Here is a 60,948-nt window from a genome sequence, read left to right on the forward strand (position 1 = left end):
CACAAACCCACACACACTGAACTCAATATCCCACACACACTGAACTCACTAACCCACACACACTGAACTCAATATCCCACACTCACTGAACTCAGTAACTTGCACACAAACTGAACTCAGTAATCCACACACACTGAACTCAATATTCCACACACACTGATCTCAATATCCCACACACACTGAACACTCAGTAAGCCACACACACTGAACTCCCTAACCCACACACACTGAACTCAGTAACCCACACACACTGAACTCCCTAACCCACACACACTGAACTCAGTAACCCACACACACTGAAATGAGTAACCCACACACACTGAACTCAGTAACTCACAGACACTGAACGCAGTAACCCACACACACTGAACTCAGTAATCCACACACACTGAACTCAGTAAGCCACACACACTGAACTGAGTAACCCACGCACACTGAACTCACTAACATACACACACTGAACTCAATAACCCACACACACTGTGTGGTGAACCATAGATGGTTACCACTATGGGTACTGAACCATAGATGGTTAGCACGATGGGTACTTGTACATATGTTACTGTTGTTAATGTTGGGGTTAGGGTTGGGGTGTTCTACATGTTGGTATTGTTCTGTGGTACATTCCGGTTGGCTCCGCCTACCTGTAGGAGTATAAAGGTTACTGCACTGCCTAGTGACCCTTTAGTCGGGGATTGTATTGTTAAGCAGTATACTCCATTCTTGTTACTAATAAAAGCCTTTATTTCCCGGGTACGATCCAGCCTCCCAAGTGAATTAATCGCGCATCACACTGAACTCACTAACCCACACACACTGAACTCACTAACCCACACACACTGAGCACTCAGTAATCCACACACATTGAACTCAATATCCCACACACATTGAACTCAGTAACCCACACACACTGAACTCAGTGACCCACACACACTGAACTCAATATCCCACACACACTGAACTCACTAACCCACACACACTGAACTCAATATCCCACACTCACTGAACTCAGTAACTTGCACACAAACTGAACTCAGTAATCCACACACACTGATCTCAATATCCCACACACACTGAACTCAGTATCCCACACACATTGAACACAGTAACCCACACACACTGAACTCAGTGACCCACACACACTGAACTCAATATCCCACACTCACTGAACTCAGTAACTTGCACACAAACTGAACTCAGTAATCCACACACACTGATCTCAATATCCCACACACACTGAACTCAGTATCCCACACACATTGAACATAGTAACCCACACACACTGAACTCATTAATCCACACACACTGAACCCTCAGGAACCACAGTGAAGAAGTTTATCTTGGATTGCAATGGGATCTTGAAGAAATGGAACAGTGGGCTGACGAATGGCAGATGGAGTTTATTTTAGATAAATGCAAGGTGATGCATTTAGATAGATTGTATCAGGGCAGGACTTACTCAGTTAATGGTGGGGCATTGGGGAGAGTTGCAAAACAAAGAGATCTAGGGGTACATGTTCATAGCTCCTTGAAAGTGGAGTCACAGGTGGACAGAGTGGTGAAGAAGACATTCAGCATGCTTGTGTTTAAGGTGAGAAGGGGGAGAAAGAAAAGGGTCCAGAGGTGCAATTTTTTCACACAGAGGGTGGTGCGTATCTGGAACAAACTGCCAGAGGTATTAGTAGCGGGCGTACAATTTTGTCTTTTTAAAAGCGTATAGACAGTTACATGAGTACGATGGATATAGTGGGATATGGGCCAAATGCTGGGAATTGAGACGAGCTGAAGGGTTTAAAAAAAAAGGGTGGCATGGACAAGTTGGGCCGAAGGGCCTGTTTCCATGCTGTAAACCTCTATGACTCTAAATCAAACACACTGAACTCAGTGACACACACACACACAGAACTCAGTAACCCACACACACTGAACTCACTATCCCACACACACTGAACTCACTAACCCACACACACTGAACTCACTATCCCACACACTGCACCCTCACTGACCACACACACTGAATCCACTGACCCACACACACTGAATACTCAGTAATCCACACACTCTGAACACTCAGTAAGCCACACACACTGAACTCAGTATCCCACACAAACTGAACTCAGTAACCCACACACACTGGATACTCTAACCCACACACACTGAACTCAGTAAGCCAAACACACTGAACTGAGTAACCCACACACACTGAACTCAGTAACCCACACACACTGAACTCAGTAACCCACACACACTGAATATTCTAACCCACACTCACTGAACTCAGTAACCCACACAAACTGAACTCAGTAACCCACACACACTGAACACAGTAACATACACACACTGAACTCAGTAACCCACACACACTGAACTCAGTAACCCACACACACTGAACGCAGTAACCCACACACACTGAACACAGTAACATACACACACTGAACTCAGTAACCCACACACACTGAACTCAGTAACATACACACACTGAACTCAGTAACCCACACACACTGAACACAGTAACATACACACACTGAACTCAGTAACCCACACACTGAACTCAGTAACCCACACACACTGAACGCAGTAACCCACACACACTGAACACAGTAACATACACACACTGAACTCAGTAACATACACACACTGAACTCAGTAACCCACACACACTGAACTCAGTAACCTACACACACTGAACACAGTAACCCACACACACTGAACTCAGTAACATACACACACTGAACTCAGTAACCCACACACACTGAACACTCTAACCCACACACACTGAACACTCTAACCCACACACACTGAACACTCTAACCCACACACACTGAACTCTGTAACCCACACACACTAAACTCACTAACCCACACACACTGAACACAGTAACCCACACACACTGAACTCAGTAACATACACACGCTGAACTCAGTAACCCAGACACACTTGAAGTGGGAAAAACATAAAGATGGGTACATAACACATAAAATGGCTGCCTGGCACATAAACAGTCACCTGGGAAAGAGACATTAAACAGGCACTAACGATTAGTACAGACAGCTATTTGAAATTGAAACATACAGGACAGACTGTTATTTAAAGTTAAACATGCAGGAGTCAGATCTTGCAGGAAGCCAGCCAGGGCTTGAGGCACTTTTAAGATAAGGACAGATTTAGGAATATAAGGACTGATAAAGAGGTTAGCCACAAACGGGAACGGGAATACATAAATGCAGGAAAACCAATTACTGTATGTATAGACCGAAACTAAGTCATTGATAGGGAAAATGTACCCATTCTATGAAACAATGCAATGTTAAAAGCCAATGTCTGTATATGTCTGGCTGTAACAATGTGTTAAACTATCAATCCTACTCAGCTATAACGATGTGTTAAATGGCTAATGTCCGGACTATCCAGTGTCTGAAAAGTATAAAAATGAACCACTCCTATTGTATCATTGAGGGAAGGTATCTGCCTAAAGTACTGCGGAGTGCCAGTGCCTTTTGTCCATGAAGCTTCGTTAAATAAAACTGTATTGTTGAAACCTCCAAGTCTGACTCTGAAGTGGCGATTTTCCCACAACAATTAGCATAGTCAGCTAGGATCCTATTACTGGTAAGCTGGTAAGCTCCGATCGATTGGCCACGATCGGAAAGCCGGGGTAGAGATTACTGAATCTGTGGGAGTCAGACAACGTCAAGAATACAGTTTGAAAGGGGCTAAACGTAAGGGGTATTTGTAGTAATAAGTATTGTTGTATATGATATAGTGACAAGTACTAACTGCTGATAGTGATAAGTAACTGTTGCTTGTGCTGACCGACAAGAGGACAAGGTAGTGCCTGTCTCAAAAACCCAGCCTTAGACCAGTTGTTAAGAGGGGAAATCCCCCACGCGATGGTCAGGAATTGAAGTGGGCAAAGAGACACCAAGGGCACTTAGGATTGTGAAGCACAAGTGGCAGAGGTCGGTTTACATCAAACTCTGTAGTGGCGAACAAACGCAGAGTTGCCATCTGATTGCATGAAAGTTTGTAAAGTTGGGTACTGGACTGTCAATGTTGTAAAAGCGGTGCGGAAAAGGAGCTGATCAACTCTGACCTAAACCGGACACCGGTGGAGAAGCACATTGCCGAGGTGGTAATAGTGGAAGCCGTGAGTATAAATTGAAACCCTGTGACGGTAGTGAAACACGGTGCCAGAATAGTAATAGTGGCCGGGGGTAGTGAAGTCCCTACGGTAGAGAGCACACTTTACTAGGGAGTAATCGTGGCTGTATGGCGCCTAAAACACGTTGCCAAGGTGGCAATAGTGACTGGGGATAGTGAAGTCTGCGAAATGGCAGATAATGAAGTAAAGAGGGGATCTACAGGTTCTCTCATTGAAGTGCACATGACAGACAGGACAGCGTTAATAAAGAGAATGCAAAAGGATGGCTGGGATACTTCTCAGACCTTAGAGCAGCAGAGAAAGTGGATAGATGGAGAAAAGAGAAACAAGACAAAGAAGATAGGGGTATTGTTAGTACATCAGTTAGCTGGTCTAATTGAGCAAGTAGTCGCCTCTACTAAAAAGTGGAGTGAAGATAAAGAAAAGATTAGAGAATTAGAATCCCGAGTGAGGGAACTGGAGAAACAAAACCAGGTATTAGAAGAAAAGCAATGGAGAGGCGAAACTGTTCCTCTACCTCCTTATGAGTCCACACAACAGGGACCAACCGCTACTCCAGAGGAGTGGGAAGCGCTAGAACACAACTTAGCACCAGTAACCCGAGGGGGAACAGAGGCGCAGCCAAGGGCAAATTATAAACCCTCCACCCCAGGGGAGAGACAACAGATAATGGCTTCCCTGGGTAAATTACAACCTAGAAGCGCAAACACTAAATTCTGGGAAGAATTAGACACAATCTGGGGAGGACACCAATTACACCTGAGAGACATACACCAGCTGGTCAGGGCAGCCTGTCCAGCAGATAAGTGGAGGCAGATAGCAGGTGGACCCGCCGCTCTTCTAGCACAGGATTATAGTGGGGGACGGTGGACACATGCAGTCTCCCTAACATCAGAGATAGATGCCCAACAGGCACCCTTCACCCAGTTTAAAGCAGAGATTCAGAGGGTATTAAGGAATGCTCCCACTAACTGGAGCAGAATTACCACAACAAAATAGTTAAAAGGGGAAGGAGAATACGGGGAATGGTTGTTCCAGGTATATCAAGAGTACTCAGGACAAGGGAACCCAGGTCGAGGGGATCGAACGTTCATCCAGGCTTTTAAGGATGGACTCTCTAGCGCTCACCAGGTCATCCTAAAAATGGGAGTGATTATGTCCCAAGATTCCGATGAGTTGGCAGAGTGGGCTAGCGGCGTACCGGGGGAAGAGAAATCCCAGGCAAGAACAAGGCTAGAAAGAGTAGCAGCCTACAGTAACGAGAATGGAACAAAGTCTAAACTGACTTGCCACAATTGTGGCTGGCAAGGACACTTTGCGAGGGATTGCGGGACTCCACGGAAAGGGAACAGATTTGGGAACAGTGGGAAACATTGCAGCCACTGTAATAAATACGGACACACAGAAGCAGTGTGTTGGAATAAGCATGGGAGACCCCCGACCTGATCCATGACCACAGCAGAACCGGAGGAACCACAGGACCTCCGGGGTCAGAAAGATTGATGGTCTGCAGACCCATTCACAAGGGTAAGAAGGAGGGAAGGATTTACATGTCAGCACTGGTAGGGGGCAGGCAATGTGAGATGCTAGTGGACACAGGAGCATCCATATCTGTCACCGACCTACCCTTACCCACTACAAATAAAATGATTTATCTGACCGGGATAGGAGGGAACAAAACACCCACCTACCTGCGCGAGACCACATTAGTAGAGATAAATAATCTGTATATACCAATGAGGTTTTATGTGTGCAAAAATAACAAGGGTACAATAATGGGAAATGATCTGATGAAAGAATATGAGATTCTGATAGACTGTGGAAAGGGAGAATTAATCTGACCAAGACCGGACAGTCGGAAAACTAGAATAAGGAAAATTACAAGTCACCTCAAAACCATTAAGGTGGCCACTGTCACCACCAGAAATTGGGAATTAGAGACAGGGGGGTTCGGAGCCATCTGTGCTTCCGTCCCCGGAGTATGGGCTAAAACAAAGTTAGATACCAGTTTGATTAAAATGGACCCAATAAAGGTACCTGGACTGGAGCATAAGCCACACCGACAATACCCAATAAAACTAGAAGCAGAGAAAGCTGTCGTAGAGATAGTTAAAGGGTTAGTGGAAAGGGGGATTCTGAGAGAAACCACAAGCACCACTAACTCCCCAACATGGCCAGTGAGCAAGCCTGACGGAAGCTATAGGCTCACGATAGATTACACTGGACTCAATAAAGTCACGTCCAAGTTGCACCCCATTGTAGCAAGCCCTTCGACAATCCTGAATGGACTGTCACAGGAGCACAAAATATTCACAGTATTGGACATAGCCAACGGATTCTGGTCCTTACCATTGGATCCCGAATCCCAAGACAAATCCGCCTTTACAGTGGGAGACAAGCAGTACACTTGGACTCGTTTACCACAGGGATTCCACAACAGCCCCGCTATATTCCATCGCGCAATGAGTGACATCCTGAAACAGGGTAGAACTGCCAGAGGGTAGTACGGTTGAAGAAGGGAAAGGGTTAATGTTTTTTGTACTCAATGTATTTTGTACCTAAAGGGTTAATGGATTTTGTACCTAGAATGTATCACAAACATAACCCTTCATTGTGGCTAATCTCCCCAGGTTTATACTGCTTCTGACATCAATACAAGTTATTTATTCTTTAACTTTATTCTTATAATGATAGACAGTCAAATGTAAAATGTTGTTTGTAGACATTGCCAGTCTTGCCTTTTCTACAGGCTTGTGTGGGATTTAACAGAGTTAAACAGCTACAAGATGTGGACTGCGATACGGCCTTTTGACAGGAAGACTGCCCGCTGGGACTGCTGACCGCGCACAGTCACTTCAAAGGAAAAGCCGCGGGAAGAACAGGAAACACAAGACTTGCGCTTCGTGACCTGAAAATGCCAGATACACTCTGGTTTATGGTCAGAAGCTGCCAGATGCACCATGCTTCGTGATCAAAAGCTGTTAAATGTATTCTGACTCGTGACTGATCTGGTGTTTGAGTCGTGACTGGTATTAGAAACCATGATGTATAAATGTCGACACTTTATTGTGTTCAGGGAGAACTTTGGCTTTCCGTTTTCAGGGGTCCGGTTCTCCCACAAGCTTGTGAGAATAAAGCCTTACTGTGTTTTGACTCAGACTAGTCTCAGAGGTATTTTTTACCTACAACAATTGGTGCCGAAACCCGGGAATCTGTTTGCGGGCTCAGGTTGAATGGTCACAACCGGGGCACTGGAATAGAATTCTGAACTTAATCGGGTGAGTCAAACTACAGAGGGACAGATTCATATGTGATGAGAGAGTGTGAGAGTGAAAGATGTCTGAACTGAACATATACGGACAAGGAGGCATTTGACTTTTATACTCAGCCTTAGACCGAATGTTAAGGGGGGAAATCCCCCATGCTGAGGCCAGGATTTTGAAGTGAGTATAAAGACTGGAGAAAAGTTGCCTGAGGTGTGATGTTCAGACGTGAGTGAGAGAGACTGTCTGAGTGGTCACCGGAGTTGAAGCCGGCTTAATGGTGTAAGTTTAATAGTGTAAGCTTAATAGTGTAAGCGGTGGTACGGAGGGATTTGATCACCCCTGACAGGTAACACCGGGCTCTGATAAGAGCAGCCTAGGAGTGGGAGAGTGAGAAGGGAGAATAGAAGACTCCAGGTGGTGAGTGTAAAACTTATCTGTATTATGGCGGGATCACAAAGACAGTGGGGACCCCTGGAATCCCTGATAGATGAATATATGACTAAGAAGGACAGGCTCATTAAACAGATGATAAAAGGGGGGAGGAATTCATCCCACCTACTAGACCAACAACGAAAATGGTTGGAAAAAGAAAAGAAAGACAGAACTAAGAAAATTGGAGTTCTCTTAGTTCACCAATTGGCCAGATTAATTGAACAAGTCTCAGGGCCTGATTTTACCAAAACTTTGTGCCCGTTTTCAGGCGTGAAATCGCGGTAAAGTTGGGCGTCGGGCCTATGCCGCGATCTGCACCCGAATCCGAGCAGATCATGGCTTAACCGACACCCGATTCAGGCACAGCTCCGGCCCACACCCGAATCGGGCGGTCCGACGATTTAAATGCATTTGCATGCATTTAAATCGACTTAATGAACCGCGCGCCCAACTCTACCGCCAAATCCCACTTTACCGTCTTCTGGTCCGATCCACGTCCGCGCTGTAACCGACCTGCAAAACAAAAGTCTAAAGTCGCTGCTGCAGCCTCCGAAGAGCGGGTTCAGAGACTGCAACGGCTCTCTGACCCAGGTCATCCTCCAGTCAGGGCAGGAGGGGGGTGGGAGGAGGGAAGGGGGTGAGACGCCTCATCCCCTTGGGGGGGGGGGCGGGGTGGGAGGAGGGGGGTGTGACCGATCATCCCCTGGGAGGGGGGGGAGGAGAGGGGGTGTGATGTCTCATCCTCTGGTCGGGGGGGCGGTTCCGCTGCCTGTCTGCGGCCGATCCCTCTTGGCACCATAACTGGTACACTACCAGCCACAGATTACTCTTCCCTGCAGGTGAGAGAGAGCGGGAGAGATGGCTGTGGCTGGTAGTGTACACAATCTGGGTAGGACACCTATTACACCTGAGAGACGTACACCAGCTGGTAAGGGCAGCCTGTCCAGCGGGTAAGTGGAGGCAGATAGCAGGTGGACCCGCTGCTCCTCCAGCACAGGATTATAGTGGGGGACGGTGGACACATGTAGTCGGCCTAACATCAAAAATAGATGCCCAACAGACACCCTTTGCCCAATTTAAGGTAGAAATTCAGAGAGTGGCAGGGAATGCTCCTACTAACTGGAGCAGAATAACCACAACGAAACAGTTAAAAGGGGAAGGAGCTTCTGAATATGGGGAACGGTTGTCCCAGGTATATCAGGAGTGCTCAGGACAAGGAAACCCAGGTCGCGGAGATCGAGCATTCATCCAGGCTTTTAAGGATGAACTCTCTAGTGTTCACCAAAACATCCTAAAAATGGGAGTGATTATGTCCCATGATTATGATGAGTTGGTAGAGTGGGCTAGTGGGGTACCTGGAGGTGGATAGGAGAAATCTTAGTTATTGTATTTCACTGCGTTTGTGTGATCTGGTTGCTAGTCGAATGTAGGTTGAGAGCAGGAGTTGTTGTAGCCTGTTTGTTCTGTGGAGTGTTTATTGCGGGTAATAAATGCAATGCTTTGTACCTTGGTTTAGCCTCAGGGGAGCTGGGGAAGTGTTAAAACTGTTAAAGAATAAAGTGATAAGATTTCTTGAATTTACTTCTGTTTTGAGTTTAATTTCAGTTTGGAAGAAAGAAGAATAAAAGCGACTGTCTTAATCAACTTTCTGTATTCTTTTGAATGTTTTACTTTCATCCCAGTTTAAGATCTTAAGTTTGAATGAAAGAGGAAATGCTGTGAAATGAATGTTGGAAGCTTCCATGTGTGTCTATGTGTGTGTTTAACAAAATTGTTTGCTTTGATGTTTTGATGTTCTTCCCCGAGTTGTGATTTTGCAATAGTGGGTTTGATACAGAGTTTAAATAAAAATTGGAAAGTAAATTGAAATTTCAAAATCAAAGTACATAAATTGAAGTTTGAAATAGCCAATTTGAATTTTGAATAAACCTGTGTTTGAATTTTGTTAAGAAAGGATTTAAACCTTGGAGGGAACCATGTGCTCTCTCCTTTGTCTCAAAGTGAAGATTATGAGAGAGTTAGTTGAGAATTGGGAGAAGAAATTAAGTAATTTTATGGAAAAGTAGATAAGCAAGAACAAAAGAATGAGGTAAATTTACTGTCTATAAGTCAGTTTAAAGTATATTAAGTTAGTGAAAAGATTCAAAGTTTTGATTACCCCAAGTTCCAGTAGGAGATTAATCAATTAAAATCTCAGTTGCCAATGCAAGTTGCCCTTACAAACATCTGATAATTTAGTATTCTGTAAACTGGTTAAAATTATGTACTGCCGTTGGAATTTTATGTGCTATCTATTGTTCAAAGTTTGCCAAATATAGAGCACTGCCAAGCTTAAAATCTAGCCAGTTAAAATCAAACCAAAACGTTTCTGATTAATTAACTAGTATATATTGTACCTACTTTGGTTTTGGTGTGGCACCTGTTGTTTTCCTTGAGAGCGGGGGTTTTGATCTGGAGCTCAGTTTACAGAACCAATTGACACTTGATTATGTGTTGGCTTTCCAGGGAGGAACGTGCGCTATAATTGAATTCGAATGCTGCACGTATGTCCCAGATGATTCGGAAAATATAACTCGTTTGGCAGATCATATCAAAACGAGTAGCGAAGACAATACGGGATGAAGGGAGCCAATATCATAATTATAGCCCTCCGGGATGGCTGGAGCAATAGTTCGGGTTGTGGGGATCATACCTGATGCATGAGTTGATTGTACTAATTGTCATTGTTATTGCTTGTTGCATTTGTATGGCATTATTGAACACTTGTTGTAATACGGTAACAGCCCGAATTATGCTGAGTGCAAGTGTACAGGCAGAAGGGGCAGACTTCCTGACGAAGGAGGTAGGCCCATATATACTGGTAACATTTGGCTCTGAATTGGTCATGGGGCCATGCTTGGACCTGGCCCCGACCAAAAGGGGGGATTGAAGAAGGGAAAGGGTTAATGTTTTTTGTACTCAATGTATTTTGTACCTAAAGGGTTAATGGATTTTGTACCTAGAATGTATCACAAACATAACCCTTCATTGTGGCTAATCTCCCCAGGTTTATACTGCTTCTGACATCAATACAAGTTATTTATTATTTAACTTTATTCTTATAATGATAGACAGTCAAATGTAAAATTTTGTTTGTAGACATTGCCAGTCTTGCCTTTTCTACAGGCTTGTGTGGGATTTAACATAGTTAAACAGCTACAAGATGTGGACTGCGATACGGCCGTTTGACAGGAAGACTCCCCGCTGGGGCCACTGACCGCACACAGTCACTTCAAAGGAAAAGCTGCGGGAAGAACAGGAAACACAAGACTTGCGCTTCGTGACCTGAAAATGCCAGATACACTCTGGTTTATGGTCAGAAGCTGATAGATGCACCATGCTTCGTGATCAAAAGCTGTTAAATGTATTCTGACTCGTGACTGATCTGGTGTTTGAGTCGTGACTGGTATTAGAAACCATGATGTATAAATGTCGACACTTTATTGTGTTCAGGGAGAACTTTGGCTTTCCGTTTTCAGGGGTCCGGTTCTCCCACAAGCTTGTGAGAATAAAGCCTTACTGTGTTTTGACTCAGACTAGTCTCAGAGGTATTTTTTACCTACAACAATTGGTGCCGAAACCCGGGAATCTGTTTGCGGGCTCAGGTTGAATGGTCACAACCGGGGCACTGGAATAGAATTCTGAACTTAATCGGGTGAGTCAAACTACAGAGGGACAGATTCATATGTGATGAGAGAGTGTGAGAGTGAAAGATGTCTGAACTGAACATATACGGACAAGGAGGCATTTGACTTTTATACTCAGCCTTAGACCGAATGTTAAGGGGGGAAATCCCCCATGCTGAGGCCAGGATTTTGAAGTGAGTATAAAGACTGGAGAAAAGTTGCCTGAGGTGTGATGTTCAGACGTGAGTGAGAGAGACTGTCTGAGTGGTCACCGGAGTTGAAGCCGGCTTAATGGTGTAAGTTTAATAGTGTAAGCTTAATAGTGTAAGCGGTGGTACGGAGGGATTTGATCACCCCTGACAGGTAACACCGGGCTCTGATAAGAGCAGCCTAGGAGTGGGAGAGTGAGAAGGGAGAATAGAAGACTCCAGGTGGTGAGTGTAAAACTTATCTGTATTATGGCGGGATCACAAAGACAGTGGGGACCCCTGGAATCCCTGATAGATGAATATATGACTAAGAAGGACAGGCTCATTAAACAGATGATAAAAGGGGGGAGGAATTCATCCCACCTACTAGACCAACAACGAAAATGGTTGGAAAAAGAAAAGAAAGACAGAACTAAGAAAATTGGAGTTCTCTTAGTTCACCAATTGGCCAGATTAATTGAACAAGTCTCAGGGCCTGATTTTACCAAAACTTTGTGCCCGTTTTCAGGCGTGAAATCGCGGTAAAGTTGGGCGTCGGGCCTATGCCGCGATCTGCACCCGAATCCGAGCAGATCATGGCTTAACCGACACCCGATTCAGGCACAGCTCCGGCCCACACCCGAATCGGGCGGTCCGACGATTTAAATGCATTTGCATGCATTTAAATCGACTTAATGAACCGCGCGCCCAACTCTACCGCCAAATCCCACTTTACCGTCTTCTGGTCCGATCCACGTCCGCGCTGTAACCGACCTGCAAAACAAAAGTCTAAAGTCGCTGCTGCAGCCTCCGAAGAGCGGGTTCAGAGACTGCAACGGCTCTCTGACCCAGGTCATCCTCCAGTCAGGGCAGGAGGGGGGTGGGAGGAGGGAAGGGGGTGAGACGCCTCATCCCCTTGGGGGGGGGGGCGGGGTGGGAGGAGGGGGGTGTGACCGATCATCCCCTGGGAGGGGGGGGAGGAGAGGGGGTGTGATGTCTCATCCTCTGGTCGGGGGGGCGGTTCCGCTGCCTGTCTGCGGCCGATCCCTCTTGGCACCATAACTGGTACACTACCAGCCACAGATTACTCTTCCCTGCAGGTGAGAGAGAGCGGGAGAGATGGCTGTGGCTGGTAGTGTACACAATCTGGGTAGGACACCTATTACACCTGAGAGACGTACACCAGCTGGTAAGGGCAGCCTGTCCAGCGGGTAAGTGGAGGCAGATAGCAGGTGGACCCGCTGCTCCTCCAGCACAGGATTATAGTGGGGGACGGTGGACACATGTAGTCGGCCTAACATCAAAAATAGATGCCCAACAGACACCCTTTGCCCAATTTAAGGTAGAAATTCAGAGAGTGGCAGGGAATGCTCCTACTAACTGGAGCAGAATAACCACAACGAAACAGTTAAAAGGGGAAGGAGCTTCTGAATATGGGGAACGGTTGTCCCAGGTATATCAGGAGTGCTCAGGACAAGGAAACCCAGGTCGCGGAGATCGAGCATTCATCCAGGCTTTTAAGGATGAACTCTCTAGTGTTCACCAAAACATCCTAAAAATGGGAGTGATTATGTCCCATGATTATGATGAGTTGGTAGAGTGGGCTAGTGGGGTACCTGGAGGTGGATAGGAGAAATCTTAGTTATTGTATTTCACTGCGTTTGTGTGATCTGGTTGCTAGTCGAATGTAGGTTGAGAGCAGGAGTTGTTGTAGCCTGTTTGTTCTGTGGAGTGTTTATTGCGGGTAATAAATGCAATGCTTTGTACCTTGGTTTAGCCTCAGGGGAGCTGGGGAAGTGTTAAAACTGTTAAAGAATAAAGTGATAAGATTTCTTGAATTTACTTCTGTTTTGAGTTTAATTTCAGTTTGGAAGAAAGAAGAATAAAAGCGACTGTCTTAATCAACTTTCTGTATTCTTTTGAATGTTTTACTTTCATCCCAGTTTAAGATCTTAAGTTTGAATGAAAGAGGAAATGCTGTGAAATGAATGTTGGAAGCTTCCATGTGTGTCTATGTGTGTGTTTAACAAAATTGTTTGCTTTGATGTTTTGATGTTCTTCCCCGAGTTGTGATTTTGCAATAGTGGGTTTGATACAGAGTTTAAATAAAAATTGGAAAGTAAATTGAAATTTCAAAATCAAAGTACATAAATTGAAGTTTGAAATAGCCAATTTGAATTTTGAATAAACCTGTGTTTGAATTTTGTTAAGAAAGGATTTAAACCTTGGAGGGAACCATGTGCTCTCTCCTTTGTCTCAAAGTGAAGATTATGAGAGAGTTAGTTGAGAATTGGGAGAAGAAATTAAGTAATTTTATGGAAAAGTAGATAAGCAAGAACAAAAGAATGAGGTAAATTTACTGTCTATAAGTCAGTTTAAAGTATATTAAGTTAGTGAAAAGATTCAAAGTTTTGATTACCCCAAGTTCCAGTAGGAGATTAATCAATTAAAATCTCAGTTGCCAATGCAAGTTGCCCTTACAAACATCTGATAATTTAGTATTCTGTAAACTGGTTAAAATTATGTACTGCCGTTGGAATTTTATGTGCTATCTATTGTTCAAAGTTTGCCAAATATAGAGCACTGCCAAGCTTAAAATCTAGCCAGTTAAAATCAAACCAAAACGTTTCTGATTAATTAACTAGTATATATTGTACCTACTTTGGTTTTGGTGTGGCACCTGTTGTTTTCCTTGAGAGCGGGGGTTTTGATCTGGAGCTCAGTTTACAGAACCAATTGACACTTGATTATGTGTTGGCTTTCCAGGGAGGAACGTGCGCTATAATTGAATTCGAATGCTGCACGTATGTCCCAGATGATTCGGAAAATATAACTCGTTTGGCAGATCATATCAAAACGAGTAGCGAAGACAATACGGGATGAAGGGAGCCAATATCATAATTATAGCCCTCCGGGATGGCTGGAGCAATAGTTCGGGTCGTGGGGATCATACCTGATGCATGAGTTGATTGTACTAATTGTCATTGTTATTGCTTGTTGCATTTGTATGGCATTATTGAACACTTGTTGTAATACGGTAACAGCCCGAATTATGCTGAGTGCAAGTGTACAGGCAGAAGGGGCAGACTTCCTGACGAAGGAGGTAGGCCCATATATACTGGTAACATTTGGCTCTGAATTGGTCATGGGGCCATGCTTGGACCTGGCCCCGACCAAAAGGGGGGATTGAAGAAGGGAAAGGGTTAATGTTTTTTGTACTCAATGTATTTTGTACCTAAAGGGTTAATGGATTTTGTACCTAGAATGTATCACAAACATAACCCTTCATTGTGGCTAATCTCCCCAGGTTTATACTGCTTCTGACATCAATACAAGTTATTTATTATTTAACTTTATTCTTATAATGATAGACAGTCAAATGTAAAATTTTGTTTGTAGACATTGCCAGTCTTGCCTTTTCTACAGGCTTGTGTGGGATTTAACATAGTTAAACAGCTACAAGATGTGGACTGCGATACGGCCGTTTGACAGGAAGACTCCCCGCTGGGGCCACTGACCGCACACAGTCACTTCAAAGGAAAAGCTGCGGGAAGAACAGGAAACACAAGACTTGCGCTTCGTGACCTGAAAATGCCAGATACACTCTGGTTTATGGTCAGAAGCTGATAGATGCACCATGCTTCGTGATCAAAAGCTGTTAAATGTATTCTGACTCGTGACTGATCTGGTGTTTGAGTCGTGACTGGTATTAGAAACCATGATGTATAAATGTCGACACTTTATTGTGTTCAGGGAGAACTTTGGCTTTCCGTTTTCAGGGGTCCGGTTCTCCCACAAGCTTGTGAGAATAAAGCCTTACTGTGTTTTGACTCAGACTAGTCTCAGAGGTATTTTTTACCTACAACAATTGGTGCCGAAACCCGGGAATCTGTTTGCGGGCTCAGGTTGAATGGTCACAACCGGGGCACTGGAATAGAATTCTGAACTTAATCGGGTGAGTCAAACTACAGAGGGACAGATTCATATGTGATGAGAGAGTGTGAGAGTGAAAGATGTCTGAACTGAACATATACGGACAAGGAGGCATTTGACTTTTATACTCAGCCTTAGACCGAATGTTAAGGGGGGAAATCCCCCATGCTGAGGCCAGGATTTTGAAGTGAGTATAAAGACTGGAGAAAAGTTGCCTGAGGTGTGATGTTCAGACGTGAGTGAGAGAGACTGTCTGAGTGGTCACCGGAGTTGAAGCCGGCTTAATGGTGTAAGTTTAATAGTGTAAGCTTAATAGTGTAAGCGGTGGTACGGAGGGATTTGATCACCCCTGACAGGTAACACCGGGCTCTGATAAGAGCAGCCTAGGAGTGGGAGAGTGAGAAGGGAGAATAGAAGACTCCAGGTGGTGAGTGTAAAACTTATCTGTATTATGGCGGGATCACAAAGACAGTGGGGACCCCTGGAATCCCTGATAGATGAATATATGACTAAGAAGGACAGGCTCATTAAACAGATGATAAAAGGGGGGAGGAATTCATCCCACCTACTAGACCAACAACGAAAATGGTTGGAAAAAGAAAAGAAAGACAGAACTAAGAAAATTGGAGTTCTCTTAGTTCACCAATTGGCCAGATTAATTGAACAAGTCTCAGGGCCTGATTTTACCAAAACTTTGTGCCCGTTTTCAGGCGTGAAATCGCGGTAAAGTTGGGCGTCGGGCCTATGCCGCGATCTGCACCCGAATCCGAGCAGATCATGGCTTAACCGACACCCGATTCAGGCACAGCTCCGGCCCACACCCGAATCGGGCGGTCCGACGATTTAAATGCATTTGCATGCATTTAAATCGACTTAATGAACCGCGCGCCCAACTCTACCGCCAAATCCCACTTTACCGTCTTCTGGTCCGATCCACGTCCGCGCTGTAACCGACCTGCAAAACAAAAGTCTAAAGTCGCTGCTGCAGCCTCCGAAGAGCGGGTTCAGAGACTGCAACGGCTCTCTGACCCAGGTCATCCTCCAGTCAGGGCAGGAGGGGGGTGGGAGGAGGGAAGGGGGTGAGACGCCTCATCCCCTTGGGGGGGGGGGCGGGGTGGGAGGAGGGGGGTGTGACCGATCATCCCCTGGGAGGGGGGGGAGGAGAGGGGGTGTGATGTCTCATCCTCTGGTCGGGGGGGCGGTTCCGCTGCCTGTCTGCGGCCGATCCCTCTTGGCACCATAACTGGTACACTACCAGCCACAGATTACTCTTCCCTGCAGGTGAGAGAGAGCGGGAGAGATGGCTGTGGCTGGTAGTGTACACAATCTGGGTAGGACACCTATTACACCTGAGAGACGTACACCAGCTGGTAAGGGCAGCCTGTCCAGCGGGTAAGTGGAGGCAGATAGCAGGTGGACCCGCTGCTCCTCCAGCACAGGATTATAGTGGGGGACGGTGGACACATGTAGTCGGCCTAACATCAAAAATAGATGCCCAACAGACACCCTTTGCCCAATTTAAGGTAGAAATTCAGAGAGTGGCAGGGAATGCTCCTACTAACTGGAGCAGAATAACCACAACGAAACAGTTAAAAGGGGAAGGAGCTTCTGAATATGGGGAACGGTTGTCCCAGGTATATCAGGAGTGCTCAGGACAAGGAAACCCAAGTCGCGGAGATCGAGCATTCATCCAGGCTTTTAAGGATGAACTCTCTAGTGTTCACCAAAACATCCTAAAAATGGGAGTGATTATGTCCCATGATTATGATGAGTTGGTAGAGTGGGCTAGTGGGGTACCTGGAGGTGGATAGGAGAAATCTTAGTTATTGTATTTCACTGCGTTTGTGTGATCTGGTTGCTAGTCGAATGTAGGTTGAGAGCAGGAGTTGTTGTAGCCTGTTTGTTCTGTGGAGTGTTTATTGCGGGTAATAAATGCAATGCTTTGTACCTTGGTTTAGCCTCAGGGGAGCTGGGGAAGTGTTAAAACTGTTAAAGAATAAAGTGATAAGATTTCTTGAATTTACTTCTGTTTTGAGTTTAATTTCAGTTTGGAAGAAAGAAGAATAAAAGCGACTGTCTTAATCAACTTTCTGTATTCTTTTGAATGTTTTACTTTCATCCCAGTTTAAGATCTTAAGTTTGAATGAAAGAGGAAATGCTGTGAAATGAATGTTGGAAGCTTCCATGTGTGTCTATGTGTGTGTTTAACAAAATTGTTTGCTTTGATGTTTTGATGTTCTTCCCCGAGTTGTGATTTTGCAATAGTGGGTTTGATACAGAGTTTAAATAAAAATTGGAAAGTAAATTGAAATTTCAAAATCAAAGTACATAAATTGAAGTTTGAAATAGCCAATTTGAATTTTGAATAAACCTGTGTTTGAATTTTGTTAAGAAAGGATTTAAACCTTGGAGGGAACCATGTGCTCTCTCCTTTGTCTCAAAGTGAAGATTATGAGAGAGTTAGTTGAGAATTGGGAGAAGAAATTAAGTAATTTTATGGAAAAGTAGATAAGCAAGAACAAAAGAATGAGGTAAATTTACTGTCTATAAGTCAGTTTAAAGTATATTAAGTTAGTGAAAAGATTCAAAGTTTTGATTACCCCAAGTTCCAGTAGGAGATTAATCAATTAAAATCTCAGTTGCCAATGCAAGTTGCCCTTACAAACATCTGATAATTTAGTATTCTGTAAACTGGTTAAAATTATGTACTGCCGTTGGAATTTTATGTGCTATCTATTGTTCAAAGTTTGCCAAATATAGAGCACTGCCAAGCTTAAAATCTAGCCAGTTAAAATCAAACCAAAACGTTTCTGATTAATTAACTAGTATATATTGTACCTACTTTGGTTTTGGTGTGGCACCTGTTGTTTTCCTTGAGAGCGGGGGTTTTGATCTGGAGCTCAGTTTACAGAACCAATTGACACTTGATTATGTGTTGGCTTTCCAGGGAGGAACGTGCGCTATAATTGAATTCGAATGCTGCACGTATGTCCCAGATGATTCGGAAAATATAACTCGTTTGGCAGATCATATCAAAACGAGTAGCGAAGACAATACGGGATGAAGGGAGCCAATATCATAATTATAGCCCTCCGGGATGGCTGGAGCAATAGTTCGGGTCGTGGGGATCATACCTGATGCATGAGTTGATTGTACTAATTGTCATTGTTATTGCTTGTTGCATTTGTATGGCATTATTGAACACTTGTTGTAATACGGTAACAGCCCGAATTATGCTGAGTGCAAGTGTACAGGCAGAAGGGGCAGACTTCCTGACGAAGGAGGTAGGCCCATATATACTGGTAACATTTGGCTCTGAATTGGTCATGGGGCCATGCTTGGACCTGGCCCCGACCAAAAGGGGGGATTGAAGAAGGGAAAGGGTTAATGTTTTTTGTACTCAATGTATTTTGTACCTAAAGGGTTAATGGATTTTGTACCTAGAATGTATCACAAACATAACCCTTCATTGTGACTAATCTCCCCAGGTTTATACTGCTTCTGACATCAATACAAGTTATTTATTATTTAACTTTATTCTTATAATGATAGACAGTCAAATGTAAAATTTTGTTTGTAGACATTGCCAGTCTTACCTTTTCTACAGGCTTGTGTGGGATTTAACATAGTTAAACAGCTACAAGATGTGGACTGCGATACGGCCGTTTGACAGGAAGACTCCCCGCTGGGGCCCCTGACCGCACACAGTCACTTCAAAGGAAAAGCCGCGGGAAGAACAGGAAACACAAGACTTGCGCTTCGTGACCTGAAAATGCCAGATACACTCTGGTTTATGGTCAGAAGCTGATAGATGCACCATGCTTCGTGATCAAAAGCTGTTAAATGTATTCTGACTCGTGACTGATCTGGTGTTTGAGTCGTGACTGGTATTAGAAACCATGATGTATAAATTTCGACACTTTATTGTGTTCAGGGAGAACTTTGGCTTTCTGTTTTCAGGGGTCAGGTTCTCCCACAAGCTTGTGAGAATAAAGCCTTACTGTGTTTTGACTCAGACTAGTCTCAGAGGTATTTTTTACCTACAACAACGGTCCTAAAATATGTAGACGATATCCTGATAGCTTCGGAGTCCAAGTCAGGACATCATTAAGCCTTATATTTAGTACTGATGAATTAAAAAGTGCAGGGTTAAAGGTGAGCCCCAAAAAGACACAAATCGGGAAAATACAGGTCCTATATCTAGGACACCTTATATCCCAAGGACTTAAAGAAATGCCAACGGACCGAAAGAAGGCAATACAACAAATGCCGCAACCCGTCACCGTAAGAGGGGTCAGAAAGGTGCTTGGACTATTCAACTATAGCCAGAGTTTCATCCCAGGGTTGGCAAAATTAGCAGAACCCATACAAAGACTAGTCAAAGGGGAAAACCAGCTTTAGATCCCGTAGAATGGGGACCCAAGCAGGAAGAGGCTTACAATAAACTAAAAACAGAACTGATATCAGCCCCCAGACTAGGATTACCCGATTCTAATAAGGACTTCCATATCCATTGTGGCAATGAGGGAGGGTTCTATTCCGCAGTGGTAACACAAGACCATGGCGACAGAAAGAGACCCATAGGGTATTATTCCACTGCAGAAGGGCCGGTAGTCACCGGGCTGCCAAGGTGCATAGCCGCCTTGGATTGCGCCGCCTGGGCTGTAAAGGTTAGCGAGCCAGTAATCATGACAGGGAACATAATCCTTCACACCAAACACATCTTGGTGGAAATGTTGAACACGGGAAAACTAAGGTCAATCTCAAACATGAGAAGGGCTAAGTGGGAAGCTGTCCTCCTACCTCCAAGCAAGTCCATGACAATAATAAGGGATGATGTGGAGATGCCGGCGTTGGACTGGGGTAAACACAGTAAGAAGTTTAACAACACCAGGTTAAAGTCCAACAGGTTTATTTGGTAGCAAAAGCCACACAAGCTTTCGGAGCTGCAAGAAGGGGCTTGGGGCTCCGAAAGCTTGTGTGGCTTTTGCTACCAAATAAACCTGTTGGACTTTAACCTGGTGTTGTTAAACTTCTTACAATAATAAGGGATACAGGGAATAACCCAGCAGAAAGGATTTTAGACGAAGGAGAGCCACACAATTGTGAAGATATAGATATGGACGAAGGAGAGGGTAGGATAAAGTATATGCCCTTAATAACAGCTGAGGAGACCCTTTTTGTAGATGGGTCATGCAAATATGTGGAAGGATCACCCTGGACAGGATGGGCAGTAGTGAATGACAAATAAGGACAGTAAGGTCAGGAAGGATTGACGGAGGTCTATCCGCGCAAGTGGCAGAACTAGTGGCACTCACACAGGCACTAGAGTTATCTGAAGGTAAAACGGTGAACATCTATACAGATAGTCGCTATGCATTCGGAGTCATACATGACTACATGACAGCATGGGGAAGAAGAGGGTTCATAACCACAGGAGGGACCCCTATTAAGCACCAGCAAAGAATTGAGGCACTATTGAGAGCTAGCGAGAAACCTAGAGAAGCCACAGTAATCAAAATTAAAGCGCACCAGAAAGAGCCAGGAAGAGATAACCCAGACTGGTTAAATTTCAAAGGGAACCAAGCCGTAGATAGGGCAGCACAGTTAGCCTTAGGACAGGAGACAATTGGCGAGCTGCCAATAGCAGCAACAGAACAGACAGGAGATGAAATAGATATTCGGGACTTACATGAGGATACCTCAAAAGAGGAAAAGGAGAAATGGGAAGCACAGGGAGCAGTCAAAGGGACTGATAACATTTGGAGATGGGAAGATAAGGTAATAGCACCAGAGTGCATATAAAACATCCTATTGGAACTACACCATGGACTCTCGCATCTGGGTAGAGAGGCCATGACAACTAATATAGGAAAGGAATGGTGGTGGAAAGGAATGGGAAGAGACATAGCCCGTGTCACCGATGCACGATGTGCGCGCAACACAATCCTGGTAGACCCATAAAAATTAAAATGGGACACCAGCCGAGACCAAAGGGACCCTGGGAACATCTGCAAACAGATTTCACAGGGCCACGACCACAATCCCATGGCAAAACTTATTGTCTGGTTATTATAGACCAGTTCACCAGGTGGGTAGAAGCGTTCCCTACTACAAATTGTACTGCTACCACGGTGGCTAGGATATTGGCAGAAGAGGTAATCCCTAGATGGGGAGTACCTCTACAAATCGATTCGGACCAAGGGACGCACTTCACTGGAAAGGTGGTAAAAACAGTGAGCCAATTAATGGGGATAAAACAAAAATTTCACATCCCTTACCACCCACAGAGTTCTGGAATGGTGGAATGTATGAATAGAACACTTAAAAATGCACTAGCTAAAGCCATACAAACATCGGGAAAAATGTGGACAGAGGTATTGCCCACTATACTAATGAGATTAAGAGCTACCACAAACCGGACAACCGGATTAACCCCTGATGAGCTAATGACAGGACGGGTGATGCAATTACCCGAAAGCATCATAACAGGTGGGACCGATGTAGATCCACTAAAAGGTAAAGTCAGGAGATATGTTTTGGAACTAAGCACCCAACTAAAAGGGATGCACAAATTGGTAAAAGACAATCAGGAAATAAAAGACGCAGAGAGAGAGCTTGTGATGCTCCCTGACATCCCAACAGCGGGAAGTCGCGTCCTAGTGAAAACACTACCTGACAAACCAGGGTTTGCACCAAAATGGAATGGGCCATATGAAGTTATAATTGGTGGAGACACCTGTGCCTGTATAGACATAAGAGGGAAAGTCTGGAAACACTGGACACAGCTAAAATTACACAAGGGAACAAATGAGTAACTAAATTGATGAACTAACAGAACTGCTTTCCTCAACACAGGCAAAGACTGCAAGCAAGAACGACTGGCGCACGCGGGTTAATAGATAATATAACTTGCAAAGATTATATGAATTATAGTGTTAGGTTTGATATTTGATCGTTGCGAATATGTATGTAATCGCGTATGTAACTGTACTACTTTGCGTTGTCGCGACTGTAAATTTAACTGGATTGGAGGATAACTTGTTTTACAAAGCTCACATACATTTACACGGGAATCGAACTGTATGTTACCCGTTAGCACAATTGGTAGAAGCCCTATTTGTAGCCACCCCTGGGTGGACCCCTCATGACTTATATACTGTAGATACATCAGATACATCCTGTAAGGGACAAATTGGCAAACATAAAAGAGGTATACAGGGGAGATGTGTGGGACTTGTAACCCCCACAGATCCTGTGAGCAGGGGGTTCCATTAGGTGAGAGGAAAAGCTTGTTCAGATACTGCAAGCTAATGTCCGGACTATCCAGTGTCTGAAAAGTATAAAAATGAACCACTCCTATTCTATCATTGAGAGAAGGTAGCTGCCTAAAGCATTGCGGAGTGCCAGTGCCTTTTCTCCACGAAGCTTCATTAAATAAAACTGTATTGTTGAAACCTCCAAGTCTGACTCTGAAGTGGCAATTTTCCCACAACACACTGAACTCAGTACCCCACACACACTGAACTCACTATCACAGACACACTGAACTCACTATCACAGACACACTGAACTCACTATCCCACACACACTGAATCCTCAGTGACCCACACACACTGAGCTCACTAACCCACACACACTGAACTCAGTATCTCACACACACTGAACTCAGTATCCCACACACACTGAACTCAGTATCCCACACACACTGAACTCACTAACCCACACACACTGAACTCAGTATCCCACACACACTGAACTCAGTATCCCACACACACTGAACTCAGTAACCCACACACACTGAACTCAGTACCCAACACACACTGAACTCAGTATCCCACACACACTGAACTCAGTATCCCACACACACTGAACTCAGTATCCCACACACACTGAACTCAGTATCCCACACACACTGAACTCAGTATCCCACACACACTGAACTCAGTATCCCACACACACTGAACTCAGTACCCAACACACACTGAACTCAGTAACCCACACACACTGAACTCACTATCACAGACACATTGAACTCACTATCCCACACACACTGAACCCTCAGTAACACACACATACACTGAACACAGTAACTCACACAATTATCCCACACACACTGAACCCTCAGTGACCCACACACACACACTGAACCCTCAGTGACCCACACACATACACACACGGAACCCTCAGTGACCCACACACACATACTGAACCCTCAGTGACCCACACACACACACACTGAACCCTCAGTGACCCACACACACACTGAACCCTCACTGACCCACACACACACACACTGAACCCTCAGTGACCCACACACACACACTGAACCCTCACTGACCCACACACACACACACTGAACCCTCAGTGACTCACACACACACTGAACCCGGCAATGGTGTGACAGCTCCCTCTGAGTCTGGCTGCTTTTCACAGACCGGGGGAGATGGGCTCCGCTTGGTACAAATTCCATCACAAGGTGATCGAGGTGAGCCCGCTGCCCCGGGAGGCAGATACTGGCCCCCGTGGGGACCGGGACCGGGACCGCAGCCCCGGGACGGACAGCTGGCTGTTGGCCGCCGGGGAGTGTCTGACACGCGGACACCTGAGGACAGCATCCCGGGGGAGAAGGAGCGAACTTCCCCCGCTGAAAGAGGCGAGAAGCGGCACTGGCGCCCTGCCCAGTCTCAGGCAAGGTGAGTTCAGCAATAAATCAATGAAACAAAGCACTTTGTAGCTGCTCTGAAACGTTGCAGCGACTCATCAACAGGCAGATTCTCAACCTGCAGCCTTTGGGCTGAGATCAAGCATCAGATCAAGCCCAGCATGGGGTGCAATGCCTTATCTTGTCAGCTTGGATCTTGCTCCTCTCTCTTATGGGGACCTTGAATTAGATTAAATTGTCTTTTGAATTTGTTTTTTGGAGCAAGCGGGGAATGAATTTGAGTTTGCCCGCTCCATTCTGAGCATTGGCTTTGTAACTTTACCAATGGAGTAAAAAAAATGATTAAAAAGTCAACGTTGCAGAATTTACTCACTTTCTATGAATTGTTCCTTGGAAAGATTGGTAAAGTCTCTGTGCCTGTTGCCCAGATTTTATTTTTGGGTGCAAAGTACTTTATTGGGCAGAGGAGAACCATTCCTAGTAAAAACATTTTGCTTGGAGCAGGTTTTCAAGCTTGGTTGATTTCTGTTTTCCAAGTTCAGTGGAATGGATCAAGGGATTTGTCGATATTTCCTTGTTGTACATTTTAATTCGTTAATTATTGTCCAGATTTACATATTGCTTTCTTTTCCCACAGAGGGCAAAGCGGTCGGGGGCGGCACGGTGGCACAGTAGTTAGCTTTGCTGCCTCACAACGCCAGGGACCCGGGCTTGATTCCCGGCTTGGGTCACTGTCTGTGTAGAGTTTGCGCATTCTCCCTGTGTCTCTGTGGGTTTCCTCCGGGTGCTCTGGTTTCCTCTCACAGTCTGAAATAGTGCTGGTTAAGTGCATTGGCCTCATTAAATTCTCCCTCAGTGTACCCGAACAGGCGCTGGAGTGTGGTGACTTCATTGCAGTGTTAATGTTAGCCTTCTTGTGACACAATAAATAAACCTAAACTCATTAGTTCCTGCACCATTAATATTTGACAAAGACTGCAGGTTTATTTTTCTTTTTTTTGAAGTACCCAGGTCCATCTCGATTGATATCAGGCTGGATATGGAGGAAAAGAGCATCGTTAAAAACCATCCTCCTCGCAGGCTTCAGGTGAGTGAAATATTTGAACTCAGCTATTTTGCAACAGTCAGCCCACTTTTTAAACTCTACTTTCTACCCCCCCCCCGAAAGAAGAAACTTAAAATTCCTTTTGAGTTATATTCCGTCAAAACGTTGTTCGAAAGGTCAACCAGGAATCTCCCATCATGGGTCAGGGCTTCCCTCACTGTGTCATAATGTGTTGGACCTGAAAGGCCTGTATGGCTGGATGTGGAAAGACCATCCGTATGGCCAAAGCAAAATACTGCGGGTGCTGAAAATTCAAAATAAAAACAGAACATGCTGGAAATACTCAGCAGGTCAGGCAGCCTAGGCGGGATTTTATGGCTCTGCTTGAGCGAGGCTGGAAATTCCCACTGCAATGACTTCAGTCAGACCATTGAGGTTGGCCTATTGAAATATGAACTCCCTGATTAAGGAGCCAATTGATGAGCGAATCAGGGAGTCTTTTCCTTGTATCTAACTGGGAGTGTCAGTTCCTCTGGCACTCCCGAAGGTAGACTGTGGACTGATAGCACTCTGTGTACTGCTGTTGGGATTGTAAATAAAGGGATTTTGGTGAAGGGACTTCTGCCTCAAAGACTTATTACACCCGCCCGAGGTCAACAAACATTTCTGTTGTCCACCCCTCACCCTCTCCAATTCCATGGCATCTGTGGAGAAAGAAAAATGGAGTTAACCTTTCAGACTTATCCATATGGCACTTGAACAGGTAACCTCACCTAGCTACCCGTGTTCTGTATTAATAACTGCTGTCTGATAGTGTCATATTATTAGGTAGGCTGCTGAAAATGGTTTGTTGTGCTGCCTGTTATTTATCAATGTGGGAGTACCCAAGAGTTCCATATTTATGGACTGTACATAATGTTTGAAACCCCTTTCCCAACAATTTTAACCAAAATCAGACCGCTGAAACTAGCAGGTATAACAATGTTGAATTTATTCATCAATGAGGGAACAAGACCAAGCACAGAACTTACCAAATCTTCAGGCTTATAAACTGTAAACTGGATAAGTCACAGGCTGGAAAATGTAACTTCAAAGAGGACAGAGCAGCCTGAGGATTGACAACTGTCCACACCCACAGGGGACACGCAATTCACAATCTGGATTTCTTCAGTTTTCTGCATCTCAAACCTTCACACAACTCCCTTACATTTCCATCTTAGATTCTTTCCAGGTTACAATGGAAATAATCAACCTGTAACACAATGCACACATTGTCTGGCTTTCTGTATCTTGAATATTAGCACTACACCTGTAACAGTTTCTACAGTATCATTAGCTGGAATACTGCTTTCTAAAGTAAGATATGACGGGTGGGATTTTACGGCCTTGCTCGGACGAGACCGGAAATTCCCACCCGAGGCCAGCAGAGATTTCCATTGTTGGACCCTAGCCTGCGCCGATTCCATGGCGAGTGAGATAGTAGAGTTCCGATCGATACCTTTCAAAATCATTGGATATCCCAAAGCACTTCACAGCCTATTGAAATACTTCCAAAGTGCAGTCACCTTTGTAAGAGTGATGCTATTTTGCAAGGACACTAAGGAGACTTTGTGGCGCAGTCGTAGCGTTTCTACCTCTGGACCAGAAGCTCTGAGTTCAAGTCTAATGCCAGGACTTGTTGACCATGGAAGAAGCATTCAATATGGTTCAACAGGCTGATAATCAGTTCGGGAATCCTTCCACCATTTCTCAAAGTTGCTTTCTATACAACTGCCCACTTAAATTCAAATTCCAGCAACAGTCCTTTCCATTTCATAAAGAAAGGGACCTCTTGAGATCTAACGAAATGGGGTAGCACGGTGGCATAGTGGTTAGCACTGCTGCCTCACAGCGCCAGGGACACTGGTCCGATTCCCGGCTTGGGTCACTGTCTGTGTGGAGTCTGCACGTTCTCCCCGTGTCTGCATGGGTTTCCTCCAGGTGCTCTGGTTTCCTCCCACAATCCGAAAGACGTGCTGGTTAGATTGATTGGCCATGCTAAATTGCCCCTTAGTGTCAGGGGGATTAGCGGGGTAAATACATGGGGGTTACGGGGATAGGGCCTGGGTGGGATTGTTGTCGGTGCAGGCTTGATGGGCTGTATGGCCTCCTTCTGCACTGTAGTGATCCTATGATTCTAATATGGGTACATTTCACTAGCACAGTGATAGTTTTACTATCTTACAATGTAATATAAATGCCCCTTGGACATTGCCAATCTGCCCTTGGGCAGTGCTGGGGGACCAAACCCCCTCCCCCTCTCCCTTACCCCCGACCTCCTGGGGCCCACATGGCCTCCCTTCACTCCAGCAGAGTCGACCTCCAGTTCCCCTTTAGTGGGAAGCTGTTGTAAACGCCGCTGGAATGAACAACTCCTGGACAGGTGGGGGAGGCTAGTGGGCCCGGAGACTCCAGTCCCAGGCTTCCTAATGGTATTAAAATCCGGATTCTAACATTTAAATCAGCTCCGCAGCGATTTCCGGCGCAGAGCTGATGACTCCAGAAATCCTATCCCTGGAGACCCTCAGAGACCGTGGCGCCCAGTGAGAAGCCCGCTAAACGGCCTCTGTTGATGTCTCCCACCCTGTTGCACTGCGAGAGTAAGTGGCAATACTTGAGCAGTGCAACGGGCTGAGAGAATCACCCTCATCATGTCCATTCCAATCGTTACCCCAAAGGGACCCAACTATAGACTTCATCTAAATAGCAAGGAAAACTGTCAGTTTTTTTCAATAATTAACATTCGTTAATTTAACTAACATTATTAACATTAGTTAATTGAACCAGATTAAACTAATTCAACATAAGTTTTCTTTCCAGTTAAAAATAAACTAGTGCCGTTGTTTTAAAGAGGGAGTATTATCATATTATAATGTGGAACAGCATTTCTCCATTATTTTTAAAACTCCCTTTATCTGGTCCACAAGCAAAGGCAACCATCGTACAATAGTGAGGCCACAGAACAAAATTCTTGTCATTTCAAAAATATACTGGGTCAAAAGTATCCAATTTATTGTTTGCCGCAAAGTTAAATGTCAACAAATGTAAATCTATGAAAGTATTGTTTTTATTCTTGTTTTTAGAGACTTGAACCCATCAATAGTAGTTCAGTGATCTCCCCAGAGAAGCTTCTAGAAAAGCAACGAGCAGCAAATACACACAAAACACAGGTGAATTATTTGAAAACATTCCTTATCTTGTACTCAAACCCAAACTATGATGATAATCTGGACAGATTCTGCCATTGGCAAGGCTCAGACAACTTTTATGTTGCAATTATTTTATATTTTGTTTTCATACTTACTGCTTGGGGCATGTCTCCTTTCCTCCCTCCCTTCCTCTGACCCTCCCTTCCTCTGACCCTCCCTTCCTCTCTTTCTCCCATTCTCCCTCCCTTCCTCCCTTCCTCCGACCCTCCATTTCTCCCTCACTCACTCCCTCCCTCCCTCTCTCCCTCCCTCCCTCGCTCCCCTCTCTCCCTCCTTCCTTCCCCTCCCTCCCTCCCTCTCCTCCCTACCTCCTTCCTTCCCTTCCCTTCTCCCTCCTTCCTTCCCCTCCATTCCTCCTTCCTTCCCCTCCCTCCCTCCCTCCTTCCTTCCCGTCTCTCCCCTCCCTTCCGCCTCCTCCCCTCCCTCCCTCCTTCATTCTCCTCGCTTCCCTTCCCTCCCTCCTTCCTCTTCCTCCCCTCCCTCCTCCTTCCCTCCCTCCTTCCCTCCCTCCCTCTTTCTCTTTTCTTCTTGATGCCTCATGTCTTCGCGGGTGGAATTCTCCCATCCCCGCTGCAGTAGTTTGGTGATGGGTGGACATAGAGTCAGAAACCCGCTGGTGTAAAATCACATTGCAATTCTCCCAATGGCGGGTTAATGGTGTAGGTCGGTCTTCCTGCTGTCTGGTGGTATGATCGTCATTTTCATTCATTTGTATCTCATGAATGTTCATTGAAATATCTGCCCGCTGGTGCCCCATCAGACCTTCCAATCTTGCCTCACGCTCGCGGGAAATCACATCGGCGTCAAGTTCCATCGTTAAAGAGAGCCGTGCACCTGATGGCCCTCAGCTCACCAGAGACTTTGAGGTGAGTCCAACAAAGCCTTTCTGCCATTGTGCTGCACTGCTTTTGGATCGTTGTTCATCCCTCTGCAGATTGGCTCCTGCTCGCCATCTCCGTGCCAAGCTGGTCTTCATGGAGCTGCTGGATCCATGGATCTCCTCCTGAGTCACCATCTTGGTTCAGTACTGCATCTGGAGTTGGGGAGTACAGGGGGTCTCATTCCCACTGGTGACACACACCAGTGTCCATCTGGACAGCACGGCGCGACGGGACTCATTCAGCCACCTCAACAAAGGTCCACAGTTCAGCTGGAGTGGGTTGCGAGATGAAGGGGGGAGGGTTGGGGTTGGGGGGGTGTTGGTGGTGGTGGCCTGATGAAGACAAAGGGGGGGCAGTGTGGAAGGAGGGCCGTGCAAAGAGGGGGAGAGGTAGGGTGAGTGTCCACAATGGCAGGCAGAGGGGCAAGGAAGTGGATGAAGAAGACTGACAATGGAAGGTAGAAGGAAGACTGAGGGGAGGGAAACTGGACCCTGACAAGACTGCATGTAAAGCTCACAAACAAGCGGGCTAAAGGGATACCATGTTATTTACTGCAAGGGGATGGGTGAAGATTTCGGAAGTGGTGGGTAGAGGTCCACATGGGGCATGAGCGCCTTGCAGGTGATGAGCTTGAAGGATTGAATCAAGGAATAGATTTCTTCTTGAGGCTGCTAGCCTTTTCCCTCTGGGTTGCTCTCATCCTGCACAGTCTGGTGAAGAAAGGTGGGCTGGAGAGAGTGACATGAGTGTGCTAGACTGGCATTTAAATACGGCACCAAGACCTTTGAACCCGCCAACTGCTGGTCTGCCAGGTGAATCAGAGGGCAACTCATCTGGCAGACCAGATTCCAAGCACAGAATCTGGCGCAGGAAGTCACCATTCTGGCCAGTGGGACAGGCATCACCAGAGTCACCTGCCACTGCACTTGGGCCGGAATTTTACCGCCCCGCCTGCCACGGAATCGGAGCGGGCGAGGGACGGACAATGGAAATGCCCGTTGGCCTCGGGTGGGATTTTATGGTTTCAGGACGAGCGAGGCCATAAAATCCCATCCCTAGTCTTAAACTGGGGGAATTCTACTCCATGATTTCTCCAACTCTAAGAGTTTCTTTCTTTGGGAGTTTCTCCCCACCACCTACTGCACCAATGTGTCCCAAAATCTCTGATTTATACCCTTTTTCAAGAGTGGACCTGGATGGATTATTGACAAGGCTTTTTCGCCCAATAAAGATTTACTTTTTTTATAATTTCTATAAAATGTTAAGGTCTTTGCGTAAATCCTGGTTGAGAAACCTGCTTTTAATGTCATTCACCTACTTCCTGAGTTTTTGCATGTACCATCTGTCCTTGATTAATCAGGTCTAGTTCCCTCATCGCCCTTTCCTTACCTCACCCTACGCTGTCCTCCCTGATTAGTTGCATTATCCCAAGAAACATTCCTTTCTTTAAGTTAAAAAGCCAATTTGCAGAGTGGACTTGGCAAGCCCTTAGTCCATCTCTTTGCTTTCTCCAAAGAAACAATGTTATTTCAAATTGAATCCAACTCATGGTCCCCACAAGAGGGTCACAGAAGATCCAAGCTGACAAGAAAAGGCATTGCATCAGATCTTGGACTTGATCTGATGTTTGATCTTAGTCAAAAGGCCGAGAACATCTGAGCTTCCAAGTTAAGTTGCAGAAGTTTCATTCATTTCTGTCTGTCCTTTCACCATTTATTTATAGTTAAAGTTGTTCACAAGGCCTGTTAACAAGCTGCTCTTAATGGCCATTTAGTTCAGCTGTTGTTATTTTTCATCAAACTGTTGAACCATGGAGTTGTTCACTGAAGTAACTTCTATTTCCACACACTGATGAACTTATGTTCCAGCAGAGTCTTAATTAAGCAGTATTGAATGAAAAGCCCAACACGGTTTTGTAATACAGTTTTTAGGTTTAAGTATCTACCAGTTGCTCTGTCATAAATGCTGAGTTCTTGTTTGAACACGGTTCCTTTCTGAGCTAGCTACAACTATCATCACCTAAGACTAATCCTTCCACTGATTTGTTTTTGGCTGACCAGCATTTATTGCCCATCCCTAGTTGCCCTTGTTTAGAGGACAGTTGAGAGTCAACCACATTGCTGTAGGTCTGGAGTCACATGTAGACCAGACTGGGTAAGGACGGCAGATTTGCTTCCCTAAAGGATCTTAGTGAACCAGATGTGTTTTTAGAGCAATCGACAATGGTTTCATTGTCATCAGTAGATTCTTAATTTCAGGTTTTTGTTAAATTCAACTTCCTAAATCTACCATGATGGGATTTGAACCCAGGTCCCCAGAACATTAGCTAAGTTTCTGGATTAACAGTCCAGCAATAATACCACTAGGCCATCACCTCCCCACTATATATATCAAAGAACAAAGAAAATTACAGCACAGGAACAGACCCTTTGGCCCTCCAAACCTGCACTGACCATGCTGCCCGACTGAACTAAAACCCCTACTCTTCCGGGGACCATATCCCGCTATCCCCATCCGATTCATGTATTTGTCAAGATGCTCCTTAAAAGTCACTATCGTATATGTTGCCACTACCTCTCCTGGCAGCGAGTTCCAGGCATGCACCATCTTCTGTGTAAAAATGTGCCTCGTACATCTCCTTTAAACCTTGCCCCTCACACCTTAAACCTATGCCCCCTAGTAATTGACTCGTCCACCCTGGGAAAAAGCTTCTGACTATCCATGCCCCTCATAATCTTGTAGACTTCTATCAGGTCTCCCCTCAACCTCTGTCGTTCCAGTGAGAACAAACCAAGTTTCTCCAATCTCTCCTCATAGCTAATGCCCTCCACACCAGGCAACATCCTGGCAAATCTTTTCTATACCCTCTCGAAAGCCTCCAAATCCTTCTGGTAGTGTGGCAACCAGAATTGAACACTATATTCCAAGTGCGGCCTAACTAAGGTTCTATAAAACTGCAACATAACTTGCCAATGTTTAAACTCAATGCCCCAATATCCATAATATATGAGATACGGTCTGTGTGCTCCCCGAAGGCAGGTCTGTTGCTCATTGTTTGCTGATGCTTCATCCTGAGCCATTTCTTTGGCTGTATTTTTATCAGTGTGGTTTGCTATTGTCTCCCACTCCCGGGGCTATGGTGAGGAGATTCTACCTGAGCTGGAAAGGGAATTCCACATGTCTAATGTCTGGCAGATCAACTTATTTGATTGATTTGATTTGATTTGATTGATTTGATTTATTATTGTCACATGTGTTAGTATACAGTGAAAAATATTGTTTCTTGCATGCTTTACAAACAAAGCATATCATACATAGAGAAGGAAAGGAGAGAGTGCAGAATGTAGTGTTACAGTCATAGCTAGGGTGTAGAGAAAGATTAACTTACTGCAAGGTAGGTCCATTCAAAAGTCTGTTGGCAGCAGGGAAGAAGCTGTTCTTGAGTCGGTTGGTACGTGTCCTCAGACTTTTGTATCTTTTTCCTGATGGAAGAAGGTAAAAGCGAGTATGTCCAGGGTGCATCGGGTCCTTAATTATGCTGGCTGCTTTGCCGAGGCAGCGGAAAGTGTAGGCAGAGTCAATGGATGGGAGGCTGGTTTGCGTGATGGATTGGGCTTCATTCACGACCTTTTGTAGTTTCTTGTGGTCCTGGGCAGAGCAGGAGCCATATCAAGTTTAGAATTGAGATAAAGGAGGTGGCCAAGTATGGAGGGCACCAGAAATAATGGTTTTAGAGCAGGAAGAAAAGCCATTGTAAGTGATTCTCTGGCTACCTTTAGACAGATCAGAATAGAACCAAACTAGTGCAGACTGTGGCAAACAAACCCTTTTAAACAGATTTGGGGCAATGAACGATCAGATTGCCCATTGTACTTTGCGATAAAATGACCTGGACTGAAAAAGCAATGTTTGTGCCGTTTTTCTAAAAGAAACTTCACCCAGCTGAGAGACAAAACAAATGCCGTTAAGGAAAACAACAGAGATTATAAGCCAGCCACAGAGACATGGACGTTTTAGTTTTGAAGACAAGGCCTGGAATGTTCCAGCAGAATATAAACATCTTTTCCTGGAAATTTGATGATGAGGGGCTTCACATAATGGAAAACCAGTGGAGAAAGCAAAAGAAAGATGAGCAACCTTCTGGGCTGATTAAAAAAAAAACGCAGAACATAATTGGGTATTGTGCTTTTCAAAGAAGTTTCATGGGGCAGCGTGCCTTAATAATATAATAAACTAGCCCCATCAGCTGAGAAAGGACATAAAAGAGTGAAAACTTTGGAGACTGGTACTGCAGTCAAAGTGGGAGAGAGTCCTGCTAACTGCTGGAAGGAGATCTCGGAGAGAGAGAGCCTGACTGACCATCAGGAGAAGGAACTATGACCACAGGAATCGGCCACTACTGGGTGATTGTATGATCACAGCTGATAGCATATTTGAGCTGAATATAGCTCAGTGCTTACTTGCTGGAAATAAAACAGCATATTTGACCATTCTGAAGCTAGATATCAGTGAGGAATTGACATGTCGGGGCTGAAGTAACAAAGCAGCTGCTGTTTTTTAAAATATTTCTGTTCTTTTCTCAACCTGCTAAATCTGCAATCGTTTCCTGTAATCATTTGAATTAGATATAGGAGTGTCTATCTTTTATGAATCACGCTACCAGGCACACCCAGATGGCTAACGGTGGAGAGGTTGGAGTCCAAAGATGTGCTGGTTAGGTTGATTGGCCAAGCTAAATTGCCCCTTAGTGTCCCGGGATGCGTAGATTAGAGGGATTAGCGGGTAAAATATGAGGGTTAAAGGGATTAGCAGGTAAATATGTAGGGATACGGGGATAGGGCCTGGGTGGGATTGTTGTCGGTGCAGACTTGATGGGCCGAATGGCCTCTTTCTGCATTGTAGGGTTTCTATGGTTCTATGATGCGATCAACCATGTTAAAGGTTGAAGGCAAGTCGAGAAGGATGGCGAGAGATAGAGTACGTTTGGCACAAGCACTGATAGGATGTCATTTGTAACACTGATGAGAACCGTTTTAGGATTATGGTGAGGGTGGAAGTCTGATTGGAGACATTCAAACAGTTCTGGGAAAGACCAGTATGGATTTGGGAGGCAACAAGACGGATTCAAGAAGTTTGGAGAGGAAAGGAAGATTGGAGTTGAGGCAGTATTTTGCCGGGACACTGGGATCAAGAGTTGGTTATTGAGGAGAGAGGAGATTTAAAGGAGAGAGAGAGACGTGACCTAAAGAGAGAGAATCATTAACGATATCAGCTAACATGATCAGGAGGGGAAGTTGAGCGGTCAACAGTTTAATGGGAATAGGGAGTGGGAGGTGTGTCTCACAGAGAGTGCATGAGGAGAGAAACTAGAGAAAGATGCAAGTTCAGGGCGAGGGCAGTGAAAAACATTAAGGGAGGCTTTGCTGGGGGGACTGGTGGGACGGTGGGAAGCCACAGAGATAGTGGATTGGATGGTGTAAATCTTAGTGACAAAGCAAAATAGAGAAAAGAAAGCTGGGGGGTTGTTATAACCCGAGGCGACTCGATGTAGCAGTAACAAACTGGAAGATTTATTGAATACAAAGAACTATTTACAACTATAGGTTTAATAGCATAACCGTATAGGTCAACTCCCAACACTGTGGGTGGAATTTTACTGTCATGTCCGCCCGAGGTTCATACGATCCTGCCCGAGGCCAAAGGAAAATACCATTCTCCGAGCCTCGCCTGCCCCCAGAATCGAGGCAGACGTGCCCCTGACTCCAACTGCCAACCTCCAGCCCTGGGGATACGCAGAGATCGTGGATTCAGGGAACTCCCAATTGGCTGAGTTTCGCACGCTTGCGCTCCATTAGTTCCGGCCCGGTCATGAAGTCACTTGGCCCATGATGGATCACCTCTTAAAGGGGCCACACTATCACAGGGGTTATCTTTGCATTTCAGCATGATCCTGAATTAGTGGCCAGTTTTATCAGATGAGAGCAGGACCCGATATTGGTACAGTCAGATTTGGCAGTGAATGACTAGATGAGTTATCCACCACATTCTTTCAAGTTTGCATCCCTTGGAGTTAAAGGAGCAGAGATGTGGACCTCATCGGCGGGGGGCGGTGGAGGGCGGGGGGGGGGGGGGGAGGGGGGAACGGTCCGGGTGAGAGAGAGGAAGGGTTTTATTGGGGATTAGGCTATCAAAATTGGACCTAGGCTGTAGATGAGCAAATCATTAACTACAGAAATGTTGTGACTCGTAGAAGGCCAAAGACCAAGACAGTTGGGAGTTTGGAAGTGGGGCTTTTGAAAGTGAATGAAGGAAATTATGAATATATAATAAAGCCAATATAAATAAGTAGATGTTGTTTTACTGTTGCAAATGTAATGGGGCAGTACTAAATAAAAGATAAAAGGAAATTTCCTACAAGAACCTGAATGTAGGGAAGTTCAGGGTGTACTGGATATGGAGATTTTCCGGATTTTGGGTCCTGGTTGGGGAGTTGGCGGTTTAGGATAATTTAAAGTTGGGCTGAGTTTTCCACCGAGCTGGACCAGCTGGGACGGGGAAAGGAAGGGATGAGGGGTGGACCAGGCCGACTTCTGCCATTAAGTTAAGTTTATTTATTATTAGTCACAAATAGACTTTCATTAACACTGCAATGAAGTTACTGTGAAACTCCCCTGGTCACCACACTGCGGCACCTTTTGGGTGCACTGAAGAAGAATTTAGCATAGCTAATGCACCTAACCAGCATGTCTTTCAGATTGTGGGAAGAAACCAGAGTACCCGGAGGAAACCCACGCAAACGCGGGGAGAACGTGCAAACTCCACTCAGACAATGACCCCAGCGGGAATTGAACCCTGGTCCCTGGCAATGTGAGGCAGTAGTGCTAACCACTGTGCCACCGTGCCCAATCCTGGGCCCAAAGAGCAGGGGGATCAGCGCACTGTAAGTTGGATAGGATGGACAGGGGATTATATTTTTCAGGGCAGGAAGCAGCTTTTGGGTCCTTCTGGATTTTCGGACATCGGATAAGGGGTCCGATACCTGTATTAAATCTCATGAATAGAGTGAAGCCAGAACAAACAGGATACTCAGTGAACAAACCTATTTCATTAGAGCTGCATGCGTAAGAGAAACCAACAGATGAACTTGCCCTGGGAAGCACAGTGCCACTGTTCAGTCGCAAGTGCTTTTCACAGGGAGTGTTAAAACAGATCCATTGGGCTGAATTTTACTGTCTCCCAGCAGGTGGGGGTGGACTGGGGGTAAAATTGGAGACTCCAACTGGCTAATTTGAGGATTTTTGTGGATGGCCAAGTTAAGGTGGACCAAATGACTTGATTTATCTTCAATTATTGAACAATGTGTCAATATTACCAACAATTTCATTTTTTACACTGAAGAGGTGGAACAATTGTGAGGATCATGTGATTTATAGAAAACCATTTAGCCGAATGTGTTTGATAAATTGCTTGGAGAGACTAACACTATCTTAAGAAATGATGAAACATAGTCCCCCGTTTTCACTGCTCTCTGGAATACACTTTGATCGCATTATCACAGTCTCCACTTCTTCTCAAAGGCACAAGAAGTACAAGCAGAAATTGCAAAGCAGTTTTCCGTGAGACGGCAGCAAATCCACAAGATACAATATGCGAAGCTACAAAAGCAAAAAGAGGTCAGTTCTGTTCGCTGCCAAGTGGCTGATGTGACTAGTTTTGTAATTAACTATCTACAATGCAGTAGATGGAAATCAGGATGGTTGGGCAATTCTCTCCATTGCACTGAGTCATCATCTTGTGAGTATCACAAAAGGAGAGTGCTTGTAAATGAATCTTCTTTATCAGCTATCCCCAATTTAAATAATACCGAGTGCCGACTATTTCATTATTTAATAGCTACTCATGATGCTAGTCACAGTAAGTTAAGAGAATATGTTCTTTGAGCCATGTAAAGATAGGTAATAAATTTTATATATTCCTTATAATGAGAGAGGAAGGATGGGCTGGAACATCTAGCTGGCTGCAGGTAGATAGGTCACAGTGTAGAGTACTATGGCACAGTGGTTAGCACTGCTGCCTCACAGTGCCAGGGACCTGGGTTCGATTCCTGGCTTGGATCACTGTCTGTGTGGAGTTTCCTCCAGGTGCTCCGGTTTCCTCCCACAGTCTGAAAGACATGCTGGTTAGGTGCATTGACCCGAACAGGAGCCGGACTGTGGCAACTAGGGGAATTTCACAGTAGCTTCATTGCAGTGTTAATGTAAGCCTTACTTGTGACTAATAAAAAAAAACTTACTTACTTATACTTATACTGGCGTGAAGGACATTGATCACATTGGGTGAGTGGTTTCATGATAATAGCAGAGGAACTTCAGATAGGATCAGAGTTTTGAGCAGCTTGATGTGGTATAAAGGATAAGAGCAGATGGTGAATGAGGATTGGGGACAGACTATATTGAACAAGTTAATAGCATGGCTAAATTTATTTAATGAAAGGTGACCATGTGCCGTGTTAACCAGAAGGAATTTGGTGCCAGGGAGGGAAAGGGATAGTGAAGAAAGGTTTATTAAAAAAAGATAGACCTTGAACTGGTTTTATAGGCGGTTGGAAAGTAGGTGTGTAAAATCAAAAAGTATAAAATGTTGTAGCCAGAGTGGTGGAAGGATCTGGGAGAGGGCATTCCAAAACCATGGAGAGATGGAAATTCACTGAAAGAAAAAGAAATGGGATTTTGGAGGAAACTTGAGACCTGGAGAAAATGGGATTACAAAACATTGGAGAGGGTGGGCAGCTGGATCTGAAAGAAACAGAGAAGATGGCAGAGAGCAGATGATTCAGCACAGCGCAGGGCTGGAGTCTTCCATTCTGGAGTCTAAGTTGGTGATGGGAGCAGAAGTGAGAATAGTTCCCACTGGGTTTCCATTGGGTTCCTGCTGGGTTCCCAATGGTTTTCCGCTGGGTTCCCACTCTGTTCCCACTGGGTTCCCACTGGGTTGCCACTGGGTTTCTGCTGGGTTTCCACTGGTTTGCAGGGCTGAGGATAAGATGGTGCACTGAATGCGTGTCAGCCATTTGATGCTCTCAATATTCCACCAGCTGCAGGACATGCTGCTTGTTATCATTTACTAGGTCCATGCAGGAAAGAGGTTTACCCTGGCTGGGTGTCCATAATGACGCATCACAGCTTCACAGAAATACGAAGGCCATCGCAGACTGAAACTTGTAGCAGTCTCTTCAATTGGAGGGTCCAGAGTGGTTGCAACTCAACAACCCAGAGCACAGATGAGACATTCTGGTCGGAATTTTGCTGCCAGCACGGAATCGGAGCAGACAATGGAAATGTCCGTTGACCTTGGGTGGGATTTTATGATTTTGGGATGAGTGAGGCTATAAAACCCTGCCCTCTGAGTGAATGGACTCCAAAGTAACCTTGAAACTTTCAGTATGATAAAGATGTCAAAGTATATGGGTTTATTCTGGGCAAGTGGTGACCAAGGGAGCAGCAACATGGGCCAGAATTCTCTGACCTCGCCCGTGGCTGAGATTCTCTGGTCCCGCTGCAGTGAAAGGAGTTTTGGCCGACCGTTCTTGCTGGCAGCATTGAAGGTGTGAACGAGATCAGAGAATCACAGCCATGAGCTTCCCTGATCCATCTTCATGGACGAATGGTCTCAAGAGGGCCAATGATGTTCTCATGCTGCTCTCCCCTGTGCATATATCTGGCACTGCCTGAAAGAGCTCTCTGCAAGGTTCTGTCCCCACTGGAGCAGCTGTAAGTGTGCCAAGGTAACACTTCATGTTGCTTTATGGTTGCCATGTACATGGACTTTGAGGGCATGGGGAAAATCTATTGACAGATGCACAAGTTTGTGGGAGAGCAGAGTGCTTTGTACCTTCTAAGGTACGCATTTAGCATTAGTGCTCTGTATAGCAGCACAGTTTGGGTCTTGCAAACCACCAGCAGGGGAGACATTAAATTGTGCGATTTAATCCAGCAGTCATAAATCAAAGTACATTATAGAATATAGAACAGTACAGCACAGTACAGGCCCTTTGGCCCACGATGTTGTGCCGAGTTTTGTCCAAAACCAAGATCAAGCTATCCCACTCCCTATCATTCTGGTGTGCTCCATGTGCCTATCCAATAACCGCTTGAAAGTTCCTCAAGTGTCCAACTCCACTATCACAGCAGGCAGTCCATTCCACACCCCAACCACTCTCTGAGTAAAGAACCTACCTCGGACATCATTCCTATATCTCCCACCATGAACCCTATAGTTATGCCCCCTAGTAACAGCTACATCCACCTGAGGAAATAGTCTCTGAATGTCCACTCTATCTATCCCCCTCATCATCTTATAAACCTCTATTAAGTCGCCTATCAACCTCCTCCGCTCTAAAGAGAAAAGCCCTAGCTCTCTCAACCTTTCCTCATAAGACCTACCCTCCAAACCAGGCAGCCTCCTGGTAAATCTCCTTTGCACTCTTTCCAGTGCTTCCACATGCTTCTTATAGTGAGGTGACCAGAACGGCACACAATATTCCAAATGTGGTCTCACCAAGGTCCTGTACAGTTGCAGCATAACCCCACGGCTCTTAAACTCAAACCCCCTGTTGATAAACGCTAACACACTATAGGTCTTCTTACGGCTCTACCCACTTGAGTGGCAACCTTCAGAGATCTGTGGATATGAACCCCAAGATCTCTCTGTTCCTCTACATTCCTCAGAACCCTGCCGTTGACCCTGTAATCCGCATTCAAATTTGTCCTACCAAAATGAATCACCTCGCACTTATCAGGGTTAAACTCCATCTGCCATTTTTCGGCCCAGCTCTGCATCCTATCAATGTCTCTTTGCAGCCTACAACAGCCCTCCACTTCATCCACTACTCCACCAATCTTGGTATCATCAGCAAATTTACTGATCCACCCTTCAGCCCCCTCCTCCAAGTCATTGATAAAAATCACAAATAGCAGAGGACCCAGCACTGATCCTTGTGGTACACCGCTGGTAACTGGTCTCCAGTCTGAAAATTTTCCATCCACCACCACCCTCTGTCTTCTATGAGATAGCCAGTTACTTATCCAATCGGCCAAATTTCCCTCTATCCCACACCTCCTTAAATTCTTCATGAGCCGCCCATGGGGGACCTTATCAAATGCCTTACTAAAATCCATGTATATGACATCAACTGCTCTACCTTCATCTACACACTTCGTTACCTCCTCAAAAAATTCAGTCAAATTTGTGAGGCAAGACTTACCCTTCACGAATCCGTGCTGACTATCCCGGATTAATCCGTATCTTTCTAAATGGTCGTAAATCCTAGCCCTCAGGACCTTTTCCATTAACTTACCGACCACCGAAGTAAGACTAACCGGCCTATAATTACCAGGGTCATTCCTATTTCCTTTCTTGAACAGAGGAACAACATTTGCCACTTTCCAGTCCTCTGGCACTCTCCCTGTGGACAGTAAGGATCCAAAGATCAAAGCCAAAGGCTCTGCAATCTCATCCCTTGCCTCCCAAAGAATCCTAGGATATATCCCATCTGGCCCAGGGGACTTATCGACCTTCAGGTTTTTCAAAATTGCTGATACATCTTCCCTCAGAACATCTACCTCCTCCAGCCTATCAGCCTGTATCACACTCTCATCTTCAAAAACATGGCCCCTCTCCTTGGTGAACACTGAAGAAAAGTATTCATTCATCGCCTCTCCTATCTCTTCTGACTCCATGCACAAGTTCCCACTACTGTCCTTGACCGGCCCTAACCTCACCCTGGTCGTTCTTTTATTTCTCACATAAGAGTAAAAAGCCTTGGGGTTTTCCTTGATCCGACCCACCCCAAGGACTTCTCATGCCCCCTCCTAGCTCTCCTAAGCCCTTTTTTCAGCTCATTCCTTGCTAACTTGTAACCCTCAATCGATCCAGCTGAACCTTGTTTTCTCATCCTTACATATGCTTCCTTCTTCCTCTTGACAAGACATTCAACCTCTTTTGTGAACCATGGTTCCCTCACTCGGCCATTTCCTCCCTGCCTGACAGGGACATACCTATCAAGGACACGCAGTATTTGTTCCTTGAACAAGCTCCACTTTTCATTTGTGCCTTTCCCTGACAGTTTCTGTTCCCATCTTATGCTCCCTAATTCTTGCCTAATTGCATCATAATTACCCCTCCCCCAATTATAAACCTTGCCCTGCCGTATGGCCCTATCCCTTTCCATTGCAATAACGAAAGACACCGAATTGTGGTCACTATCTCCAAAGTGCTCTCCCACAAACAAATCTAACACTTGGCCCGGTTCATTACCCAGTACCAAATCCAATGTGGCCCCACCTTTTGTCGGCCTATCCACATATTGTGTCAGGAAACCCTCCTGCACACATTGTACAAAAACTGCCCCATCCGAACTATTCGACCTATAAAGGTTCCAATCATTAGAGCAAAGTATAATGTCTGTAAATAATAAGGGGCAACTAGCAGAGGATAGAAAACCAAATGGTGAAGGAAATGTCTTGGCAGCCTGGAATTGTTAACTATCAGATCTTCATGGGCCTGTCTGCTGCATAGCCTCCTGTCTATGGGCTCTGCATGGGGCTCAGTGAAATCCTGGCCCCCGTCATCACCATCCCCTTCACCATCCTCATCATCTGAGGAAACCTCTTGGTGCTCCGTATCTCCCTCTGCCAAGACATTCCCCCCTTGTAGCGCGAGGTTGTGCAGGGTGCATCAAACAATGAGGATCTGGGACATGTGCTGAGTATTGGAGAGTCCTGCCTGAGCAGTCCAAACATCAGAACCTCATCTTTAGGAGGCCTATTGTCTGCTCAGTCACAGACATGGAGGAGGTATGGACAGCATTGTAACTCTCCTAAGCAGCACTCTGTGGATAGTCAACTGGTGTCAGCAGTCTGCTCATCTGGGGGTATCCATTGCCCCCAAGGAGCCAGCCCTGCAATCGCCGAGGTCCTTAAAAATCTTTTGGCATCTGGAGTAGGATGGAAAAATGGCATTGTGAGAGCTCCCTGGGAACCGAGCACAAACATGCACGATTTGTCTTCTATGATCACATATCAGCTACTGTTCAACGATGCTGTTCCCTTTCCTATTGCTGAATGTGAGTGTTTGACGGCAGGAGCTCTCGAGGCTACATGTGTGCAGTCAATAGTCTCCTGCACTTGCAGGAAACCTGCTATTGGTGAAAAATCCAATCCACTGCAGCCTGGCTTTTGGGATCCAGATGGAATTGGATAAATTAGCGCACTGCCCTGAACAACACATTTGTCGGATGCACTTGTGTATCACTTGTGTGACTGAAAGACGCCATACAGGTCCACAGTGAAGCCCTGGCAGGAGCAAAGAGGTTCAGGGCGGGTGGTGACCTTTAATATCATTGGCATGCGATTGCCTCCAAGTCCTTGCAACCGCAGGTCCTCGTTGAGAAGCTGGCAAATGTGAGCAACCACATTTGATTCATTCTGAGGCACTTCCAGCATTGCCTTTCTCTCCTTGTAGATATGTGCACCACACATGATGTACCTGTGGTTAACCCAATGCTCGCCGTTGTACTGGCCCCTGGTCACCAACATCCTGGCTTTCTTCAGGCCCCGCTCTTCTTGCTGCTCATCCCATGGTTCCTCCTGACTCTGTGCCAACCTGCACCTGTCCCTCCTCCTTCTCTTCAACTGGACAAGAGCCAGTAGAACAGCAAGGTTGCCTGGAGCCTGCATGACTTAGGCCTCAGTGAACCAATGCAGTAATCCATCTTGTGAACATATTCTTTGTAGATTAGCCTCTATTTCAGAGGCAACAAGCCAGTGCTAAGTTCCGTGTCCGCCTTCTGTCAAACATGGATCCCACCCACATCTCTTCAAGGCAAAATACATCCTGGAGGACCAAAGATGGGTGTTCCTCCCATTCATACATGACTGTGCATATAGACATTGTACATTGAGCGAAATGACAGCCATGTGCAAGATCCCTTCCTGAGACACTGTTCAGCTTGTCTCCATTACTCTCAAGACATTATAGAGAGACCATAGCCTTGACATCATAGAAAGATTTACCACATGAGTCCTTGACAAGCGTGACCACTTACCAGGGACATTGGAGGTTTTAGTCGGGAATTTGCTGCCATTCACCACCCGTGCCCCTTGGTGACGTCACTTCCCTCCCTCTCTTCATCCCTGCCTCTGACAGCAGTGGATGACATATTGCACAGAATGAAATGGCAGTTCCAAACCCTGATGGGTTCTTGCTGGAATGTGAACCATTGGCCACGGCTACTTCATTGGGTGTTGGAAGCTTGAGCCCAGATCTCCATAGATTTGGCTAATAAATCATAGGGTGCCCCTTCACTCAGCCCCAAAACATTACGCATTAACTCCTACCACCATTGCTGGGACCCTTCTCATATCAAATGCTTGAGAGGTTTTACAAACTGCACAACAACCTCGAGGGCTTCAGCATGGTGCATGTGAGGTTTGCCAGCGCAGTAAACGCACCTTCCACCTTCCCAGCTACCCCCAAGCACTCCCTATTCTCCTCCATGATCACCATCTTGGCATTCCTTTTCCTTGTGTAACCTTAATCATTCACCCTCCCCTCAGCACAAACCCCCCTCCCCCTACAGCTACCCGAAGCCCTATCACTTATGCTGGCATTCCTGCTCCTCCTGTTTCCTTTACTGTCAATGTGCACATGCCCCTACTGACCCTGACCCTCCTGTTCCTGACGCCAACTGTACCCTGACTTTTCATGAACCTGCAAGGGATCATCCACTATCTCACATGAGTCTAGTGCTCCCTCCCTACCTTATCCAACTCCCTCCTCTGACTGTGACTGTACCTGCCGAGTCCCAGTGCCATCCTTCCAACCCCAAGGACCAAATTCAAGAACTCATGGACCACGCCTTTTGGACACATCTCTCCCAGAGACACCTTCCTGCTCCGTACAATGGGACCAAAACATTTTTGCAAGCTTCTGAATAAGCCCAGGCCACTCTGGTTTACTTCCCAAGACAGGTTCCCACCCTTTCTTGGTGGCCCTCCTTCCCTCCCCTGTCCAGCCTCTGCGCCACCCCCCCCCCACCCCTCCCCCCCCCCCCCCCCCCCCCCCCCGCCTTCCCCACTGGCCCTGCCTCTTGTTTCTAGCCATTGTGCAGTTGGGCTACCAGCACTGACCTCAATCAAGAGGCTGACATTTTGGAGCGGTCCCCAAGATGGTGAAAGCAGCAGCTTCTCACTTCAAAAACCTGGAAGAAATCAACGCCGCCAGGTATACGTCACTTATAAACAGTTGTAAATGTGAGTGTTCTAATTTCTGACTGGCGTAGAGATTAATTTGAATGGGGAGATTCATTATGGGGAGCTGGCCTTTTAGTAGGCATGCCTGAGATGCTAATGGATGCAAAAGGGCTTCCCAATATTGGTCACCAGGAAGCATGACCTGCCTTTAAGCTCCCAAAATGTTCAGCCTTCATTCAGGAAGCTAACTTCTGACCTCATGCCAAATTAAGTTTCCCTCCTGCCAAGCTTCCCACTGCTGGTGTGCCCGGAAGATTCCGTCGTAGACATCAAATGTGATTTGCGTGGCTTGTACGGCACCACTTAGTAAATTTATGGCTTGTTCAGAAGGATGTCCAAGGAAGGGAGTCTGACGGTCCTGGACGTGTCTAGGCAGTCAGTTTAACATAGAACATAGAATCCTACAGTGCAGAAAGAGGCCATTCGGCCCATCGAATCTGCACCGACCACAGTCCCACCCAGGCCCTATCCCCATAATCCCATGCATCTACCCCAGCTAGTCCCCCTGACACTAAGGGGCAATTTTAGCATGGCCAATCCACCTAACCCGCACATCTTTGGACTGTGGGAGGAAACTGGAGCACCCGGAGGAAACCCACGCAGACACGGGGAGAATGTGCAAACTCCACACAGACCGTGACCCAAGCTAGGAAATGAACCTGGGGTCCTGGCACTGTGAGGCAGCAGTGCCAACCACTGTGTCACTGTTCCACCCACTAAATCCTGATGCTTTTGATTTTTTCAATCTTATAAATCTCTGTTAAAATTAGCTTATTTAAGCCGAACGTTGTTCTTTAACTAACAGAGTGCCTCAGTGGCCGTACCTTGCCATAGTTTGGCTGCTGGGACATTAATACACTCTGAAAAAAGATCTTGGAGAGTGAGATAAATAATGGCTCCTGCTCTAGCAGTACACTGCAATATTTCCCTAACGCTTCAGGTTTTAACATACCATCGCAGTTAACTGTGACGTTTGCAAAATGCTGTACTAATTATGAGATAGACTTTTCTAATATGAATGTGAAAGAAGTGTCAGATTGTGGAATCATCCCTCAGATGTGACCCTGTGTTGGACTCATTTTGCACTTCATTGCAAAAATAAGAGTACCTATTGCGGTTGCAATCCCTTAAAAGTTAGATATTGGCCGGGATTATCGGAGGCACAAATGGCGATGTGGGCGCAGAAATCCAATGAGAGTCAGAAAACACGAATCTCGCCATCGTGGTGGGGGATGGGGGGGTTGTCCGTTCACACGGGGGAGGGGGGGTTATCCGTACACACGGGGGAGGGGGGATATGGCCTCCGTGTGTTGGCGGAGTTCCTGGTTTTTTAATATCGGAGATCGGGGTGCCCTCGCTGACTTTTTTCCAGCCCCGCCCCGGCCAGCTTGAGAGCGTGAGCCATGCCTCCATTTTGTTTTGTACTCCCCAATCTGGCGAGAAACACCAGTCGTGCAGCTGGCAAGCTCCACACTGGTTTTCTCGCCTCAGCCAGCACTCCGTGCAAAAAAAAGAGAAAATTCCACCCTTTGGGTGTTTTATGCTAAATATATGGTTGTAATTTCTTCTTATCATTAAAATTAAAGCAGTTGATTACTGGAATCCAATTTAAAATTGGAGCTGACTCCCTCTGAGTTCCCAATACTTTGCATTTAATATCTTTTTTACGATACAAGGTAGTGTTGTGGTGTGTTGAAGAAACAATAATCTTTGAAAAGAGTGAGAAAGTTTAATACTAATTATTTCAAACTTTTCAAGAGGTTACAAAAATGTATGCATCTTTACAATTAGTTGTTAACATAATTCAAAACAAAGTACGTGTACAGATAGTCCACGGCAGCTATGTACAACCAATCTTTTGATATTACCGAGTTACCTGCAAAGGGAGCTCCAACTTGTCCAGGAGCACTGCAAAGCAGAAGACATTGCAGGTCCTGGAGGTAAGCACCAATTTCCTTGATGTCTCGAAAGGCAGCAAATATAAATATCGACAGCAGTGATCGTAATTGTCTTATTCACAGACTGCACAGAGCTCTAATTTAACTTCAGTATTTTTTTGAATGATGTACCTCTAGAAATAAATCCCGGTGCTTTGTTAACAGTTTTAATTGTTTTGCTAAACTTTTAATGATTTGTTGACCTGTATCCTTGCATCTCTTTGGCTCTTCTACCTTTTTAAGTCTCTTATTTTTTCAAAGTGTCGGTGATGTTTCTGTTTTTCACACCGATGTGCACACACCCCACATTTATCAATGCTAAAGTCGATTTGCTATTATGATTTCTAATGTTTTCTTGTAACACATTGCATTCTTCTTCAGTGTTAGTGTGGTGAACCATTGTTGGTTCCCACCAGGTAGTGCTGAGCCAGGGTCTGGCCAGTACTATGAGTCTGTATATATGTTACTGTTGGGGTTAGGGTTGGGCTGTTCTACCTGTAATATAGTTCTTATGGTACATCCCAGTCGGGCTCCGCCTCCTGGGAGAGGTATAAAGGTCACTGCTCTGTCTGGGACCCTTTAGTCTGGGATCGTGTATTATATATGGTAGCTCTATTGTTGTAGTCAATAAAAGCCTTTATTTCCCCGAGTACCTCTAGCCTCGTGAGTTATATCGCGCATCAATTTTATTGACTACAATTGAACTCTCTTCGTTGAAATAAAAACGACACAGAGAACATGGAGCAAATGCTTAAACCCGAACGGCTTACGTTGGACCCACGTGCGGCGGGCGCCTCGAACACCTTCGACCGCTGGTTGAAATGCTTTCAGGATTACCTCGAAGCCTCCGCAGCGGTCACCACCGACGCCGACAGACTCCGGGTCCTCCACGCGAGGGTAAGCGACACTGTATATTTAGCAATCCGTGGGGCCACCGACTACGAAGGGGCCCTCAAGCTTCTTAACAAGTGCTACATTAAACCGCCGAACAAGATGCATGCTCGATATCTCTTAGCCACTCGATGGCGGCAGCCCGGCGAAACGACGGAACAGTACGTGTGCGAGCTCCTACAGCTAGCCAGGGGCTGTAATTGCAAAGCAGTGTCGGCAGACCAGAACATGAACGACCTCGCTCGAGATGCGTTTGTGGCGGGAATCGGCTCGTCTTACATCCGCCTTCGGCTGTTGGAGCAAGGTAATCTCGATCTCACTAAGTCCATAGAGCTAGCGGATGCGCTAGAAACGGCCTCCAAAAGTCTGGCGATGTACCCCTGCCACGTGGAGACAGCGTGGCAGGGGCAGTCACAGACCCCACTTCATTCAGCGGGACCGAAAAACTGCGTGATTGCGTTCCCACCCTCGGGCCTGACGACGGCAGCAGCTCCAGGCGGCCCGCAGTGTTACTTCTGTGGGGGAGTGTAGCACCCTCGGCAGCGATGTCCCGCTAAAGCGGTGTTGTGCTCCGCCTGCGGCAAGAAGGGGCATTGTTCGAAGGTATGCCGATCCAAACTTCCATCCAGGAACAGTAGTGCGGCGTGTGACTCCCCGGAGCCGGTTTCCTCGTCGTCGGCATCGTCAAGGGCTTCTTCCATGTGCGAGGCCAGGACGTCGCCATTCCAGACGACGGAGTTGCAAGAGACGCGCGACCACCAGGGGCCGCTGGTTTTGGCGCCATCGCCCACGTGCGACCTATGGGGGCAGCCATTTTGGTCGGCACCAACCGCGAATGACCAGCAGGGGTCGTCATCATCCATCTCAGCTGCCTGCAGTGGCGCCCACGAACCAACGGTGGCGTCGATCATCCTGGACCAGGCAAAGCCTCACAGACTCGACAAGTCCATGATGGACATACAGGTAAACAAACGCACAACTTATTGTCTGTTTGACAGCGGGAGCACGGAGAGCTTCATTCACCCAGACGCCGTGAAGCGCTGTGGCCTTCGGATTCAGCCTGTCAAGCAGACAATTTCGATGGCGTCAAGGTCCCGGTCTGTCACCGTGCGAGGGAGTTGCGTGGTAAATCTGACGGTGCAGGGCACGGTTTACGAGAGCTTCAAGCTCCTGGTGTTACCGCACCTTTGCGCGCCAATACTCCTAGGACTAAATTTCATGGTCCACTTGAAGAGTGTAACCCTACAGTACGGTGGGCCACTCCCTCCGCTTTCAGTGGGAGACTCGCAGCCTCTAAATTGCCCAACGCGCTCCATCTGTAGCCTCTCGACGCTTAAGATTACCACACCCTCTTTATTCCAGAATCTCGTGCCAGGCTGCAAGCCCATCGCGACTAAGAGCAGGCGTTACAGCGCTGAGGATCGGATCTTCATTCGATCTGAGGTTCAGCGGCTCCTCAAGGAAGGGGTCATACAACCTAGTGCTAGTCCTTGGAGAGCGCAGGTCATGGTGGTCAAGAGTGGGAACAAACCCCGGATGGTCATAGACTATAGTCAGACCATTAACAGATACACGCAGCTGGATGCGTATCCCCTCCCGCGCATATCTGACATGGTCAACCAGATTGTGCAGTACCGGGTGTTCTCCACCATCGACCTAAAGTCTGCTTACCACCAGCTCCCCATTCGCCCAGAGGACCGACAATACACGGCTTTTGAGGTGGATGGTCACTTGTACCATTTTCTAAGGGTTCCTTTTGGTGTCACGAATGGGGTCTCGGTCTTCCAGCGTGCTATGGACCGAATGGTGGACCATAACGGACTGCGGACTACCTTCCCGTACCTGGATAACATCACCATCTGCAGCCATGATCAGCAGGACCACGATGCCAACCTTCTTAGATTCCTACGCACTGCATCTCGCCTGAATCTGACCTACAACAGGGAGAAGTGTGTATTTCGCACGCGCCGCCTAGCTATCCTCGGATACGTGGTGGAAAACGGGGTCATTGGCCCTGATCCAGACCGTATGCGTCCCCTCCTCGAACTTCCCCTGCCCACTAGCGTAAAAGCACTGAGAAGATGCTTAGGCTTCTTCTCTTACTACGCACAGTGGGTTCCCAATTACGCGGACAAAGCCCGTCTGCTCATCAAATCTACCTCTTTTCCCCTAGCACCAGAGGCTCGTTTGGCTTTTGAAAAACTAAAAGCCGACATCGCGAAAGCCACGATGCACGCTATCAATGAGTCCATCCCCTTCCAGGTGGAGAGTGATGCATCGGATTTCGCCCTGGCCGCCACACTTAACCAGGCGGGCAGGCCCGTCGCCTTTTTCTCTCGCACCCTCCAAGGCCCTGAAATTCGACATTCGGCGGTGGAAAAGGAGGCCCAGGCCATTGTGGAGGCCGTCCGGCATTGGCGCCATTACTTGGCGGGAAAACGGTTCACCCTGCTCACGGACCAGCGGTCCGTGGCGTTCATGTTCAATAACACGTTACGGGGCAAGATCAAGAACGATAAGATCTTGAGGTGGAGAATTGAACTCTCCACCTATAATTACAACATCATGTATCGTCCAGGGAAACTCAACGAGCCCTCGGATGCCCTGTCGCGTGGAACATGCGCTAGTATGCAGGAGAATCGGTTGCAGGCTCTCCACAATGACCTCTGCCATCTGGGGGTCACTCGGCTCTTCCACTTCATAAAAGCCCGGAATTTACCCTACTCGGTGGAGGATGTCAGGTCTATAACCAGAAGCTGCCGGGTATGCACGGAATGCAAACCGCACTTCTACCGACCTGACAGGGCACAACTCGTTAAGGCCACTCGTCCATTCGAAAGACTGAGTGTAGATTTTAAGGGCCCCCTTCCCTCGACAGATCGGAACGTGTACTTCCTCAATGTGGTTGATGAGTACTCACGATTCCCCTTTGTCATTCCTTGTTCCGATATGACCGCTGCCACGGTTATCAAGGCATTTCGTGATCTTTTCACCCTGTTCGGGTACCCCTGTTACATCCATAGCGATAGGGGCTCGTCGTTCATGAGCGATGACTTGAGGCAATTCCTGCTCTCATACGGAATTGCCTCTAGTAGAACCACGAGCTACAACCCTAGGGGTAACGGACAGGTTGAACGTGAGAATGCTACAGTCTGGAAGGCTGTCTTACTGGCGTTGAAGTCTAAAGGCCTTCCAGTCTCCCGTTGGCAAGAGGTGCTCCCTGATGCGCTCCACTCCATACGCTCACTCCTGTGTACGGCAACCAACGCTACTCCCCATGAGAGACTGTTTTCATTCCCTCGGAAGTCTTCCTCTGGGACCTCATTACCGTCTTGGTTGACGTACTCAGGACCTGTCCTCCTGCGGCGACATGTTAGGACCCGCAAGTCCGACCCTTTGGTTGAACAGGTCCATCTCCTCCACGCCAACCCTCAGTATGCCTATGTGGCATACCCTGACGGGCGAGAGGACACGGTCTCGATTCGAGACCTGGCGCCAGCAGGGGGCTTGGAAACCCCTGTCGCTCCCATACCTCCTGTTAGAGACCCCCCAACTATTGTTTCCCCTCCTGACATGGCGCGGGCAGCATCGGGACCATCACTTAACCCTTTTACTCCCGTGTACAGCTTGCCTGAGTCCTGGAGATGGTCGCCACTTCAAGGCGTGCCCGAGTTCAGCGGATTGTCACCACCTCGGGGTCTACCGGCCCGTGAGACATTGGAGGAGCCGTTGGACACCGCCTTGGGGAGAACGCCACCGCGAGTGCCTACACCGGTGTCATCGCCGGTGTTGAGGAGGTCACAACGACGGTGCGGTCCCCCAGACCGTCTGAACTTATAGACTGATGAACAATTGTTCTGTGTTTTGTACCCCACCGGCCTTTGTTTTCAAAGGAGGGGTGAATGTGGTGAACCATTGTTGGTTCCCACCAGGTAGTGCTGAGCCAGGGTCTGGCCAGTACTATGAGTCTGTATATCTGTTACTGTTGGGGTTAGGGTTGGGCTGTTCTACATGTTACTGTTGGGGTTAGGGTTGGGCTGTTCTACCTGTAATATAGTTCTTATGGTACATCCCAGTCGGGCTCCGCCTCCTGGGAGAGGTATAAAGGTCACTGCTCTGTCTGGGACCCTTTAGTCTGGGATCGTGTATTATATATGGTAGCTCTATTGTTGTAGTCAATAAAAGCCTTTATTTCCCCGAGTACCTCTAGCCTTGTGAGTTATATCGCGCATCAGTTAGTTAGACTACATTGCTCACCACCATCATCACCCCCAGCAACCCTCCATGACCCTGGGGTTTGGTGTCATCTACAGTTTGTGATATTGAGTTACTTATTCCCAAGCTCATATCAATAAGATAAATTATGAATAATGGTGATCCTAGCACTGAAACTTGTGAAACCTTCCTTTCCTACTGAAATAACTACTCTTCATCCTTAATCTCCGCTTTCTTCTTTTTTTCATCTAGTTTTCAATCCATTCTGCTATTTGTCCTCTGGTTCCACATGTTCTAACCTTTGTCATGAGCCTAGCATGTGGTATGTTAACAAAGGCTTTTTAAAAATGCAAATATATGACCTGTACCGCAGTATCCCTATCAACTCTTCCAGTTACTTTACAGAATGAGGTTAGTTAAGCATGACCTAGCCTTTCGAAATCCACACTGATATCTTTCTTGTATTTTCTTCTCTGATTGCTCTTCTATCCTTTATTTCATTATGGATTCCAATATACTTCTTGTTATTGATGTTAAGCTCACTGGTCTACAGATCCGAGGATCTGTTCTATCTCCCTTTTCCTATATAGATTAATATAAATTGCCCATCAGTGCTCTGGCACTATCTTCTCTGGAAGTTTTAAACTAGTGCCTCTACTATCCCTTTCCTAGTTTCCATGAGTATACCTTGAGTATGGAGCACACTATCCGGACCTGAGGTGTTACTCTTCTTCAGTATTGGAATCATGTTTACTATCAGTGGCATGGTGGCGCATGTTTTCTTGGCACTGCTGCCTCACAGTGCCAGGAACGTGGGTTCAATTCCCGCCTTAGGCCACTGTCTGTGCAGAATCTGCATGTTCTGCCCGTGTCTGCTTGCGTTTCCTCCGGGTGCTCTGGCTTCCTCCCACAGTCCGAAAGATATGCTGGTTAGGTGCATTGGCCATGCTAAATTCTCCCCGAGTGTACCCGAACAGGTGCCGGAGTGTGGTGACTCGGGGATTTTCACAGTCACTTCATTGCAGTGTTAATGTAAGCCTACTTGTGACACTAATAAATACACTTTTAAAACTTTAATCACCATTTTATCCAGAATCCTTCAGAAACAAATTAGAATATAGGGAAAGCAAGTCTATAACAGTAATAAAAATACAACACTAGGATAACTTTAACCTTGGTATCAATAATCTGAGATGCGGATAGACTATAACCCAACAGTAAAGCTGATAGAATCTGGTTCAATGAGAATCTAATAAAACAACATAACATTAAGAGCTTTGATTCACTTTGTAGCTATATTTTATATTAATGTCTAGGGTTGTATTCAGCATCCACTCCAAATTTTTATCACATTTTATTTTATAACCCGAGGAATTACTGGTCATGGCTTCATTTATTTCTTTAAACAGACCATTCGTCTGCAAGAACAGACAGAACGGAAGAGGAGTCTTCACCTGGAGACTCACAATAATAAACAGAAAATAAAGGATCTCGGGGCCAAAAAAGCGAGGGAAAGAGAACAAAATAACAATCGTCAAGAAGATCCGTACTATATTGCTATAGAATGTGATGAAACATTCAATACAGATGATGGTAACTAAATTATCCTTTGGATAAAATGCAAAGGCACTGATGAATTATTACACACAGGAATTTTAGGGCCTACCTCGCACAGAGAAGATGTGAGTCCTTACCACATTAGAGTGCTTGATATTTTGCAAGTCAGTTATCCAATGTGTTCTACAATGCAGAAATATGTTTAAATAGTATTTGGTATGAATATTACCCCAATTTCCTATCCAAAACTGCATGAAGTGGATCATTTTTAGAGGCCATGCACAATGGTAAAATGGCTCTGCTTGTGCATGAATCACCTCACACCTGTGCAATCTTTTGCTAAATGCAACAGTCAACACCCAAGCAGAAGGCGCAACTTGGAACACAACCAAATCCAAACAAATTTCCATGTTCACTTCTAAGAATTGCTGGAGCATTTGGTCTAAATGGATAGTCATCCTGGGTCAGAGAAACATAGAAACTAGAAGCAGGAGTAGGCCATTCGGCCCTTTGAGCCTGCTCCGCCATTCATTCTGATCGTGGCTCATCATCGAATTCAATATCCTGATTCCCCCCTTCCCCCCCATATCCTTTGATCCCTTTAGCCCCAAGAGCTATATCTAATTTCTTCTTGAAATCAGACAATGTTTTGGCCTCAACTACATTCTGTGGTAGTGAATTCCACACATTCACCACTATCTGGGTGAAGAAATTCCTCCTCACCTCAGTTCTAAAAGGTTTACCCCTGATCCTCAAACTATAACCCTTAGTTCTGGACTCCCCCACCATTGGGAACATTCTTTCTGAATCTACCCTATCTAACACTGTTAGAATTTTATAAGTTTCTATTAGATCTCCACTCACTCGTCTAAACTCCAGTGAGTATAATCCTAACCGACTTAGTCTCTCCTCATATGACAGACCTGCCATCCCAGGAATCAGCCTGCTAAACCTTCTCTGTACTCCTTCTTTAGCAAAGACATCGTTCCTCAGATAAGGACACCAACACGGCACACAGTACTCCAGATGTGGCCTCACCAACGCCCTATACAATTGCAGCAAAATATCCCTATCCCTATAGTCAAATCCTCTTGCTATAAAGGCCAACATACCATTTGCCTTCTTTACTGCCTGCTGTACCTGCGTGCTTAATTTCAGCAACTGATGTACAAGGACTCCAAGGTCTCATTGAGTATGCACCTCGCTCAATTTACACCCATTCAAGTAATAATCTGTCTTCCTATTATTGCTACCAAAGTGGATAACCTCAAATTTATCCACATTATACTGCATATACCCACACACTCAGCCTGTCCAAATCATGCTGAAGCATCTCTACATCCTCCTCACAGCTCACCCTCCCACCCATCTTCGTATCATCTGCAGATTTGGAGATAATACATTTAGTTCCCTCTTCCAAATCATTAATATATAATGTGAACGTTGGGGTCCTAGCACAGATTCCTGTGGAACCCCATGGGTCACTGACTGCCAATCAGAAAAAGATCCATTTATGCCAACTCTTTGCTTCCTCTCTGCCAACCAGCCTTCTATCCATCTCAAGACATTACCTGCAATCCCATGTGCATTAATTTTACATAGTAGTCTATGATGTGAGACCTTGTCGAAAGCCTTCTGAAAGTCTAAATAAACCACGTCCACTGGTTCTCCTCGGTCAACTCTATAGTTACATCCTCAAAGAATTCCAATGGATTTGTCAAGGATGGTTTCTCTTTGTAAATCCATGCTGACTTGTCTGATTATACCACTGCCTTCCAAATGCCAAGTATGAAATGCTTGAAAATAGACTCTAGCAACTTCCCCAGTATCAATGTTAGGCTCACTGGTCTATAGTTCCCTGTTTTCTCTCTGCCTCCCTGTTTGAATAGTGGGCTTACATCAGCTACTCCCCAATCTGTAGGAAGTATTCCAGAGCCCAAAGAATTTTGGAAAATAACCACCATTGGATCTACTATTTCCAGGGTCATTTCCTTCAGTATTCTGAGATAAAGATTATCAGGCCCTGGAGATTTATCCACCTTCAATCCCATCAATTTCCCCAAACCCATTTCTCTACTAATGCTGGTTTCCTTCAGGTCCTCACTAAAACATGTTTGTCTCAGCACTTCTTGTGTCATTATTCATTTCTTCCTTTGTGAAAACTGAAGCAAATTACAAATATAATTCCTCGGCCATTTCTTTATTCATAAGAACATAAGAAATAGGAGCAGGAGTAGACCATCTAGCCCCTCGAGCCTGCCCCGCCATTCAATAAGATCATGGCTGATCTGAAGTGGATCAGTTCCACTTACCCGCCTGATCCCTATAACCCCTATAACTGTTATGAACCCCTATTCACTGTTATGAATTCCCCTGTTTCTGACTGTGAGGGGCTTACATTCATTTTAGTCAATCTTTTTCTCTTTACATATCTCTAGAAACTTTTACAGTCAGTTTTTATGTGCCCTGCTACCTTACTTTCATACTCCATTTTTCCCTTCTTAATCAATCCCTTGGTCCTCCTTTACTGAATTTTAAACTGCTCTCAATCCTCAGGCCTATTGCTTTTCTTGCCAGTTTGCATTCTTCTTCCTTGAATCTGATACTATCTCTAATTTCCCTTGTAAGCCATGGTTTGGCCACAATTCCCTTACCACCTTTGTGCCAAACAGGAATAAACAACTTTTGGAGTTCGCCTATTCGTTCTTTAAATGTCTGCCATTGCCTGTCCACTGTCTTTCCTTTCAGGAATGTTTCCCAGTCCATCATGGCCAATTCATGCCTCATACCATCATAGTTACCTTTGTTGAGATTCAGGATCCTGGTCTCAGAATAAACTACATCATTATTCACCTTGACAAAGAATTCTACCATATTATGGTCACTCGTCCCCAAGGGTTCTCTCACAACTAGATTGCCAACTAATCCTTTCTCATTGCACAACACCCAGTCCAAGATGGCCTGTTCCCTTGTTGGTTCCTCAATGTATTGCTCCAGAAAACTATCCCATATGCACCCCAGAAATTCCTCCTCTATTGTACTGTGACTAATTTGACTCTCCCAACTTATTTGCAGATTAAAGTCGCCCATAATCACAGATGTTCCTTTAACACATGCTTCTCTGATTTCCTGTCTAATGCTTTTCCCAAAATTACCACCACAGTTTGGTGGTCTGAACACCACCCCCACCAATGTTTTTTGCCCTTTGTTGTTTCTTAACTCAACCCATACAGATTCCATATCATCTATTTCCTCAATATTGTATCAATATCATCTTTAATCAACAATGCAACTTCACCACCTTTTCCTTTCCATCTATCCTTCCTAAACACTAAATAGCCCTCAATGTTTAGTTCCCATCCTTGCTCATCTTGGAGCCACGTCTCCGTAATACTAACTGTATCGTACCCCTTTACATCTATCTGTGCAACTAATTCATCCATTTTGTTTTGAATACTCCGAGCATTCAGGTACAAAACCTTAAGGTGGGCACTTTTAACATTTCTTTTCCCTTACTATTTTTTACTCGGTCCTTATCTGCCTTTCACTTTCCTTATTTTCCTTACTGTCTTTTCCTCTTGTTCTTAATTCCCCTGCTCTGAATACTTGCAAAGGTTCCCATCCCCCTGACATATTAGAAGTAAGAAAGCTGCAGCTACAGGACCTCCAACTCTGCTATTTCTTTCTGCAGGCCTAACTTATTTCATTTTCTGCTGGAACAGATGCCACGCCACCTGACTGTCAACCAAAGTAATGCAGCAGATTTTTAACTCTCTCCGACAGTTGCAGCCTTTGTTTTTTCCATTTCTGAAGTGCTGGGGATTTAAATAAGTTTGGATCATGACAGATAAACAGACCTTATTCACCCTTAAAGAGCATTTATGTCAGCTGCATAAGTTGATGACTCTTACGCTGCTGGTTAAGACCTTTGCAAGAAAACTTGTGATCTGATTAAATTCAGCAGAGTTTAAATGGCCCTGTTGAGTTTGGGTTTCCATCGTGAGTGACTCATACCCCACCCCCTTTCCCCTACCAGCAAAAATTGCATGTGTCAGAAATAGGGCTGGACTTCTGCATCCAGGTCCCACTTGCCAATTTTGAACTACCACCTGTGTGAAAATCTGTACTTAACCTACCTCCTCAAATTTCTCTGTTAAGGATCTTCTCATGTGGTGTAGTTTAGCATTCCCTGTTCATTTCTCTCCAGTCTGTACTTATTCATGTTTCCACCTTCTACCTATGTCCTGCTGCATCTCCAACATCCCTCAAGGTCTAATTTGAAAGCAACAAATTTTTCTCTTATGCCTAACTCAATGACAAGTGATTGGCTGATTACAGGAAAGAGCTTTTGGGTGGTGCCAATTTTTGCATCCTGAAAACTACAAAACATCTATTAACCGTTTTCTCTTTGCTTTCTGTCCCATAGTTATTTCTCTATTTAAGTAACAACATTTTCCTTAGCACCACGTCCTAATGATTTTTTGGTTGAAATTTTCTGTGACAGCTTATCAAATGCCTTCTGAGAATTATCCATGCAGCACATCCACTACATTCCCTTTGTGCACTGTGATGTCCTCAAAAACATTCAAGAAAATTTGTGTTATCCCTCACTAATCCAGGCCTTTCTAATCGTTCATTAATTTTATCCTGTATTAGAGATTGCAAGGGATCAAAAATGCTAAGTCCAGTGGTAAATTTAATGGGAACATCGTGAAAAATCCACAAACTAGGCTGCTGCATTGGATATGACAGGCTCTGCGCTTTTAGAGTTTACCTGACATTTTTTGGGGTGGATGGGGGTGGGGAATGAGTGCGATCATTCTCCACTCCAGAAATGGATATTGATAAAGATGAGGACCAGGAACTGGGGATGGCTGAGAGGATTCCTTCCAGTCTGGTCTCACAGCAGTTTGAAGAAGAATTGTGAGCTAGAATGCCAATGAGAACAGTGCAGGTAGGAGGTGTTGGAGTGGAGGGCAGAAGCAGCAAGATCCTAAGACTCATGTAACGTGGGGAGAAGGAAGGGGGTACTTGAAATGCTGCTTACTTTGCCACCATTGGGTTGCCTGCTCCCAGGATCCGACAGACTCTCAATTCCATGGAGGGTTCAAACACAATAACCATTCCCAAGATTCTTCGGACACCCTTCTGTTTTTAGTTCAATGAAGGCACAGGATTAATGACATCAGTTTGTCCTTGAACTCCTGGGTCAGTGGTTTAGGGGTGTAGACCTGACGCAAGGGGCTACATTTCCAAAGGATTATGAAGTCCGGACTCGGTGGGAATTAAAAATGGAGTCCAAGATGTCATCTCAGGATTCCAATGCCTCTGGGACAGCTTTGAATTCTGAAAGGGTTGGTGGGCAGAAGAGGCATATTCATTGCTGATAAAGGTCCCCTCAAGTTCCTTAAGGGGCACATTTGTTTCTGATAAGAATTTTCCAATTTGTTTTGGTGAACCCAAATATTCTTGTGTAAATTTGTGCACAGCTGTTGGAGTTGCCATGGAGCCCTGGTAAATTGCTTTGCATTAGTTTTTAAATTTACTCTGTGGGTCTGACATGTGTGCAGCTCCTACCCTTCTCGACCATGACTGCATTCTACCTCAAGGAGTTGTCCACTCCAGTGGCGAGGCAGAGGCAGTCCCCAGCAACATGGCCTCTGTCGTTAGCAGCAGGCAGGCAGCTCCTGCCTTCCAGAGGCAAGTGCCAGCAAACTCGAATCCTGCCCAATTAGACATTTAAAAATAGCATCACGAAAGCAGCACAGCTCAGGTGCGGTCTCAGAACCTGAATTTATTCATGTGTTGGGTTTCTGAACCTGCATTGAAAATGCAGTAAGAAGTCTCACAACACCAGGTTAAAGTCCAACAGGTTTATTTGGTAGCACAAGCCACAAGCTTCCGGAGCGCTGCTCCTTCATCAGGTGAGTGAAGGACCTGATGAAGGAGCAGCGCTCCTAAAGCTTGTGGCTTGTGCTACCAAATAAACCTGTTGGACTTTAACCTGGTGTTGCGAGGCTTCTTACTGTGCTTACCCCAGTCCAACGCCGGTATCTCCACATCTTGAAAATGCAGCCCAGAGTGACTCTGTCCTGATTTCTGTTTCAGGAATTGAGCATTTCTCATGGACAATGAGGTGGAAAATCTACGCCCCAATATTCAAAGATTTAAAAGATCACTCTTTTTAAACAAAATAACAAACTAATTATGTTTTGGTTAATTCTCTATTTTATTTCAGATAATCGATGGAATGAATTGTTTTCACCAATGCTCTTCATAAATGATCGTTCTGATAATAATAACCACTTTAGGATACCTAAACAACTTGTGAAACATCAGACGCTACAGGATAATTCCAGCAACAGCTCCAGCAATGAGTCCTTGGATTGCTGGATGAATAATAACAGACAGTCACAGCACAGACTGATGAGGACCAAGACTGAACGAATCCTAGTGTTTGATGAATTCTTCGATCAAGAATTATAGCTTTTATGTTGAACGGAACCAATCCAAATAATTGGGAATATGATAAATGAAGAATGTTTCATTGAATGCAAAACTGCATTAAAGACTGAAGGAGGAAGAGATTGTTAGCACAACAAATACTCAAGTTCTTTCTGAGACCTTAATGAATGATCGATTTATTGTATCAAATTTACACATAGAGCACAATTCTGCCCATTCGAAAAGTTTACACCTAAGCCTGTAGGTCCACGAGGGAATGGTTAACTGTTGTACAGAAACATTCACTTCAGTTTTAATTTATAACATTAATACCAGACCCAATATTTGCGTTGTCAACTTAGTGATCATGATTTAAGTTAAAAGAAATCACAAGATGGTGGAGGAACCACTTTAAAAAAATTAAAAGTAGTAAGAAAACCAATGAATCAGTTGGTGATCCTACAAATGTAGAACAGGTCATTTTATGGCTTTTTACATTTAAAATTATTTGTGTTTAATTATATGCTTAATTTTTGTGATAGAATTATCAGTCAAGAAATAACATCATTTCAGTGTGAAGTTGAGGGATCCTTGGAGGCATTGTGACATCGCTTTGTCAATTAACTCTAAGCCACACACATCTGTAGTTTAAATAACTTTGATGGCCATGTATTTTAGGGAACATCTTCCAAGGCATTGCCACAGGAAGTCAAGGCCATGTGCAGTCCTTAGATTAAGCAGGATTAGATAGTAGGAGATAATTGGATGAGAACTGTGTCACTGTGGGGTGGCATGGTGGCACAGTGGTTAGCACTGCTGCCTCACACTGCCAGGGACCCTGGTTTGATTCCTGGCTTGGATCACTGTCTGTGCAGATTCCGCACACTCTCCCTGTGTCTGCATGGGTTTCCTCCGGGTGCTCTGGTTTCCTCCCACAGTCCGAAACACATGCTGGTTTAAGTGCATTGGCCATGCAAAATTCTCCCTCAGTGTACCCGAGCAGGCGCTGGAGTGTGGTGACTAGGGGATTTTCACAGTAACTTCATTGCAGTATTGATGTAAGCCTACTTGTGACACTAATAAATAAACTTTAAAACTTTAAAAAATG

At 45.5% G+C, this 60,948-nt stretch overlaps 1 protein-coding gene across 1 annotated transcript; it reads left to right on the top strand.

Annotated features, from left to right (window-relative positions):
- The first annotated feature begins 24,092 nt into the window (after window positions 1-24,092).
- Window positions 24,093-59,882, top strand: LOC144506829 (factor associated with metabolism and energy-like). Its single transcript, XM_078233183.1, has 6 exons — window positions 24,093-24,342; window positions 25,316-25,398; window positions 28,479-28,565; window positions 37,063-37,158; window positions 53,249-53,432; window positions 59,635-59,882. Exons 1-6 carry the CDS (start codon window positions 24,093-24,095, stop codon window positions 59,880-59,882), a joined length of 948 nt encoding a protein of 315 aa, XP_078089309.1.
- The last annotated feature ends 1,066 nt before the right edge of the window (window positions 59,883-60,948 follow it).

The sequence above is a fragment of the Mustelus asterias genome, chromosome 18 (assembly GCF_964213995.1).
Source record: "Mustelus asterias chromosome 18, sMusAst1.hap1.1, whole genome shotgun sequence".
Taxonomy (NCBI): Eukaryota; Metazoa; Chordata; class Chondrichthyes; order Carcharhiniformes; family Triakidae; genus Mustelus; species Mustelus asterias.

Coding starts and splice junctions, on each gene's coding strand:
- LOC144506829 (XM_078233183.1), top strand. CDS start 24,093: ATGGGCTCCGCTTGGTACAAATTCCATCACAAGGTGATCGAGGTGAGC. Junction 25,399..28,478: donor ATCCTCCTCGCAGGCTTCAG/GTGAGTGAAATA, acceptor TCTTGTTTTTAG/AGACTTGAACCCATCAATAG. Junction 28,566..37,062: donor CAAATACACACAAAACACAG/GTGAATTATTTG, acceptor TTCTTCTCAAAG/GCACAAGAAGTACAAGCAGA.